The following is a 61,309-nucleotide window of genomic DNA, read 5'->3' as shown; positions in this document are numbered from 1 at the left end:
GTTCATCTAGTGTGGAGAGGACTGGAGTGTGACTCAGCTTCAGTTCATCCAGTGTGGAGAGGACTGGGGTGTGACTCAGCTTCAGTTCATCCAGTGTGAAGAGGCCTGGGATGTGACTCAGCTTCAGTTCATCTAGTGTGGAGAGGACTGGAGTGTGACTCAGCTTCAGTTCATCCAGTGTGGAGAGGACTGGAGTGTGACTCAGCTTCAGTTCATCCAGTGTGGAGAGGACTGGAGTGTGACTCAGCTTCAGTTCATCCAGTGTGGAGAGGACTGGGGTGTGACTCAGCTTCAGTTCATCCAGTGTGAAGAGGCCTGGGGTGTGGCTCAGCTTCAGTTCATCTAGTGTGGAGAGGACTGGGGTGTCACTGCTCAGCTTCAGTTCATCCAGTGTGGAGAAGACTGGGGGTGTGACTCAGCTTCAGTTCATCCAGTGTGGAGAGGACTGGGGTGTGACTCAGCTTCAGTTCATCTAGTGTGGAGAGGACTGGAGTGTGACTCAGCTTCAATTCATCCAGTGTGGAGAGGACTGGGGTGTGACTCAGCTTCAGTTCATCCAGTGTGAAGAGGACTGGGGTGTGGCTCAGCTTCAGTTCATCCAGTGTGGAGAGGACTGGAGTGTGACTCAGCTTCAGTTCATCCAGTGTGGAGAGGAGTGGGGGTGTGACTCAGCTTCAGTTCATCCAGTGTGGAGAGGACTGGGGTGTGACTCAGCTTCAGTTCATCGAGTGTGGAGAGGACTGGGGTGTGACTCAGCTTCAGTTCATCTAGTGTGGAGAGGACTGGAGTGTGACTCAGCTTCAATTCATCCAGTGTGGAGAGGACTGGGGTGTGACTCAGCTTCAGTTCATCCAGTGTGGAGAGGACTGGGGTGTGACTCAGCTTCAGTTCATCCAGTGTGGAGAGGACTGGGGTGTGACTCAGCTTCAGTTCATCCAGTGTGGAGAGGACTGGGGTGTGACTCAGCTTCAGTTCATCCAGTGTGGAGAGGACTGGGGTGTGGCTCAGCTTCAGTTCATCCAGTGTGGAGAGGACTGGGGTGTAACTCAGCTTTAGTTCATCCAGTGTGGAGAGGACTGGAGTGTGACTCAGCTTCAGTTCATCCAGTGTGGAGAGGAGTGGAGTGTGACTCAGCTTCAGTTCATCGAGTGTGGAGAGGACTGGGGTGTGACTCAGCTTCAGTTCATCTAGTGTGGAGAGGACTGGGGTGTGACTCAGCTTTAGTTCATCCAGTGTGAAGAGGACTGGGGTTGTGACTCCGCTTCAGTTCATCCAGTGTGGAGAGGACTGGGGTGTGACTCAGCTTCAGTTCATCCAGTGTGGAGAGGAGTGGGGGTGTGACTCAGCTTCAGTTCATCCAGTGTGGAGAGGACTGGGGTGTGACTCAGCTTCAGTTCATCCAGTGTGGAGAGGACTGGAGTGTGACTCAGCTTCAGTTCATCCAGTGTGAAGAGGACTGGGGTGTGACTCAGCTTCAGTTCATCCAGTGTGGAGAGGACTGGGGTGTGACTCAGCTTCAGTTCATCCAGTGTGGAGAGGACTGGGGTGTGACTCAGCTTCAGTTCATCCAGTGTGGAGAGGACTGGAGTGTGACTCAGCTTCAGTTCATCCAGTGTGGAGAGGACTGGAGTGTGACTCAGCTTCAGTTCATCCAGTGTGGAGAGGACTGGGGTGTCACTGCTCAGCTTCAGTTCATCCAGTGTGGAGAGGACTGGAGTGTGACTCAGCTTCAGTTCATCCAGTGTGGAGAGGACTGGGGTGTGACTCAGCTTCAGTTCATCCAGTGTGGAGAGGACTGGGGTGTGACTCAGCTTCAGTTCATCCAGTGTGGAGAGGACTGGGGTGTGACTCAGCTTCAGTTCATCCAGTGTGGAGAGGACTGAAGTGTGACTCAGCTTCAGTTCATCCAGTGTGAAGAGGCCTGGGGTGTGACTCAGCTTCAGTTCATCCAGTGTGAAGAGGCCTGGGGTGTGACTCAGCTTCAGTTCATCCAGTGTGGAGAGGACTGGGGTGTGACTCAGCTTCAGTTCATCCAGTGTGAAGAGGACTGGGGGTGTAGCTCAGCTGGGAAGAACTTGCTGAGGATGCTAAGGCTCTGAGTCCAATCCACAGTTCATTTCATTTCATCATCAAATCTTAGCAGTGTTCATTATTTTAGTAGCCACAGTAAGTGATACATCTGAGCTAGCCATGGTAGCATGCATCTGTAATCCCAACATTCAGGAGGCTAAGGCAGGAGGATTGCTTTGAGTTCAAAGCCAGTCAGATACATTATGAAACTCTAGCTCAAAATATAAAAATCGGCTGGGAATGTGGCTCAATGGTAGCCTGCTTGCCTATTATGTTCAAAGGCCTGGGTTTGACCCCTAGTACCACCAAAAAACATCACCAACAGAGAGTGGCAGGCACATTTAGTGTACCATCTTTGGAGAGAGATCTTCAGGCCTGAGTTGTCTCCCTGCAGGCCCCTGTAATGCCATCCTTTTTCTTTAGATTTGATGAGCAGTGTGGTGGCACATGCCTTTAATCCCAGCACTCGGAAGTGAGAGGCAGGGGGATCTCTGTGAGTTCAAGACCAGCCTGGGGTACATAGTGAGTTTCAGGACAGCCAGGACTATGTAAAGAGACCCTGCTTCAAAAAAAAAAAAAAAATGATGTGATGAACAGTCCCCATCTCTGTCACCCCCACACCATCCCCAGAACCATGTCTTTCCTCACAGTCTAGAAGCTTCCCAGAGACAAAGCCAGGCATGTGTCAGTCCTATTGAATTGTCCAATACCACCCAGCTCACTGTAGCTCCTAGAAACAGATAATAATACAGAAATAACATATGCCCAGCTCTAGCTAACATGAATATTAACAGAGATATTAATTCACTGATCTCTGTTGAAAACTGAGGAAAGTGGGTGGAACTCACAAGTTTAATCCCAGCACATGAGAGGCAGAGGCAGGTGGATCTCTGAGTTCGAGGTCAGCCTGGTCTACAGAGTGAAACCCAGACAGCCAGAGCTGCACAGAGAAACCCTGTCTCAAAAAATTGAAAACAAAACAAAACAAAACTGAGGGAGCAGAGGCGTGGAGAACCTGAAGGATTTTTCTAATTGACACACCTGGCCCCATGCAGCCAGGATAACAAAGGCCGTAGCCTCGGTGGTTGGCTTTCTCCTTGACTCTCCTGTCTTCATCTCTCTCCAGCCAGTCCTTACAGGCATCAGGAGTCTACACACCAAGGGTTCCAGTCATGTCCCCATGGTGGCCTGTGTAACCTTAGACAAGTCCCTTGCCTTCTCTTAGCTCAAGAAGTTGAGTAATCCACACATTCTCTGAACCCGGTTCTATGCTGCTGCCTCGTCTTGTTGACCTGTGAGTCCCACCCACCTATCTTCAGGACATTTGTGAGGTTTCCCTTCTCATTCTTCATTCTAGAATCATGGGTAACCTTAAAATCAGGCATGCTCTGTTTGGTTTCTGCAGCTAACTCACTGGGTAACCTGAGTCAAATTGTTTCACCTTTCAGAGATTTTCCCCTGTGCATTGTCACTGAATGGATGAAGTGACCGAACTACCTAGCTGTGTATATTGTAAATGACAGATAGTCTCGTCACTCTTCATGTAGTCAGTCAACAAACCACAGCACCCATGGTTGTCTATCATCGCTCTGGGATCTGGAGACAAAGCTGCGCCTTCTTTAGAGGGTGGGGAGAGGGACAATGAGCAAGTGAACATGCTGATCCTGAAAGGTTTCAGGGTTGGAAGTGAACTCACATAGTGTGTGTGTGATGTGTTGGATCCCAGCGCTTCATGAGCCTGGTGTGGTGAGTGCAAGCCCAGCACTGGGGAGGTGCAGATAGGGTAGAAGTCACCCTCGACTACACCTGCAGATAGGGCAGAGGTCACCCTCGGCTACACCTGCAGATAGGGTAGAGGTCACCCTCGGCTACACCTGCAGATAGGGTGGAGGTCACCCTCGACTACACCTGCAGATAGGGTAGAGGTTACCCTCGGCTACACCTGCAGATAGGGCAGAGGTCACCCTCGACTACACCTGCAGATAGGGTAGAGGTTACCCTCGGCTACACCTGCAGATAGGGTAGAGGTCACCCTCGGCTACACCTGCAGATAGGATAGAGGTCACCCTCGGCTACACCTGCAGATAGGGTAGAGGTCACCCTCCACTACACCTGCAGATAGGGTAGAGGTCACCCTCGGCTACACCTGCAGATAGGGTAGAGGTCACCCTTGGCTACACCTGCAGATAGGGTAGAGGTCACCCTCGGCTACACCTGCAGATAGGGTAGAGGTCACCCTCCACTACACCTGCAGATAGGGCGGAGGTCACCCTCAGCTACACCTGCAGATAGGATAGAGGTCACCCTCGACTACACCTGCAGATAGGGTAGAGGTTACCCTCGACTACTCCTGCAGATAGGGTAGAGGTCACCCTCGGCTACACCTGCAGATAAGGTAGAGGTCACCCTCGGCTACACCTGCAGATAAGGTAGAGGTCACCCTCGGCTACACCTGCAGATAGGGTAGAGGTCACCCTCGGCTACACCTGCAGATAGGATAGAGGTCACCCTCGGCTACACCTGCAGATAGGGTAGAGGTCACCCTCCACTACACCTGCAGATAGGGCGGAGGTCACCCTCAGCTACACCTGCAGATAGGATAGAGGTCACCCTCGGCTACAACTGCAGATAGGGCGGAGGTCACCCTCGGCTACACCTGCAGATAGGGTAGAGGTCACCCTCCGCTACACCTGCAGTTTGAGGCCAGAGACTCTAAAAACAGGAAGCAGCCGGGTGATGGTGGCGAACGCCTTTAGTCCCAGCACTTAGGAGGCGATATGCAGCCAGATATCTAAGTTCCAAGAAAGCCAGGGCTGCACAGAGAAACAATGTCTCAAAAAACCAAAAAGTACACTTGCTTCTCTTGCAAAAGACCCAGGTTCAGTTCTCAGCACCCACATAGCACTGACAACCATCTGTAGCACCAGAGGTTTTGGAGATCCAGTACCCTCTTCTGGCCTCTGAAAGTACCAAGTATGCACATGGCACACAGACATACACACAGATACAACATGCACACAAATAAAAATAAACAAATAGAGCCAAGCATGGTGGTGCATGCATTTAATCCCAGCACTTGGGAGGCAGAGGCACATAGATCTCTGTGAGTTCAAGGACAGCCAGGGCTACATAGTGAGACCCTGTCTCCAAATAAATTTTTACAATTTATTTACTTATTTTGGGGGTTTTTTTTTGGGGGGGGGTTTGAGACAAGGTTTCTTTTTGTAGCCTTGGCTGTCCTGGAACTAGCTCTGTATACCAGGCTGGCCTCGAACTCACAGAGATCCACCTGCCTCTGCCTCCAAAGTGCTGGGATTAAAGACTTGCACCACCCTCCTAAAAATAATTATTTAATTAAAAATATTTTATGTGTATTAGTGTTTTCTTTGCAAGTATGTCTGCACCACATGCTTGCAGTGCCCAGAGGCCAGAAAAGGACATCAGATCCCCTGGGAATGAAGATAAAGACAGTTGTGAGCTGCCGTGTGGGTGCTGGGAATTGAACCTGGTTCCCTGGAAGAACAGCTATTGATCTTAACCACTGAACCATCTCTCCAGCCCCTTGAAAAAGTTTTTAAATATTTGTTCTATTTTATGTGTAGGAATGTTTTGCCTGCACACATGTTTGTGCACCACATTCCTGCCTAGTACCTGAGATCATCAAAAGAGGATGTCTGATACCCTGGAACTGGAGTTACTGATAGTTGTGAGCTGCCATGTGGGTGCTGGGAATCAAAGCCAGGTCCTCAAAAGAGTAACAAATACTCTTAACTTCTGAGCCATGTCTCCAGCCCTTGAAAGATGTTTGTTTGGGTTTATTTGGTTGGTTGGTTTTGGTTTTTCCAGACAGGGTTTCTCTGTGAAGCCTTAGCTGTCCTGGAACTCGCTCCATGGATCAGGATGGCCTCGAACTCACAGAGATCCGCCTGCCTCTGCTTCCTGAGTGCTGGGATTAAAGGTGTGCACCACTACCACCTGGCAAAAGTATTTCTTAAAAAAAAAAAAAAATAGGTGGACAGCCATCCTGAGGATGACAGCTGAAGTTATTGCTGGGCTCCACTGGCAAGTGAACACACATATACCCATTCACCCCCACAAGTCCCCTGCATATACACAGAAGTACACAGAAAATAAAATAAAAGGTGGCTCTGATACTAAGTGGAGAACAAATCAGGGGAGGGACAGTAGTTTTGGGAAGATCTGCTAGCAGCCATAATGGTCTGGAATGAACTTGATCTCTGACTTACAGGAGAATTTGTGTTCTAGGAAGATGGGCGGCTATGGAGGGTGAGGAGGCTAGAAAAGACAGGTAGAGCAGGATGCCATGTTGAACCGTCTCAGTTTATCCTGCAGGTCCACTCCATCTCCCTACAGCATGATAGGTGGTCACAACTGGGTATTGCACCCCCAGGATCAGCTAGAACTGGACAGGAGGAGACGAGATATGATTCATTTCTCAAGTTCCTTTCTGACTAACTGCAGCGGCTCAGGAGCCTTAGGTGTCTGTTGAAGACCCACAGTGTCTGAGTGTTGCCCTCCAGGGTTCTCTTCGGTTAGCCTGGGGATGTAAAGGCTCTTCTCATAGTCTCCTCGGTGGCGGCGGCGGCGAGAAGCTCTTCCCTCTGTTATTAGTCAGCAGGGGGAAGGGTTCTTTCCTGGATGGTTCCTCCACCCTGCTCCACTCACCTGCTTGAAGGGTGCCAGTCACTTCTTGCTAAGGGCCTGGGAGCCTAAGGAGGCTGGCAGTGATCACGTGTGGACTGTCTCGGCCCGCTGGTCTAAGCTGCTGCTCTCATTGTTCCTTGTCCCTGAGTCCCTGCAGCAGCCCAGGACAAGGGTTGTCTCCACTCTCAGCAACGCCAGGCACTACTGGTCATGCACCCCTTGTAAAACATTCCTCTTGGCTTTTCCACACCAAACTCCTTTCCAGTCACTCTGATGCCTTCTGGGTCTTTTAGTGGCTCGCTCTCCTCCCTGGTGCACAGGAATGGTGACTTACCTGGTTTCTCTGGGCTCTTTCCTCACACCAACCGAGTCACCCTTTCCCATAGTGTAACTGTTCCCTGTGTGCTGAAGACTGAGCCTCTGTCCTGTCTGCCTTGGGCTCTGGTGGCTCTGCTTAGAAGACTTGAAGTGGCCTGACGGTGGTGGCGCATGCCTTTAATCCCAGCACCAGGGAGGCAGAGACAGGCTGATCTCTGAGAGTTCGAGGCCAGCCTGGTCTACAGAGCCAGATCCAGGACAGGCACCAAAACTACACAGAGAAACTGTCTCAAAAAACTAAAAAAAAAAAAAAAAAGGAAAGACTCGAAGCGGACCTCCCAGTGTTTCCCTCTCCTCTCTTTTCTCCCACCCAGCTAGGGGATCAGGCCAAACCCTGAGACTCATTCATATCACCTGCCTCTCACAAAATCTCGAACATTCCATGCCCAAACCCAAGCAGTCACATTCCTCCCAGAGGTGAAGTCAGCAGCCCCCTGATTGCCCTGATTCAGTGCCCGCTGATGAAAATTAAACCCAAATTCCTCACCATGACCTACTCGGACCCAGACTGCCCTGCCCTCTCCCCTTCCGGCCCTGTGGCTCTCGCGGCCTTTGCTCAGACTTGGGAAGGATAAAGAACAGATTTTCTTTCCCACTCTTCCCTCGGTGGCGCGGCTGGCCCTTTGCAGCCTCCTTTTTACCTTCCCCAGTTTCCCGGGGTTTTCCTTCGGCGGCTGGTGGAAAAGCCTGTTGGAAAGAAGGCTTCTCGCAGCCCACCACTGCTTTTCTCCGCTTCTTGGCTGGGTAACTAGATCTCATTTCTTGAGTAAGAAATCCAAGGCTTGGAGAGATTGAGACTCCACGCCTGGACTGCTGGACTGTGCTGTGTTCCAAGGTGAGCTGCCGCCTACTCTAGGCAGGGGAGGGTCGGGTTTCTATGAGTGTGAAGGAAAAAATGAATGTAAGAATGTTCAGCCCCACTCCTGCAGGTGGTAAGCATTCAGTGTTACTGCCTGCTGCAGAGTGTGACTAGAGCAGGAGCTCGGGGGTCCCCCCTCACAAGTCCTCCTGGATTCCAGCAGAAGGGAACCCTCTGGGGACATGGAGGCCACGCGCTCCCAGCATTGCCGCAGTGGCCCAAGCTACTGAGTGATTCAAGCCTGTCTCATCAGATGGTCTTCCCTGGTCCCTCTGAATCTGCCCAAACAAACTCAGCCTTAAAGCGAAAACCACTAGCTCTCTGCCGACCTGTGCCTAAAGCTGAGCCCAAACCCCCTTCCCGTCAGATCACTACCCCATGGTTCCCCCGTGAGAGGGTTTGGCATGGACCTGACTTGGCATAGTCCGACCCTGGTCACCCCCTATCCCTGCTAAGTTCTTTGAGTCAGACACTGGATGCCTCCTGGCATGCTCTCACCCAGCTCCAGGACACCACAGCCTCTCTTTCAAACCAGTAAGCCAGCTCCTCTCCAGCCTTGAGCAAATTCAAGACCCTTCCCCAGCCCCTGCCAACCCCTGCCCCAGGGCCGTGCTCCTCCCCAACCCCCTGAGCACTCAAGTAGCACTCCCCTTCTCTGCTGTTAGCCTGGGAAGGGGGCCAGGCCCTGAGCTCAGACCTTGGCGATTCCAGAGTGTCTGAGGCCCAGAGCCAGCGCCGCCAGCCAGGCCAGACGAAGGGAAAGGGGGGAGGTGGCAGGGTGGGCACCAGGAAGCCCTCTAAAAGGGGGGTTGTCAGGGAAGCTGGGTTTCTAGCTTTGTTCTTTCTGCTCTTCTTCCTGACCCTACAGACTTCTTTCTTGGGCCTCAGTGAACACTGGCTAGAAGGTGCTCCTACTTAAATCCTTTCCTTCGAGAGAAGATAAGGATTAAGGAGCTATGACTTCAGGGCTTCGAGGACCCCTACATGTACAAAGGTCAATGGGCAAAAGTTAACAGGCCTCTGGTCCTCCAAGCAAGGCCCATCTGCCTCGGTTTCCCCGTTTTGACCGGGAGAGAAAGGAGCTAGGTGGGGAGGTGTGCTCAGGCCTCCACACCCCGCCCGGAGGAATCTGGCGGGACAGGCCCGCGAGTCCCAGGTGAGGACTCTGGAAAGGACCCAGCTCGGTTCCCGCGCCGGGCGGGCACCTGGGGGACAACCCCCCACTCCAGCCGGCGCCCTCCTTGCTGCACACCGTCGCTTCTCCCAGCAGCAGTGACGACGCTTGAACCAGGGGGAAAAGAGAGAGAAAGGAAAAAAAACTGTCTCCCTGGCCCGGGGCCAGCGTCCCAGCCCCCCTCGCCGCCGGCGCGCTCCAGCCAGGGAAAACAACTGCTCACTTCTCCCTGCGTCCTCCCGGCGCGCTCCCTGCTTCCCGGCGGCCGCGGGAGAGGAGCCCGGCCAGGGGGAGGCGCGGAGCGGGCCGGCCGCCCGGCCTTCCTCTCCCCTCGCTCCTCCTCTCCGCCTCCACTTGCTCCGGCCTCCTCGCTCCTGCCTCAGTTCGGGGCCTGGCTGGGTTTCTCCCGGCCAGGGAAGTTTTCTTCGCTCTACTCGCCGGGCGGCTTCCGTCGCTCTCCTTCGCAGCGGGGATCCCGGCCGCTCCTGCTGTCCCCTCCCTGCCCTCGGCCTCGGCTTCTCCTCCCACCCCCACCCCCGCTTTGCCCTCTGCAACCCTCTCCCGGGCTCCCAGCTCTTGATCCCCAGCCCGGGCTCCCCCTCCCCGCCCCCCGTCACCTCCCGGGGTCGTGCGGCCCCGGATGCCCCGGCCCCGAGGGGCTGCCCGCGGCCTGGCCCCTGCGATGCGCCGGGCCGGGACATCGGGGCTGCTGGCGCTGCTGCTGCTGGCGCTGCTGGGCCCGGGCGGCGGGGCCAAGGGGGGGCCGGCCGGTGAGCGGGGCACGGGCGGGGGCGGGGCGCTGGCCCGCGAGCGCTTCAAGGTGGTCTTTGCGCCGGTGATCTGCAAGCGGACCTGTCTGAAGGGCCAGTGTCGGGACAGCTGTCAGCAGGGCTCCAATATGACGCTCATCGGAGAGAACGGCCACAGTACCGACACGCTCACCGGCTCTGGCTTCCGCGTGGGTGAGGGCCGGGGGCGCTGGCTGGGGGCATAGGGAAGAGTAGCACCAGGCAGGAAGCAGAGTGGAACATTTGGGCATAAGAGATGGGTACAGCGATCGGAGATCTGGGGGCCAAGGGTCTTGAGAGGCTGCAGTCCTTAGGAGCGAGCCAGAGTTGAGGAGCTGCATGGAAGCCTGGATTTAAATATTGGATTAGGGTTGAGGCTTGGACTGGGGTCCCGGATGACGCAGGCTTCTTAGGAGGTGCTCAGTTCTAAGAAGGAGCATACCGGGGTTGGAGGGATGAGAGCAGGGGTAGGAAGTCCAGAGAAGCAGGTAAACATTTCCCTAAGAAACAGACATCTTTTAAAACTGTGTAGTTTGTCATGGTGGAAGGAGACACCTGTGTTCTATGGGAGGAGGAGCTAAGGTCAGGACTGGGGTGAGGGAGTTAGTTGTTGGCAAAATCTAGAAGGGAAAGGCTTTGAGGCCTAATAGTGGGGTGTTAAGAAGTGGTACAGGCCTGGAGGGGGATCGTTTTGGGTCTTCAATCAGCTAATCCATTTCATATATCACTCATAAGCTCCAAACATCTCAAAGGCCCCAGGGCTGCCTCCACCCCAGGACTGAGGGACCTCCTGGTCAGCTTAGAGCCCTCCCCTTCCTCATGAGCATCTCTTTAAAGAGAAGGCCTGGGGCTCAAGACTCCTCCCCTGGGGCCCTGCGGGCCGGGCCAGGGGGGAGGTGTCCCAGCAGTAATTACCCTCCTGGACAGGGTAATTAGGCCATGCCCAGGATGGTACCAGGAAAACAGCCTCTCTCACACATTCCTTGGTTCACTCACAGCTCCAGACCAAAGGAGTCCCCGTCATGTGTTTCACAGTTCTCATGAGGGGTATGTGTGTGTGTGTGTGTGTGTGTGTGTGTGTGTGTGTGTGTGTGTGTACAGGGACATGCACAGACTTTGGCATGGCCCACTGAGATTAGTTCGTGTTCTGTGTGTCTCCAGTCACTGTCTGGGAGTGTTTACACAGTAAGCCCGTGTTTGTGTCAGAATGAGTCTGCGTGTGTGTGACGGGATGACTGTGCATGTGAGTGTATGTGTGACCAGCCTCTCAGGCCCCCTGCCTGGTCATCCTGTGCAGGCTGCTGTCTTTATCCATGCTGCCCACATCCCCCAGGCTCAGTGCCCGGGCCACAGTGGGAGGGTGTCACTGAGAGGTCACTCTCACCGCTATGGGTGACTCACTGGAAGGCAGGAAGGAGAGGATCCTGCCTCCTCTGGCCCGGGACACACCTCTGTTGCCCTTGAGGCCTGGTCTCTGGAGACTATGCAGGATGGGATGGGCTAGTCTGGGATGCTCTGAGTACACTCTGATGATCAGGAATGAGTTAAGGTTGCCCTCTGTGAGCACACAGCCACCTTCCCACCCCCAGAAAGTGGAGCAGCCTTGGAACAGGCAGGAGAGGGCTGGAAATGGAGCTCAGGGACACGAGACATGTCTTTTCCTCACCCCTGTACCTCCTCTGGAACACAGAACTGAGGACCACCAGGCCTTGTCCTCCAAAACACCTTTCATAGTGGGAGAGGCAGGTATGACCACAACTCAGGAAAGTGCCCCCCAGGCTGGGCAGGGAGTGGAGAGTGAGGAAGGATCCTTTCTGGGAGAGAAGCTGGGCCCAGAAGGGTCCAGTCTAGACATGCAGCAACAGTGAAGGACTCTGGAATAGGAAAAGGAAAGAGATAAAACTGTGAGAATACTGGTAAGGGGTAGGTAGGTTCTGGGCCAGAGGTGTGCAGGGGAAGAATAGAGGGAGTTGGACTGAGAGAAGGTTCTGGAACATGGCCTCAAATGTTCAGACAGGGAGTAGAACAATAAGATGAGTGAAGGGGTGGGGTTCTTTTTTGCTAGAACTTTGCCTGAGGCAGGTCTCTGCAGTCACACTGGAGGTGTGGACAAGTGGGAGAGAGGCAAAGGCCCCAGAAGGGTCAGAGATGACCTCGGGGGACACTACAGAGGCTGTAACTGGGAGGGCTGGAGTCTGAGCTTAACAGACAAGAACTCCCAGCTGGATAGAGAGAGGTCCTGAGTTCTGTCAGTATCCTGGGCCAGATCCTGGTAAGGTTAGACATGGCGAGTCGTTGGCAGCTGCATGAGCTGGGGTAGGTAGCGAGATGGAGGGAGGAGGTGAGGATGAGCTAGGGGACAGACTTGAGACCTGAACTAAGGGGAGAGCTTTAGCTCTCACTTCTTCTCCCGCCTGTACCACACTGGGCCAAGCATCTGTTCAAGGGAACATTACCACTGTGGATGAGGGCCCAGAAGCATGGGCAGGGGAAGCTGCTCAGAGACATAAGGGCGAATGACCAGGATTTAAGCCTGGAACTTAAGATTTCAGAATCCATCACGGATAGAAAGGTGTTGGTGACCCACAGAAGGCCATTTCCACGTGTGTGACCTGTTAGAAAAGTCAGCTTCCCAATTAGGGCAGAGCCGATACGTGGCAAGGAAGTTGAGCCAGGATGTGGGTGATGATGGCCTGGGGACTGAAGAGCAACCAGGCCCTGACCCCTGTCTCCTCCCCAGTGGTGTGCCCTCTACCCTGTATGAACGGTGGCCAGTGCTCCTCCCGAAACCAGTGCCTGTGCCCCCCGGACTTCACGGGGCGCTTCTGCCAGGTGCCTGCTGCAGGAACTGGAGCTGGCACCGGCAGCTCAGGCCCCGGACTGTCCCGGACTGGGGCCATGGCAACAGGCCCGCTGCCGCCCCTTGCTCCAGAAGGCGAGTCTGTGGCTAGCAAACACGCCATCTACGCGGTGCAGGTGATCGCGGATCCTCCTGGGCCGGGGGAGGGACCCCCTGCCCAACATGCAGCTTTCTTGGTGCCCCTGGGGCCAGGACAAATCTCAGCAGAAGGTACTAGGAGATGGGCAACCCGGGGGTGCTGAGATGGGCAGGCAATAAGGGTGGCTAGATCTGGGCGTGGGTCAGACCCTGGAGGAGCTCAGCGCTGCGACCCTCCAGACGGCGCGGGACAACCCTGAGGCCACTGCGCCCCGCCCCCCAGTGCAGGCTCCGCCCCCCGTGGTGAACGTGCGTGTCCATCACCCTCCTGAAGCTTCCGTTCAGGTGCACCGCATAGAGGGGCCAAATGCAGAGGGCCCAGCCTCCTCCCAGCTCCTGCTGCCGCATCCCAAGCCCCCTCACCCGAGGCCACCCACCCAAAAGCCACTGGGCCGCTGTTTCCAGGATACACTGCCCAAGCAGCCCGTGAGTAAATCCACGATTCCAAAAGAACAAATCTTCTCTCTCAGGGTCACCCTTCCTATCAGGACAGCATGCAATTGAGTGTCACAGGTTAGGGCTGGAAAAAAGCAAAGGGGCTTCGGGAGGGAGGCAAGTGGGGGCGGGGCACTCTGTGATTCCTCTCCACATCTCTCTCTCTAGTGTGGCAGCAACCCTTTGCCTGGCCTCACCAAGCAGGAAGATTGCTGTGGGAGCATTGGTACTGCCTGGGGACAAAGCAAGTGCCACAAGTGCCCACAACTCCAGTGTGAGTGCCTGGCTCTGCGGTATCTCCCATAGGCTGACCCAGCTATCTCCCTCCCCATCCCTGCATAGGAGTCTCCAGCCCTAGGCCCCCCGAATGATCCCTTTCCTCCCGAGAGCCCTCTTTTCTCCCCTGCAGAGACCCAGTATTTCCTCTTCTTGTTGCTATTGTGTCTGTCCTTTCTCTGCAGATACAGGGGTGCAGAAGCCGGGACCTGTACGTGGGGAGGTGGGTGCTGACTGCCCCCAGGGCTACAAGAGGCTCAACAGCACCCATTGCCAGGGTATGGTCAGCTGGAGAGTCTGGACTGTGGGGTGGGCAGGTGGGCATGGTGGGAGGGGTGTCCCAAGGTGAGAGAGAAGGAAGTCTAACTAAAGCAGAACCCTGAAGAGTATGGAGCAGCTTGCAGCCACCTCATGGCCCCAGCTGCAACGATCAAACTGCTATCACAGACATCAATGAATGTGCAATGCCCGGCATGTGTCGCCATGGAGACTGCCTCAACAACCCTGGCTCTTATCGCTGTGTCTGCCCACCCGGTCATAGCTTGGGCCCTTCACGGACACAGTGCATTGGTAAGACTTGGGAACTCCTGGTCCTGGGAATCCACAAGGCATGATGGGAGGGGCACAGCTCCGACCAGACGGAGTCAGAGGTCACAAGAAGTCAGAGTGGGTTAAGGGCTGATAGCAGAAGCAACAAGACCCAGAGCGGATAGAATCAGTGAGTCACGGGAAAGCTTGAGGTTAGAGCTCACATGAGGTCAGATGAAATCAGGGTCCTGTAAATCACTGGTTTGATGAGGAGAACAAATGAAATTCAGAACTCGAATCAGGAGTCAGTGGTCACAAAGGTGTCCGGAAGTCACATGAATTCAGGGCCACATATGGCTCAAGAGTTGACTGAACCAGAGAGGCAGAGTCTGGAGCAACTGGGCTGAGAGAGGACAATGTTCAGGTCCTGCCCTTCACTACCACCCCTGCAGCCGACAAACCAGAGGAGAAAAGCCTGTGTTTCCGCCTGGTGAGCACCGAACACCAATGCCAGCATCCTCTGACCACACGCCTCACCCGCCAACTCTGCTGCTGCAGTGTGGGTAAAGCCTGGGGTGCACGCTGCCAGCGCTGTCCAGCAGATGGTACAGGTCAGTCAGGCGCATGGAGTAGGTAATGTGGGGGAGATGAGCTGTGTGCCTGTCCAGGAATTCACTTGCTGTGTCCACATCTTGACCACAGCAGCCTTCAAGGAAATCTGCCCAGCTGGGAAGGGGTACCATATCCTCACCTCCCACCAGACGCTCACCATCCAGGGTGAAAGCGACTTTTCCCTTTTCCTGCACCCCGACGGACCACCCAAACCCCAGCAGCTCCCTGAAAGCCCCAGCAGAGCACCGCCACCTGAAGACACAGAGGAAGAGAGAGGTCTGGCCTGATCCAGTGACTCAAGATCCACAGATAAGACTCACAGCCTAACCGTCTAAGGCGGTAGTTCTCAACCTGTGGGTCCTGACCATTTTGGGGGTCACATATCAGATATTTACATTATAATTCATAACAGTAGCAAAATTACAGTTATGAAGTAGTAAGGAAATAATTTTGTCACGGGGGGGGGGGGGGGGGGTCACCACAGCATGAGGAACTGTTTTAAAGGGTCACAGTAATGCCAGGCGGTGGTGGCTCATGCCTTTAATCCCTGCACTCGGGAGGCAGAGCCAGGCAGATCTCTGTGAGTTTGAGGCCAGCCTGGGCTACAGAGCCAGTTCCAGGACAGGCTCCAAAGCTACAGAGAAAACCTTGTCTCACAAAAAAAAAAAAAAAAAAAAAAAAAAAAAAAAAAAAAGGTCATAGTATTAGGAGGGTTGAGAACCACTGTTGTAAGGTTTAAATCCCTAGCCCAAACCACTGACCCCAGGACTTACCCTCTTACCCTCAGCCTCGATTTGACCATGAGCTATCACTTCTTAGACTAGCTCAATGCCCGGAGGTGGTAGTGCATGACTGTAATCCCAACACTTGGGAGGCAGAGGCAGGTGGATCTCTGTGAGTTCAAGGCCAGCCTGGTCTACAGAGTGAGTCCCAGGACAGCCAGGACTCTTACACAGAGAAACCTTGTCTGGAAAACAAACAAACAAACCTAGCTCAACCATTGCTCTCTAGACATGACCACTAAGCAAACATACCATAATCCCAGACTCTAAGCTTTGACCCTTGACCCAAAGGCATGACTTTTGAACTCTCAGAGATCTACCCTAGTCATACCCTAGCTGCTGATCCTTGATCTTGACCTCCCATCCTGACATTTAATATCTCATCTTCTCTTTTAGGAGTGACCATGGACCCAGTGAGTATAGGAGGCCAGGTGGAGGGGGTGGGGAGACAGAGGAAGCAGGGAGGGCTTATATTGCTGTCAACCACAGCCAGTGAGTGAGGAGCGGTCAGGACAGCAGAGCCACCCCACTGCCACCACCTCACCTGCCCGGCCTTACCCAGGTGAGCTCCACACTGCAAGTGAAGGCAGTTCTCAGGAGGGGTGGGGGTGCCTATGGTGAGTACTGAGTAGTGAAGCTTGGGTGTGGCCTGCAGGGGGTAGAAGGCTCAGTCACCAGCCTTGCTCTCTGAAAAGCCCCTCCTTCTGCTTGCAGAGCTGATCTCTCGCCCCTCCCCACCCACCTTGCATCGGTTCCTGCCAGACTTGCCCCCGTCCAGAAGTGCAGTGGAGATCGCCCCGACTCAGGTCACAGGTAAGGCCTGCCAGCTGGGCCACATTCTGGATAGGCTACACACCCAGCTTAGACTTCCTCCATCCGTCACTTCCAGGGCTAACGGGTTAGCACTTGCCCTGACTTGGGAGCTGGGAAGTTCCAGTGGGCCTGCTAGTATGATGCTCAGCTCAACCCGAGAGTATTCATCATTCAACTCCTATTTATTGAGCACCTACTATGTGCCTCCCAAATAAACCACAAGCAAAGCAAATGGATCAAGCCAGGTGTAGTGGCTCACACTGGCAATCCTAATACTCGGGAGGTGAAGGCAGAATTGCCTAAAGTTCAAGGTCAGTCTGGATTGGACGATAGTGTGAGACCTCTAAAGCAGATCAATAACTAAAGTCTAGCATCTCTCATAAATGCTATGAAAAGATAAGTGAGAGAAGACTGGAAGTCTGAAGGTTGTGACTTTAGGTAGCAATAAGAGGTTGAGGTGTGTGTGTGTGTGTGTGTGAATGTGTAACATTTTAAAGATTGCTAGACATTCAAGAGAAGTGGGGAAGGACAAGCAGATTCAGAAAAAGAACAATCCAGCCAGGCGGTGGTGGCACACACCTTTAATCCCAGCGCTCAGGAGGCAGAGACAGGCAGATCTCTGTGAGTTTGAGGCCAGCCTGGTCTACAGAGTGAGTTCCAGGACAGCCAGGGTTGTTACACTGAAAAACCCTGTCTCAATAAACCAAAAGAGAAAGAGAGACAGAGAGACAGAGAGAGAGAGACAGAGAGACAAAGAGACAGAGAGAGACAGAGAGAGAGAGGAAGAGAGAGAGACAGAGACAGAGACAGAGAGACAGAGAGAGAGAGAGAAACATTCCAGAGAAGTTAAGTCTGGGCAAAGGTGTAGAAAAGTATGAATCATTGGTGGAGGAGGGAGAAACCACAGAGAACCAGGGGAAGGCCAGTTCATGGAGCCACCATAACAAACAGGCTTAGGATTGATGCCAGAGGCTGTGAGAAGTTTCTGCAAGGACTTGAGCATTATAATAATTGCCAGCGCAGACTGAGCAGTCTCTGCCAGGCTCTGCGTGAAGAGCTTCACAAACTGAACACCATTTCACTTTCTCACATTCTGAAGGGAACAAATGCTTGCCTCATTTCCAGATGAAGAAGAGCTGCGGCTCAGAGAGGTTTAACAATCTCTCCCAGGTCACAGTGGAGCCATACCAAGCCTGTGACATATGGACTCCAAAGCTACAGTCATTAAACTTGACTGAAACCCTGAGTCTAGATGAGCTCCTGAGATGAGGGCTCGGGTGTTAGGTGACCTCGCCCTGGGGATTGTGGGAATGGGAGGAGAGCAAGGAAGCCTATGGAGAGGTACTCCAGGCAGCGAGCAGCCTGCAAATGGCCGCTGGTCAGGTCTGGGTTAGGCAAAGCAGCTTCCAGCATCACCCTGGGCTTCCTGGGAAAGGCCGGGTCAAAAGCGGGGAGGAGGAGATGGAGCTTAGTGAACAAGAGCGTGGAAGGGTCCTCCGTCTGATCATCTGGACACAGCTCTGGCACAAGCTGGGCTCCTCTACCACTGGAAAATGGAGGACCCAGGTCCTTGGAACACGGGGAGTTGAAGTCACTGCCTAGAAGACATTAATAAGCCCGAGATTACAAGGTTTAAACTACTGGGGTGACTGGGAGGATGTTGTCTCAGAGACCGTTGGGAAAAGTGTATTAAGAACGTGGGGCACTTAGCCAGTGTGGTTTGATTTGAGGTGACGTAGGTCAGGCTCTTGGAATGTTAGGGACAGAAGTAACAGAGGTGGCAGGGATGACAAGGACACGGAGGTCCTATCTGGAGGCTTTCTGCAACAAGGAAGGGCACTAGGATTATTTGAGATGAAGTTTAGGAACTCCTAGGATTCAGATACCCATGTGCAGAAGCTAGAGTCCCTCTGTGACCAAGCTTTCCTGAGCAGTGGGGCTGGTGTGTCAAGCATCTGCCCCTGCGGTGTGGCAAAAAGCAGGTATTCCCCAATCAGCCCCTTGACCCGATCCACCCATGCCACAGAGACGGATGAATGCCGATTGAACCAGAATATCTGTGGCCACGGACAGTGTGTGCCTGGCCCTTCCGATTACTCCTGCCACTGCAACCCGGGCTACCGATCACATCCGCAGCACCGCTACTGCGTTGGTGAGCCGGACTGTGGGAGGCGGAGTGGGGCGGGTGGCCCAGGGGATAGCCGGGGCATTCAACCTGCCTTTGATGTCTCCGGACCTGCCGGTCCTTTCAGACGTGAATGAGTGCGAGGCGGAGCCGTGTGGCCCCGGGAAAGGCATCTGCATGAACACTGGGGGCTCCTATAATTGTCACTGCAACCGAGGCTACCGCCTCCACGTGGGCGCAGGGGGACGCTCGTGCGTGGGTGAGCACCGACGACCCCGGGCTACCCTGGGGATCCTGGGTGGGACCGGCTCCTACCACCCGCCCCTTGCCCATTGCACACCCTGTCTTCGCTCAGACCTGAACGAGTGCACCAAGCCTCACCTGTGCGGCGACGGCGGCTTCTGCATCAATTTCCCGGGTCACTATAAATGCAACTGCTATCCCGGCTACCGGCTCAAAGCCTCCCGACCGCCCGTGTGTGAAGGTGGGGTACCCGTCCAGATGAAAGCGGGCTTTATAACTGCCCCTCGACCTAGGATGGGGGCGAGAGGCCTGCACCCATCTATGGTCCTCTCAGGCGGGAGTCAGGAAATCCCAAACCGGTCCATTTTGCCTTGATTTGTGACAGAGGGAGGCCCTGTCATGTTGAGCACCGGACCAGCCATGTTGTCCCCAGACCTGTCCTCTTCCTTTTCCCTTCCGTGCAGACATCGACGAGTGTCGCGACCCTAGCACCTGCCCCGATGGCAAATGTGAAAACAAACCTGGCAGCTTTAAGTGCATCGCCTGCCAGCCCGGCTATCGCAGCCAGGGGGGCGGGGCCTGTCGTGGTGAGGGCGGTTCAGACTCCACGCGGGGGGCGGGCCTCCTGGGAGTAAAGCCCCTCCCCTAGCCCTGGAGAGGGGAGCCTCACCCTTAGCAGCTTGCAAATTGGTGTAGGGCACTGGGTGATGCTAGTGCTCCTCCCTGCAGATATCAACGAGTGCTCCGAGGGCAGCCCCTGCTCTCCCGGATGGTGCGAGAACCTTCCTGGTTCCTTCCGTTGCACGTGCGCCCAGGGATACGAGCCCGCACCAGACGGCCGGAGTTGTGTGGGTGAGCCCCAGCATGGTCGGCAGACAATGGCTTATGTCCTCAGCGAAGCAGCTGAGACTTGGAGAGTGGATTTTTTTTTTTTTTAATGTAGATGAATGCTTTACCTGTTGCATGTATGTGCACCACGTACATACCTGGTGCCCTCGGAAGCCAAAAAGGGGGACCAGACCTTCTGGTACTCAAATTACGGGCCTCCGTGAACTGCCAAGTGGGTGCTGGAAATCCAACCCCAGCCCTGTGTAAGAGCAACAAATGCCCTTAACTATAAGAGATAAGCTGTCTCTTATCTCTTAAGAGATGAGGATTGAAACTTTTGCTTGCAAATCTTGTTAATGTGAAGGGGGAAAGAAAGGTGTCAGACTGAGGGATCATTAGTCCTCTTCCCTGTGGTGATGTTTATTATGTACCAGAAGAGCAGGCTGGAGGCTAGAATTCAGAGACACTGGGAAACTTGACAGACTTGTCTACTAGCAGGGCCAGGAGCTGAAGAAAGGCGGCCTGAGTTTCTCTAAAGGACCATAGGAATTAGCTAAGCAAAGGACAAGACAACAGCATGCTTGGTGGTCAGATGGAATGAGATTAGTGGCCTGGAGTGGCCATGAGATGCTGTGATATTAGAACAAATTGGCTAGGGTAGTCAAGGTCAAGGAGAGAGGGGAGTGATGGACCCTCCCAGAGTCTGGTTTGGTGACTCCATGGGTGATGCTGTTCACTGGGATGGGGCCCCTTTGAGAGGGAAGATGCTGACCCCATCCATGTTGGATAAGCTCGGTCGGGAAGTCTATTTGGGTCTCTCAGCCAGAGATGCCAGTGGAAGCTGAGCAGTGTGGGTTGGGGGTCTTGCCCATATGGAACTATTAGTTGTGGACTACGGAGCTATGGGAAGTTGAGGGGAGCCTGCTTACCCAACAAGGTAGCATTAGGCAAGAGAGCATCTAGCAGAGCCTCATGGACACTGAGACTAGGGGAGGCAGGGGCAGATGAAAGGGCATCGGGAGATGGGAGCAAAGAAATTGTAGGACCAGAGAAAGGGGGCGGGGCTTTCAGAGCACCATCTGAGAAGCTGGGGGCCCTAAGCAGTACGAGATGAGAGGACACCTCGTCTGGTGAGTGTGGATGAAGAGTGGGAAGACATGAGCTCCTTAGCATCAAATATGGCTGAAGAATCCTGGGAGCACTTGGCTTGGACACCATGCATGGTTTGTGTGTGGGAGCGGGGTGAGGGCCCCCCCGAGGCTCAGCTCCAGTGCTCCAGACAAATGGGCAGCAGAGGGAAAACAGTAACAGAAGCCGGAAACCACCTCCAGCCTGGGCCCCTGACACCACTCTGTGCCCTGCAGACAAAGAGGAGTGTGAGACTGGGAATGTGTGTGACAATGGCGTCTGCACGAACACACCAGGCTCCTTCCAGTGCCAGTGCCTCTCTGGCTATCATCTGTCAAGGGACCGGAGCCGTTGTGAGGGTGAGGGGTCCTAGAGCTGGGCGCTGGCCTGTTCCTACCTACCCCAGGATCTCCACTGCCCAGGTCCAGTCCCCATCCAGATCCCAGTTGTGGTTTGGGGGTGTGGGAGTGACCCAGGGCTCTCAGAGTAGGGAACTCTGATAGCTCCAGGCTGTGTCTATGGGGTCAACCCCCCTGAGAGTCTCCAAACCCTGGTCTCCACAGACATTGATGAATGTGACTTCCCTGCGGCCTGCATTGGGGGTGACTGCATCAATACCAATGGTTCCTACAGATGTCTTTGTCCCCAGGGGCATCGTCTGGTGGGCGGCAGGAAGTGCCAAGGTATGAGGAGTTGGCTGAGAGCTCATGGAGGGGTGGCAGGGTAGTGATCTGACACGGTGTAGCCTCTCTGTAGTCTTTCCATTCGTCCACCCATCCATCCATCAATCCATCTAGCTCTTGTTTGTTCGGTAACAAGGATCATAGCTCTGAGTGTTGCCTACTACATTCCAGTTTCTGTCAGCTATTTATTTATTTATTTATTTATTTATTTATTTATTTATTTATTTATTTTTGAGATTTCATTTATTCTTGTTTTATGTATATGTGTGTTTGCCTGAACTATGTCTGGGCACCACATGCATACAGTGTCCACGGAGGCCAGAAGAGGGCATTGGAGCTACAGGCGGTTGTGAGTGGACATGTGGGTGCTGGGTCATCTGGAAGAGCGGCCAGTGCTCTTAGGGCTGAGCTATCTCTCCATCCCCTCCGCTCAGCTCTTTACACATAGAGTAGTCCGACCCATCAACTCTTTTGTGTGTAGGTCACCACCAAGTGATACCTGCAGACCCCTGTTTGCCAAGTGCTGTACTAGATATCTCAGCAATAACCTGGGGCTCCTCAGTTGAGGGGAGCGTGGAAATGAGTCTCAGGTTCAGGGTAAAGGTGTTGGGAAGTTACTTAAAGGGAGATGACTATGGAGCTGGGACTTGAAGCTAGGGGTCTCTCAGCAGGGGCTGTGGGTGGGAAGGGGTCTCTCAGCAGGGGCTGTAGGTGGGAAGGGGTCTCTCAGCAGGGGCTGTGGGTGGGAAGGGGTCTCTCAGCAGGGGATGTGGGTGGGAAGGGGGGTCTCTCAGCAGGGGCTGTGGGTGGGAAGGGGTCTCTCAGCAGGGGGCTGTGGGTGGGAAGGAGATCTCTCAGCAGGGGGCCATGGGTGGGATTTTACCCCAAGAACCGCAGTTGCAAAGTTCTCATTGTGTGTCTTAGAGGAGAGGGAAAGACTAGGTCTTGAGCAAAATTTTGGGAGGAGCAGCAGAGTGATGAGCCAAGTTTGATGGCTTTATCTGTCATTCCACCTACATGAGAGGCTGAGGCAGGAGGATCTCAAGTTCAAGACTAGCTTAGAACACAGGCCTTGCTTCAAAGACTAGCAAATCTGTGATGGGACAGGAAGGTAGTGAGGGGGTGTGAAGGTCTCCAAATGCCAACTGAGTCAGGAGTTCATGGCCAGGAGGACCTAAGGGTTTATAAAGACTGACACCAGGGAGTGTCTCAAACCTACCCACATAGACAGACCCAAGGGGACGCGTGTTGTGTGCGCTTTGAAACCAAAGGAGAAATTCGGGTTCTGAGCCTGTGTAAGGCATTTGGGCACACCCCATGGAAAGAGGGACTGGGTCTCTCCAAAGCTGAGCATGCTCCTGTTTCCTGCTCTCCTTGTACCTACTAGATATAGACGAGTGCAGCCAGGACCCAGGGCTGTGCCTGCCCCACGGGGCCTGTGAGAACCTCCAGGGCTCCTACGTCTGTGTGTGCGATGAGGGTTACACACTCACCCAGGACCAGCATGGGTGTGAGGGTGAGTACCCTCCCCTTCCCTCAGACTGGATAGTCCTTGGAGCTACAGCTGGGCTGAGGTGGGTCCTGGTTCCACCTTTCTCAATTCCCAGAACAGGAAGAAATCCTCTTTGCCTGAGAGAAGTAGGGTGAGCTAGACCTCTCACTAGGTGACCAGGGCATGTGGAGCCGAGAGTGGGTACAGTTTTGGGGTACAGTAGACAGACCAAAGCTACTGTCTCCATAAACTTGAACTGTCACCCCCTCCCCAGAGGTGGAGCAGCCCCACCACAAGAAGGAGTGCTACCTTAACTTCGATGACACAGTGTTCTGCGACAGTGTATTGGCCACCAATGTCACACAGCAAGAGTGCTGCTGCTCTCTGGGAGCTGGCTGGGGAGACCACTGCGAGATCTATCCCTGTCCAGTCTACAGCTCAGGTCAGAGGAATACACCCCTGTTCATCGGGAAACCAAAGGGCTTTCCCTCTGGGTAGCTGGGAAAGGAGGAGAGAGCAGGCCTGCGCTCAGACCCGCTGCTTTCCCTGGCCCTGCAGCTGAGTTTCATAGCCTCTGCCCTGACGGGAAGGGTTACACACAAGACAACAACATTGTGAACTATGGCATTCCAGCCCACCGCGGTAAGCTTGGTTTCCAGGTGCCGGTTGGGTCTGCCACTTGCTGGGTAAACCCCATTTCTTGTGCCAGCTTGATCCCAATATTCCCCACCAATAATCTGCCTTGGGTTCAGCTCTCCCTAACCCCTGCCCAGGTGTCTCAGCCTAGGGGCCTGCCACTGGGCACTCACGCTTTCCTTGGTCACACAGACATCGACGAGTGCATACTGTTCGGGGCGGAGATCTGCAAGGAGGGCAAGTGCGTAAACACGCAGCCCGGGTACGAGTGCTACTGCAAGCAGGGCTTCTACTACGACGGCAACCTGCTGGAGTGTGTGGGTGAGCACAGTGGCAGGTGGTGGCCCTGGGGAAGTGGCCACGCTGATCCGGGCCTGCTCCTGTCACCAGCCTTCTTTCTCTCGGCAGACGTGGATGAGTGCTTAGATGAGTCCAACTGCAGGAACGGAGTGTGTGAGAACACCCGCGGCGGCTACCGATGCGCCTGCACCCCGCCCGCAGAGTATAGCCCCACGCAACGCCAGTGTCTGAGCCCAGAGGAGATGGGTGAGGCCCAGGGGATCAGCGTGGGGAGCAGGAGGGACCGCAGCCCAGACTGAACTGTGATTACCTCCCCCCATGCCCCGTAGACGTGGATGAGTGCCAGGATCCGGCTGCTTGCCGCCCTGGCCGCTGCGTCAACCTCCCGGGCTCCTACCGCTGCGAATGTCACCCACCCTGGGTGCCCGGGCTCTCCGGCCGCGACTGCCAGCTCCCTGAGAGCCAGGCGGGTGAGGGCGACATTCGTCCTGGGCCGATTTTGAGTCCTGTCAGGGTGATGCCCCCGGGCCACAGTCAGCAGGTGGGATGGGACCGAGGTGGGCAGTCCCGCCCTCCCTCCTTGCTGATGAGGGTCTTGTTCACAGAGCACGCCCCAGAGCGACGCGAAGTGTGCTGGGGCCAGCGAGGGGAGGATGGCATGTGTATGGGGCCCCTGACCGGACCTGCCCTCACTTTTGATGACTGCTGCTGCCGCCAGGGCCGTGGCTGGGGCACCCAGTGCAGACCATGCCCGCCACGTGGCACCGGTGAGCTACCCCTGAGGGACTAGGGGTAGGGACTGGAATAGTGTTGCTGACTCTACCTATTTCTAGGGTCCCAGTGCCCGACTTCACAGAGTGAGAGCAATTCTTTCTGGGACACGAGCCCCCTGTTACTGGGGAAGTCTCCGCGAGGTTAGTGAGGCCAAGGGAGCAGAGGTGTGGATTGGAGGCCATCCATGGGAGCCGGTGTTGATATCTATATTCTTCTGGCCCGCATAGATGAGGACAGCTCGGAAGAAGATTCAGATGAGTGCCGCTGTGTGAGCGGCCGCTGTGTGCCGCGGCCAGGCGGGGCGGTGTGCGAGTGTCCTGGCGGCTTTCAGCTGGACGCCTCCCGCGCCCGCTGTGTGGGTGAGCGGGACGTTGGGGGCAGAAGGGCAGAGCCAGCAGGTGTTGGGTGGCACCACACTGTGACTTAACCTAAGACCGCATCATCACCCCACCTTGCAGACATCGATGAGTGCCGGGAGCTGAACCAGCGGGGACTGCTGTGCAAGAGCGAGCGCTGTGTGAACACCAGTGGCTCCTTCCGCTGCGTCTGCAAAGCTGGGTTCACGCGCAGCCGCCCTCATGGGGCCTGTGTGCCTCAGCGCCGCCGCTGACAGCACCTACCTTGCTGATCATTGAGGGAGTTTCTACTGACCGTGGAGACAAGTATATCCCTGTCCAAATCAGAGATGGACCCAAGGATCCTCTGGGGCCCACAGATCTCCTTCCTGCACCCCAACACCCAGGGGTGCTCCTGTCTGCAGAGTGCTGTCTGCTTTCCTCCCTGAGGATGATCCCTAGAAACTGCGAATCAGATGTGCCCCTTTAATTTACTCTTGGCTTTCAAAGCAAATTTATATTCACATCCAAAAGTGGTTGGAATGGCAGCACCAGGAGCCACTGCTTGGGAGGGGCTAGGCTGAGCTGGAAGCCAGGATGTGAAATAGAATTTATTGTGGCTCTGATTATGTACACTAGATGTGCCTGGCCTGGTGACCAGGCTCACATGGTTTGTACAATAAATACATCCGCCAGGCCTGCTCTCCAGTGATTGAAGTGCCCGGGGTGGAGGGTGGGGGGATGGGGGAGTTGGGGGGTTGGGGGTTAGGGTTTTCAGTCCAGTTTCCGGGCTCCCAGCTTCATGGGCCCCTTGGTGGCCTTTTTCTCTGCCCGCTTGGCTTCCATTTCCCTCCGCCGTTCCTCACGCTTTTTCCGTGCCAGCTCCGCCTTCACCTGTCCTGGGATGGAAGGGAAGGATGACTGGGTTGAGCAGTCCCAGCACTCTGCTTCCAGCCCTGCCCTCCTCCCCCAGCCCTTCATGGGAACCACTCACTGCTCTCGGCCTCCAAGCCTTCCCAGTTGTCTTCACCCCAGGAATCTGGGTCTGGCCTGGGCTGAAAGGAAAATGGAGGCCAGAGTGGAGCTCGCTCCCAGCAGCAGTCCACCCCAAGCTGTGCGCTCCACAGGCCAGTACCTGGGCGTTGGGACGACCAGACAGGGCAGCAAAGGGGTCACTGGGCTCTGCACCGCCCCAGTTATACTCGCTGGCTAGCCGGGTGCCTTCTGGGGGTGGCTCCACACGGCTGGCCTCCTGCCAGCCCTGCTCCCAGGAGCCCTCAGCTTCCCAGCTGTTCCAGTCTGACTCCAGAGGTTTGTGCTCTGGGTGGCTGACCTGTGAGTAAACAATGGGAAGAGAGGTAGGCTAGTAGAGAGAAGAGCCCAACAGTGCTCCACATATATCCCCTGGCTGACCCAGCCCACCTGTCCAGCTCGGCTTCCCGGGCCCTTGACACTCCAGTCATCCTGCTGTGCCAACACCGATTCAGCTTCCTGCTGCAGAGAGGAGGAGAAAGGCATGACCAGCAATACTCTCAGCCCTCAAGAGGGCAAGTAGTGAGCCCCCCTTAGCCACGGCTCAGCTGCCCTTTTTTTTTTTTTTTTGGGGGGGGGGGGTTGGTTTTTTCGAGACAGGGTTTCTCCATGTAGTTTTGGTACTTGTCCTGGATCTCACTCTGTAGACCAGGCTGAACTCACAGAGATCCGCCTGGCTCTGCCTCCTGAGTGCTGGGGTTAAAGGCGTGCGCCTCCACCGCGACCCGGCTACCCTTTGGTTTTTTATTGTTTCTGAGACCTACCAACCCTCTCCTTTCTGACCCAGCTCTTGGGGACCCTAAAGTTGAATCGGGGCTCAGCGGCTGGTGCTGATCCATCATGACCATTCTGTGAAGTTCACCTACCAGGATGCCATGCAGATGAGGGCAGGCCCAACTCTAATCTGTGTACTCCCCTGAAGGGTGGCCTGTGGTCGAGCTGGGGTTCCCTGGTGAGATCTCCGCAGCCCCGCTCACCTCTAAGCTGCCCCAGTCCTCATCGTCCCATCTGTCCCCGGTGGCACTGTCTTCTGCTGTGTCCTCCTTGTCTTCTTCCTGTGTCTCCCAGTGGCCTGAGGTCATCGGGGTGTCGGGGGCAGGGGCTGGAGTAGGGTTTCCTGGGGAACAAAGAGTCTGAGCTCTCAGGGGATCTTGGGTAGAGGTTGCTAAGTGGCAATGAGTGAAGGAGAGGGGGTACCAGGGAGAGTGGCCAGACATCACCCCATCCTGTACGTTCCTGTCACTACATTAGGAGAGCGTGACAATAAGAGCTCTCGGCCCTCAGCCGCTGACGCAGTGGGCCTGGGGTACTCACCCTCTGGCCCTGGTCTCTGGGGCCCAGTGGTCTCAGACGGTAGAGGCGTGGGGTGAGCACGGATGAGCTTAGAGGTGAGTGAGGACACCCCAGTCACAGCCCAGCCTGCCCAGCTGGCTGCCGCTCCTCCTGTTCCAGGGCTGGATGCTGCGTGGACATCCTTCTCTGGATGACGAGAGACAAGCAGCATAGGCTTCACGGAGAGAGGATAGAAGGGCCAGATCTGCGACACGGTGGTCCACGGCAAACCCTCCCTTCTAGGCTCAGTCCTCTCAACTATGGAACAGGAAGCTGCTTGCTGGGGTTTTTTCAGCTTTCAGATGCTCCCATGGGATGGGACACCTCAGGGGACAGTAAAGGACATATAGCAAAGGGAAAGAGAACACAGTGTGGACCACTCACCTACTTCTGCCAGTTGGGTAGGATCCTCTGACACAGACTCCAATTTGGACAGGAAACTTCGGATGGTCTTAAAGGCCTGTGGAGTAGCAAGAAGCCAAGTTGGGTGCTCCAGGACTCCCAAGGGATTGCCAGGCCTCTGGGACACAGGCTATCCCTGAGCCCAACCCTGGGGTCTGCCTTGGCTGTGCCTTACCTGGTCCCGCACAGATTTCTCAGGGTCCACAGTAAGGCCGCAGAGCACAGGCAGGATCTTGTGGGCACAGTCATCCATCGAGTAGAGATTGTGTGTGGCAGCAAAGCCCAGGACGCCCGCAACCCGGGACGGTGCAAACGGGTCCTTAGTGGCCCGGCTGAAGGCAGAGGTGAGGACCCTGTGTCTAGTCTGAGAGCCCAGATTGAAAAGAGAAAGGATGCTTCAATGTACAGAATCAACAAGGGGCCCCAACTATAAGACCTTACTTCCCAGGACAGGGGCCATCCACTGGACTCAAGGTCTAAAAATGTGAATGTATCATTCATAATTTAAAAGAAGAGGGCTCTGGCCCTACACCTTGAGGCAGTGTGGAACCTTAATGATCCAAGAGAAGCCTAGGTACATATTTGTATTCTCTTCCTTTATTATTATTATTATTTTGGTTTTCCGAGACAGGGTTTCTCTGTGTGTAGCCTTAACTGTCCTGGAACTCACTCTGTAGACCAGGCTGGCCTGAAACTCACAGAGACCACCTGACTCTGCCTCCCTAGTGCTGGGACTAAAGGCGTGCGCCACCATGCCCAATTTTCATTCATTCTTGTTAAATATCCAGGCCTGGCAGAAGTTGAAGTTTATAGACCTCGGCTGAGGTGATGCGTGAAGACTTGGAATCAAGCAGACCTGGGTTCAGAACCCAGATCCACCACCTGACTATGTGCTCTACAGCTAACTCCACTTTGAGAAGCTGAGTCTCTGGAACAATGAGGACCCACACACATAGGCCTTGTAGCCTAAAAGGAGGCAGCTATCCTTCCACAGCTCTACAAGACACTCACACTAGCACTGAGGTAGGAGCCGATTTTGCCCAAGCAGACCGTGGTGTTGCAGCGGATGGGGCCCTGGTCGTCCTTGGCTTGCAGCCTTGCAAAGTGCTTCATCAGCTCCACATTGAGGTTGGTCTCGTTCAGCTTTGGGGCCAAGAGCAGCATGGACTGTGGAGCGGAGGGCACAGAAGGTATTGTGAGTGAGGGCAAGAATGGACTCGTGGGAGAGGGCACAGGCACCAGTGGGCTGTGGCTTTCAGCAGGGCAGTCTTTTTGGGAGGAGAAGGAAGGTCTTTTTGAGACAAGGTCTTGATATATCTCTGGCTGGCCTGAAACACCCTATGGAGACGAGGCTGGCCTACAACTCACAGCCATGCGTCTGCCTAAGCCCCTGAGTGTTGGTATTACAGGCATTACAGGTAATACATTACAGGTGTTACCATGTTGGCTGCTAGGTATTCGTATATTTAAAGTTACAAACCCTCCTGCCTATACTCCCCTTTCACTTTCTGATGAAATACACATCATCTGTGTATCATCTGCCAGGCCCATTGTCTGTCCCATTCAAGGACAGAAGGACTTGCTGTCTGTGTGTGCTGTGTCCCAGTAATGGGGCTAGGCAGGCACTGGGAGCTGCTCAGTGTCAGCTGAAAGTACATCAGGCTGAGTCCCCCAGATCCTTCCCTCTTTCAAAGCTGTACCCAGGGACTGGATTGGCAGCATGCATGCGTCTGGACCCTCCCACCACACCCACTGTCTCAAACCAAGGCCTATGTTCCAGAGAAACACTTCTCTATCTTGGGAGCCAAGAGATGGCCACTGCAGGCCTGACTCCACCCACCTTGACTGTCTGCTCCCGGATGGCAGGGTTGGTGTCCAGGAAGCCATGCACGACATGGGGGAAGATCTGGGTGTTGACTGTAGGCTCATCGAGGTATTGGATGAACTGCTCCATCTGTGGCCCAGGGTGGAGCATGAGAAGATGGCTGCATCCCCACCAAAGTCACAGGGCCACTCTGGCTTTGGGTGGTCCAGTGCAGACACTGGCCACCAGGTAGCCTCCTGAGCCCAGCTCATGTGCATGTCCTCAGGAGGAAAGTGCTTTTGACGGTTGGGCAGGGACTGGCTCCTGGTACATGGGAGTCACCAGTTCTTTCTGGCTCCTAAGAACCTTCTAACATAGAGGCTAACAATTTGTTGCTCCAGCTGTCCTGGGGCTGACAGGAGAAACTGTGTCCTGCTCTAGAGGAAGAGGACCTAAGTGACTGAGTCTGGAGAGTCCCAAGGCTACAAGAAGCCCTGGGACCAGCTCCACCTCCCGAGAGCTTTCCAGGCCCTTCACCTGTGTAACATTCATGGTAAGGGTTTCTGGGGTCCACCTGTCTAAGACTGGGGTGACTGGAACCAGGATAGGGTCTGGGAGGAGGACCTGGGCAGAAACTGGCTGAGACCTCTACCTGCTGGAGGAGGCGGATGCGCATGGCACGGTCAGTGGATGAGAACATCTTCACCACCACGGGGATGATCTTCTGCTGGTACTCTTCAGCACTGAGGAATTTTCCCACCTGAGGAAGGAGCAGGAAGAGGGTCTTGGCCACATCCACAGGGCTAGGGTAACTTCACAGGATTCCCTCAGCTTGTTTGAGCTCACTGCTGGCTTCCCAGGACAGGAATGAGGTAATGGTGAGGGGCTTGGAGAAGAGGAGGAAAGCCTCTGAAGCAAGGGCTCTATCAGCAAACCTCTGGCAGCACAGGGAATGTCCTTCCCAAGGGCTGGAAGTCCCCAGCCCCCCTCCCACTGGTCAGGTGGCCCTGGCCTGCTAAGTCATGAGGACACTGGGCTTGCGTTTACTCTGAATATGCTTCTCATCCAGAGCTGTATCCATCCAGGTCTCTGGATCCCACAGTTCCTGGCCCCATTTACCTTGAAGAGGGGTGTGAGGACCACAGCCCCAGCATTGCCAAACTCGAAGGCGGTCAGTAGCTGGGGCAACACCTTGTGCCGACAGAAATCTTCAGGAAACGAGTCTAGACTCTTGCTCAGCTCTTGGAAGAACTTCTGCTTCTCAGCTGGCTCTTTGATCTGGGGGAGCAAAGACAGGGTCGGGGGACAAACAGCCTCACCATGCACACTCCAGACTCAGGTGAGGGTGAGGGCTACCCCAGCCTGGAGGAACAGGGGCAATGTTATGGAGCCCAGCTCTCCACTTAAGGGGCGCTCATGGGCAGACTCTCCACCTGTAAAATGGCCTAACAACTCTACCACCGATTCGATCAGGAAATGTTCATAAACACTGCCAGCAGCCAGGTCTGACCATCCACACTGTGATGCCAGCACTAAAGAGGCTAAGGCAGGAAGACCTAGAGCTGGAGGCCAGCTTAGACCACAGAGTGAGTTCAAGGCCAGCCTAGGCTATACATTTAGACCCAGTGCCTGGCACACAGCCAGTGTCTTCTAGTGACCATCCTTGCTACCCCTGTCACTTAACCTGCAAGGTAGGCAACCACTGGAGAGATGAAACCCCTCATCAGCACGTCCTCTGCAGCTCACAACAACCCACACGAGGAAACTGAGGCTCAAAGCAGGAAGGATTGCACTTGGCTCCTTGCCTTGGCCTGGCTGGGCACACTGGGTGGAGTTCCCGGAGAACCATAGAAAAAGTCTGGGAACAGGCAGTCTGCCACCAGACCTGGGCCCAGACAGGCTCAACAGTCCATCCGTCTTCCCAGTACCCCCACCTGAGGCTGTAATACCCACAACACAAATTTCCTGAGCACATATTGAAAACTAAAACCTCTACACATAGCATCTCAAATAACCCTCACACAACTTTATGAGGCAGGATAGCATGTGTGTGCCCTCAGCAAGCAACAGACAAAGGAGAGCTTGTTTAAAGACACACAGCTAAGAAGTGGCTAGCACACCTCTGCAACCTTGCACACTTCAAAAACATGCTGTCACTCTCCCATTTACAAAAGAAGATGAGGGTAAAGGGTACCATGGCCATAAGCTGGGCATGGCAGCACATGCCTTCCCCACACTGAGGAGACCAAGGCAGGACTGAGGATTCAAGGCCAACTTGGGCTGCATAGTGAAGCCTTGTCTCAGGAAGAAGAAAAACCCACAAACCCACAGAGGTAGCTTGGCCCAGAACCAGTGACCATGGCCGAAGATGAGGAATACCGAGGTGGCTTAGTCCAGCACGGGAAGCAAGCTTTGACCCCAACACTGGGAAGGTAATGGGTATAGTTCAAAGAGCCCAAATTACAGCCAAGGTCACCCTTCCAGGGAGTCACAGTGGGTTCTCTTCACAGTCCACCCAACATGAAGAGGAGCCCCTGGTAACAAACTCCCACATTCTCCTAAGGGGTGAGGCAGAAACAGCTCATTTTCAGGGAACAGGTGGCCTGGCAGCTCAGCCATGTGAGGAGAACTCCATGTAACAACATCCTGCTGCCCCCACACTGGCCAGGAGACATCAGGGCTCAACAACTCCAGGTGCTTCCTCAAGATAAAAAACTTTGGTTCCAGGAAGGGTGGAGCATGTCTTTAGTCCCAATACTCAGGAAGGCAGAGGCAGGATGATCTCTGCAAGTTCAAGGCCAGCCTGGTCTACATAGTGAATTCCAGGATAGCCAAGGCTACACAGTGATACCCTGCCTCAAAAAAAGATACAGTCCTTTCTGCCCTACCCCAACTCTGTACTCTGCTCCTTCAAGGTCGGTAGCCTTCTGCCCAGCTCCTGATTCTCTGTGTCCCTGCCATGTAGCTGGGTCAGAGCAGAGCCTCGGTCCTTTGTCACTATGGTGCCCCTAAGAGCTGGTGGACGCTGTGACTCTCTCCCCTGCACAGATATATATGGGTGCTGAGATTCAGAGGTGAGGCAGAGGTGCCCCCTCCCCATGTGCTCTTCTCTCTCCTGGGACCATCTTCCCCAAGTCACCATCCAGATGGCTCCTACCTTTGAGTCTTTCAGGTCCCATCCCAATTCTCTTCTCTAAGGGGGAGCCTCAGAATACCCGGTCTTTTTCCTTCCAGCACTTACTCAGGGAGCATAGGTTTTCTCATTAACGTTTCCTGTCTCTCCTGTAATGAGAGCTCCCAAAGGTGGGGACCTGTTCTGTTTACTCCTTGCTGAGTCCTCGAGGGCAGGTTGACTCTCCTCCCTCCCCAGCACTTTGTGTGGCACCCATGAGCGACAGAGTAACAAGGCAGGTAAGGAGTTGCTGGAGTGACAGGGGCAGTCATTAAGCATCTGCTGTGAGTTCAACTCTACGCAGCAGCCCTCCCTATCTGCCTCCATGAGTGGATTCAACAACCAGAGATCAAAATGTCAGGAAAGAAGGCACTGTCTGTACCACACGCACACAGCCTACTTTTTCTTGCCATAATTTGCCCAAATATCACAGTTTAGTAACTATTTACACATCACATATATCATATAAGGTGCTAATAAGTTAGATACAGATAATTTAAACAATAGAGGAGGATAGGGTGGGATAATGGCTCAGTGGATGAAGTATTTCTGTGCAAACATGAGGACCTGGGTTCAAATACCTAACACCCATGTAAGAAGCTGGGCATAGCCCTACACACCTGCAACCCCAGTGCTATGGAGGTGGAGACAGAAGAATCACTGGAAATGACTGGCTCCAGGCTGAGTAAGACTGTGAGTACTGGGAATGAGTCATCTGGGGATAGAGCAGGACACCTGATACCCTCCTCTGGCCTCTGCATTAGCACATAGCCATGTCCACGTCCTTACACATGCATGTTAACATACACACAGGATCATGGGAGGATATAAATGATATGCCAATAATACAATGACATTCTTTATCAGGGACTAGAGCATCTGCCAGTTCTCAAGGGTCCCAGAGCCAATTCCCACTGTGCCGGTTAGTTTTCTGTCATCTGGGAAGAGGGGACCTCAACTGAGAAAATGCCTCCATCAGACTGCCTGTAGGGGCACTTTCCTGATTAGTGATTGATGCACGAGGGCCCACCGTGGGCAGTGACTCTTGTGCAGGTGCTCCCAGGCTATAATAAAAAAGCTAACTACAGCAAGCCAGTGAGCAGCCTTCTTCCATGGCCTCTGCTTGAGTTCCTGCCCTGACTTCCCTTCAGTACGGACTGTGATTTGTAAGCCAAAGAAACACTTTCCTCAACAACTTGCTTTTGGTCGTGGGGTCTCAGCACAATAGAAAGTAAACCAGGGCACTCACAGACACCAAGAAGGACTGTGCTATGCAAACTCTGCCCCAGGCTCCTGGAAAGGAGGCGTTTTGATCTGCTGAACTTCAGGCATGGAGCGTCACATGGGGAGAAGAGGCAAAGCCAGGGTTTGCACCCAAAGGACCTAACTCCTCTGCCCGTGCTTGTTTCCACACAATCCAAATGTGAGAGACGCCAAAACATAGGTAAGCGGCCATGGCAAAGAATATCAGGGAAGAGTGGAGCGCACCTGAATCTCTTCTAGGAAGAGGTTGGTCTCCACAAAGCGGTTGCTCATGAAGCCACCAGGTGCCCGGCAGTTCTGCAGGAAGCGAGCCGGGTTGGGACGGACTTTGGGGTTGGCTCCCACCAGCTCGCAGTAATGGGTCACCAGGGATTTGGGGATCTGCAGGAGAATGCTCCATGTCAGGGAAAGGGTGGTAGATGGTTGGCAATGAACAAGAGCCTGGAACAGACGAGGTAGGCAGGAGCTGGACACTTACCTTCCCGGGATTTCGCAGGGCAGCTGCCCGAGGTAGGGACCCATTGAAAACTTCCCAGATGAGGCAGCCCAGGCGCCACATATCTGCTGACCTGTGGCGGTAACCCAGAGCTGTTCAGGGCTCCCCTTTAGGTACCAGGCACCCAATGCATCACAGGCTCTGGCTGTGTCCCTGCACTGATCCCTCAGCCCCAAGCAGTTTGTTTCCTTCGCCCCATTTAACAAAGAAGCCAAAACTCAGAGAGCCTCCAACACACAGCTTTCAAATTCAGAGGCACCAAACACCTAAGGCTATGTCCACCTTGACCAACCACCCTCTTCCTGAGATGCTGGTTCCCTTGGCAGGCAGGTAGCAAAGGCCAGGGGCTTCCCAGCTAGTCTAGGGGCCTCCAGCGCAGGACAGATGAAGGCATAATGATCTCAGTCACCCACCACTTCTCTTTGACTGCTCTGCTACTGTTATCAGCCAACTCCGGGGGGTCATACTGCTCAAGCTCGGGGATCCCCTTGCTGGGTGGTCCCCCGCCGTTGCCCTGGGCTGAGTACATGTAGTCCAGACCCCCAAGTTTCCACTCGCCAGCCCTGTCCACAAAGACAGCGGCCATGCAGACATTATTGTGGATGAGGTTGCAGTCGTTGACCAGGAAGCTGAGGGCTTTCACGATCTGGTGCAGCCCCCATGACAGCTCCTGCTCCTTCAGGCCACCGGCTTCTGCCCGTGCCTTGAGGTATGCTCCCAGTGGGGTCACAGCCTCTGTCACGATGTGGAGGCACTTTTCTGTCTGGATAAGGAAAAGGGTATTAGGACACGGTTCCCGACGAGGAAGGGAAGACGAGGGACATGACCCGGAAAGAGGTAGTGGAGAAGATACCACATCTGAGGGTGTTGAAGCACTTGGGTACAAAGTGAGGGCCAGAGAACAGTGAGGTGGGCAGATCGGGCGACAGGTACCTCCAACCCATCGATATAGGCCAGGATGTTGGGGTGCCGGAGAGTTTTGAGGCGTTTGAAGGCAGCTTTGGCCACCTGGGTCTGCTCTTCAGCTCCCGGTTTCACATCATACACGAAGATGGACACCGCGCTGCCTGTGGCCTGGTGGAGGACACAGCAACCTGAGAGGCGCGGGCTAGGTGACCACTGCAACCTGCCTGGGCTTCACCTGCTCCGAGTCCGTCTCCAGAGCAGCGAAGGGACGCCAGTGGGTCTCGCCCCAGGACAGCTCTTAAGGAGCTGGCCAGGCCCACGTGACCCCCGTCCTGTCCGATTGTCCGTCCCTCGGTCCTTCCGCCCGCCACGTCGTCACTGCCCGCCCCGCTCCCAAGCCCGTTGCCGGGAGCCTCGGTCGCCACGTCAGGCCCGGCGCGACGCAGCGGTGCCGGCGTACAGACTAGGAAAGGCCGAGGTCGGCCGCGGCCTGCGGAGCAGCGCGGTACCTCACCTTTTTACGGCCGCGGTGCAGGGCCCAAGGCCCGGGCGGGCCGCTCTCGGGGGGCTCCGGACTCAGCTCGAACGGGAAGTCCCGGACCGGGTCCCGGGCAAAGAACCACATCGTCGCCGCCGCCGCGGGCTCGGGAGCCTCCACTCCGGGTCCTCCGGCCGCCCGAGCCGGGGCGGGGCGGACCGAGGGCGGGACCACTTTGGCCTGTGGGCGTGTTCTTGTGTGGGGGCGAGTCTTGGGCGGGGCCTCTGTGGGGCGGAGGCGGGGCTAAAGGCAGGCCTGTCGGACAAGGCGGAGCGAGCCCAAAAGTGTTGGGCTTCGGAGCCCCAACCAGCCCTCCACCGGCTCATCTCTGTGGCTGGTCACCTGCACGCTCTAAACTTGTGGCCTCGTATAGATTGAAAAATGGAGTGTGATGGAGAGTAGTGGGTGCAACAGTTGAAGGGTGAAGAGGGGACGGGGTCACAAAGGGAGCGTGGCAATAGATCCTTTCTAAGCAAGAGGGCGAGGTATGCGGAGATAGAAAAGAAAGGCTACCACGGATGGTCAGATGGGAAAGTAGGAGCAGTAAGGAGAATGGTTATCCCTAAGTCAGAAGCTCCTTCTCCAGCTAGGGACACATTCGGGGCTCAGTGAGGAAGCTGTTAGAGTTACTAGAGTAAAGGTACAAAGAGACCTTGAGAGGAGGGTTGAAGTAGGTGATGCAAATGTCCTGGGAGCCCAGGAACCCTGAGGAACTGTTTGCTAGGGAAGTATCTCTAGATGCGCTCCATATCCCCAAGGTGGGCATGGGTGCTGGCTACAGTGTCCTGCAGGAGCTTGGAATGGAAAATGATGCCCTGGTCACTGAACTGAGTTGGCAGCAAGAACATGGCAAAGCCAGGAACTAAACATTTCCTTCCAGAAATGTCTCTCATCGCCCTCTGCTGGCTCACACCGTCCTATAACTCCCATACCAGGGGATCCAACACCGCCTTCTGGCCTCTGTGGGAACCTGCACACATGTAGCATACAAGCCGGAGTTCTTTTACACTGCCAAATATTTGCAGTTATACTGTGCCAAATAGTCTTCTGCAAAGCAAATGAAATAGAGCATGGGAGTGGAGGATCATTATTAAGTTGTTTTGTTGTTAAAACTTGAAGCCACATAGACTGGATTTGATTCCCAGGTTTACTAAGTATGAGCAGTATGGCCTTGAGTTAAGTTTGTTTGTTTGTTTGTTTGTTTGTTTGTTTGTTTTAGGCTTTTCGAGACAGGATTTCTCTGTATAACAGTCTTGGATGTCCTGGGACTCACTTTGTAGACCAGGCTGGGCTTGAACTCACAGAGATCCGCCTTCCTCTGTCTCCAGAGTGCTGGAATCACAGGCATGTGCCACCACCGCCCAGCTAAGTTATTTATTCTTTTGTTTTGTTTTGTTTTTCCGTTTTTCGAGTCAGGGTTTCTCTGTGTAGCAGTTACTTATTCTTATGTGTGTTTTCTCAGCTGTAAAGGAGTATGATAGTAATACCTACCCCATAAGGATAATAGCCTTAAAAAATGCTCCCCAAAATGTTCCAGTCCTGATTCCTGGAACCTATGAATATGGTACCTATGTCAATGGGATTACAGATTTTAAGATACATAGATGTTCTGGAGTACCTGTAGGCCTGCTTTAATCACGTGGTAGTGATGATGATCATGATGATGATGATGATGATGATGATAATGACAGTGGTGATGGTAGTGATGTCAGTGATGGTGGTAATGATACTCTAATTCCCTGTATGTCAGACACTGATCTGAACACGCTCACCAAGACCAGACTGTGTTCTATTATGAGACCTGTCTCAAATAAATACATAGATAGATAGATAGATAGATAGATAGATAGATAGATAGATAGATGATAGATAGATAGACAGATGATAGACAGATGATATAGATAGATAGATAGATAGATAGATAGATAGATAGATAGATAGATAGATAGATGATAGATAGATAGAATACAGAGAGAGCAGAAGGAGTAGGCTCTAAGTTGAACAGACACAGTGTCTCAGGAAGACCCTTGTCCAACCTCTAAGTTTGAAATCCAGACCCTGTTGGAGAGGGAATGGCTGGCTGACTGTGTTTTACTTTGGGTAGCAAAGAAGTTCCTCAAGTGCTATGCTGGTCCTGTGGAATGTGCTGGAAAATGATCTATGTTTCTTGGGAAACTGTTGCTAGGGAAGTGTTCTGACTAGTTTTATGAAATCAACTTGACACAAGTTAGAGTCATCTGAGAGGAGGGAACCTCAGCTGAGAAAATGGCTCCATGAGAAAAGGCTGTAAATAGGCTTGTAGAGCATTTTCTTAATTAGTCATTGGTGGTGATGGGCATAATTCATTTTCTTATTTAATGATTGATGGGGAAGGGACAGCCCATTGTGGGTGGTGCCATTCTTGGACTCGTGGTCCTGGGTTCTCTAAGAAAGCAGGCTGAGCAAGTCATGGGGAGCAAGCCAGTAACCAGCACCCCTCCATGGCCTCTGTGTCAGCTCCTGCCCCAGGCTCCCACCTGGTTTGAGTTCCCACCTTGGCTTCCCTCAGTGGTCAGTGACTTGGGTCATCTAAAACAAATTAACCTTTTCCTTCCTGGCTGCTTTTGGTCATGGTGTTTCCTCACAGCAGTTTCATCACATCCTTCCTAAGACAGGAGGAAGCCTCTCTAGAAGCACTCCATATCCCCAGGGTGGGCATGGGTGCTGGCCACAGGGTCCTGCAAGAGCTTTGAGCTGGAAGATGCTCTGGTCACTAACCTGAGCTATCAGGAGGAACATGGCAAAGCTAGGGACTAAACATTTCCTTCTAGAAATGTCTCTCAGGGCTCTCTGCTATGTGAGAAAACAAAAACTTGGATCTTCTTTGGGTTTCGGGGGTGGGTGGGTTTTGTTTGTTTGTTTTTGAGACAAAGGGTTTATCTGTATAGCCATGGCTGTCCTAGAACTCTCTTTGTAGACCAGACTGACCTCAAACTCAGAGATCCACCTGCCTCTGCCTCCCGAGTGCTGGGATTAAAGACATGTGCCACCACTACTGACAAAAGAACTTGGGATTTTTTTGTTTGTTTTTGTTTTTTTGAGACAGGGTTTCTCTGCGTAATTTTGGTGCCTATCCTGGATCTCGCTCTGTAGACCAGGTTGGGCTCGAACTTGCAGAGATCTGCCCGGCTCTGCCTCCCGAGTGCTGGGATTAAAGGCGTGCACCACTACCACCCAGCAAGAACTTGGTTTTTGAAACAGTCTAAAGTACCTCAAACTGACCTCAAACATAACATATACCTGAAGCTGACCTTGAACTTTTTATTTTTATTTTTCGTTTTTTTGAGATTGGAGTTTCTCTCTGTAGTCCTGGTTGTCATGGAACTCACTCTGTAGACCAGGCTGGCCTCAAACTCAGAGATCCTCCTGCTTCTGCCTCCCAAGGGCTGTTATTAAAGGCATGTGCCACCACCACTGCCCAGCTAAAATTTTTATTACATTCATTTATTACATGCATATTCTGTGCGTGCATGTTTTGTATGGGGCGCCTATGTCTCACAGCATGTCTGTAGAGGTCAGAAGACAACTTACAGGAGTGGGTTCTCTTCTTCCACATGTGGGTCCCGGGATCAAGGTCAGGTGATCAGAGGTGGCAGCAAGTGTCTTTATTTGCTGAGCCATATTGCCTGCCCAATCTTCTAATCCTATTACCTGAGCAGCCACGTGTTGGAAGTACAGGCAGCACCACCATGCCTGGTTCATTTGATGCTGGGGATGAGACCCAGGTCTTCTGGCAAGTCCTCTACCATCTGAGCCACAACCCTAGTCCATGGAGGTCTTTAAAACAAAAAAAAAAAACAACACAAGAAAATACCCTTTTCCAATGCATATGGAACAATCCCAAGAATAGTCTGTAAACTAGAGCACATAACTAAGCCTGGGTAGTAAGCTGGGTATGGTAGGATGTGGAGGCAGAAGGATCAGGAATTCAAGGTCGTCCTCAGGTACATAGTGAGTTCATTTGGGCTGAGTTATGGGAAACCTTGTCTCAAAACACCAAATAAGTAAATAAATGAATAAATAAAGCAATAATTATTTTAGAACTAATCCTCGGCACCTTCTCCAAAAGCAGTAGAGTTGAATTAGAAATTACTAATAGGAGGCTAGGAGCTCATATGTAATCTCAGCTCAGGAAAGGTAGAGACAAGAGGTTCCCTGGGGATACCTGGTGAGCCAGTTCCAGCCAAACTGGAGCACTCCAGGTTTGGTGAGAGACTCCATCTCAAAAAAAGATGAGTGTTGATTGAAGGTCTCCTCCACATGCATGTGCACACATGTGTATGCCCCTGCCACACCACAAACACACAAACCAACAATAGAAAGAAATCTGGGGGGGAGGGTCTTCCTCTCTTACCATTGGGGCAAACTTCCCACACTCTTTCTCCCTGCTGGTACTCAGCTCCTGGATGGAGCCAAGGCCAAATTCTCTGATGGAGATATACTGACATCCGCTGAGAGACTCAGCACACTTGTTATATTTAGCACCAATGAGAGGGAGGCAGGTTAGCCAATCTCTACAAGAAGTCTCTGTAGGGTCTCAGGGTACAGCCATCCAGGAGAAGAAAGCTATGGTGGACAGCTTCTGCATGCTCAGTCGGTGGAGCATGAGACTCTTAATCTCAGAGTTGTGGGTTCAAGCCCCATGTTGGGCACCAGAATATTGTGAGAAATCCACAGAATCTATTTAATGGGCCAAGGAATTTATTAGGGGATAAAACTCACTACATACCTTCTCCTGTGTGCTCTGAGTGGGAGCATGAAGGTAGAAAGTTTAAGTCTGGGTCAGCCCAAGCTCCCCCTAGCTCCAGCCAACACTACATAGCAGGCCTGAGGTAGTATTTTTTCTTACTTTCAAAGCCATTCACAGACCAGCTTGGGGGTCCACCTCATTCTCCCCAGAAAGTAGGACACCCTGTCATATGCTCTCGGTGGCCTAATGTAGGGTCTAGGAAAGCCAAGCTATGTCCCACGCTGATCTTCTGCCTGGTCCAAGATCTGCCTGGTCTGTCCCAGCATACAAACCATGAAGGAGCAAAGAGACATGCATTCCAGGTCATAAAGGTCCTGAATGGCCACGCCCCAGGGGCATGTACTTCAAGGTCATAGACAAGTGTAGCAGTTACTTGCTGCTTTTCTAGGGGTGGTGCTTCAAGGTCATAGCTAGAACAGCTACCCACTACAATACAGTGTCAATATCTGGATTGAGGAAGCAGCCCTCGATACTTTCTTCATGAACTTGGTTTAGCCAAAGGTGAACCATTCACCAATATTTATACTCAGACCAGGGAAAGGCCTTGCTATTCCTCCAAGCCTAACCCAGGGAAGGCCTTGCAATTCCCATGGGTCTGAGGCATTGGAGTCCTTGGCATGGCTGTGCTCATGTCAATAATACATATTCACATTGTGAGTGGCCATGTGGATGCTGGGAACTGAACCCTGGTCCTCAGCAAGAGCTAAGCCATGCTTCCATATTGGTGAAATTATTAAGGCCACTCCACGTAGTTAAAAGGAGATTTATTTAATGGTGTAACTTACAAATGAACGGATAAGTAGGTTGAGGGTTCTGGGAAAGACGCAGCAGTAGTCCAGTGATGTTCTCTGGAGAACTCTCCTCCATCTACCTCTAGCGTCCGAGCTCCCAGCAGCAAGAGAGTGCAGCAGGTCCCAATCTCTGGATCTCGGGTCTTCAGGCCCTCCCTTGGCCCCGCCTTGTGGGCGTGATAGTTACCAACCCCAATGGGGGTTGGAACTTCCAGATCAAAGCTGCAATGGCTACCCACTACATCTCCCCCTTTTTGTCTAAATAAGAAGATTATAACTTAATACAAGACTATATACAAAGGAATGGTTATCAAATATTGTCCAGGAGTAATGAGGGATAATGACCTAGATAAGATGGAACTGCAATCAATGTGAACAATATCAAGCAAGAAACACATACTAAAATCCAAAGAAGTCTAGAGCGTAGGTAAATGGTATGTTACAAAGATCATTCCAAAGGGTGTCCTACCCTAAAGAACTTGAATCTAATATTTAATATGTTTTATCTAAGATATTATATGTATATACTAAGTTGTAAAATAATAATAATAATAATAATACACATTCACTCAGGACTTCATCCACTCTTGTCTTAGTGAGGGTTTCTATTGCTGTGAAGAGACACCATGATAACAGCAACTCTTATAAAGGAAAACATTCAATGAGGTGGTGGCTTACAATTCAGAGGTTCAATCCCTTATCATAATGGTGGGGAGCAGGCAGACATGGTGCTGGCTATATCTTGATCAGAAGGCAACAGGAAGTGGACTGAGTGTCACACTGAGGGAAGCTTGAACAAAAGAGACCTCAAAGCCTGCCACCATAGTGACACACTTCCTCTACAAGCCCACACCTCCTAATAGTGCCACTCCCTTTGGGGGGCATTTTCTTTCAAACCACCACATTCCACTCCCTGATCCCCAAAGGCTTGTAGCCATAACATAATGCAAATATACATTCATTCAGTCCAACTTCAAAAGTCTATAACAGTCTCAATAATGTTTAAAATCCAAAGTTCAAAGTCTCTTCTGAGATTTATACAATCTCTTAACTATAATTCCCTATAAAATAAAAATCAAAAAGCATATGTAGAACTGAATTGTATTGCAAAATAAAAATTAAAAAAAATCAAAAAGCAGATCATATACTTCCAACACATATAATAGCATAGGATATACATTACCATTCCAAAACATAGAGAAGGGAGCACAATGAGGAAATGATGGACCAAAGTAAGACCAAAAACCAGCTGGACAACTCCAAACTCTACATCTTCATGTCTGATGTTGATACTCTTCAGATCTCCCACTCTATTCAGCTTTGTTGACTGCAACACATTTATTTCTCTTGAGCTGGTTCCACTCCCTGTTAGCAGCTCTCCTTGGCAGGTATCCCACAACTCTGGCATCTCTAACATCTTGTGGTCTCCAAGGCAATCCAGGCTTCAACTTCACAGCTTCACGAAATGTCCTCTCTGGGCCTCCATTCAGGGAAACTCCTGACACACACCTAGTCTCAATAGCTTTCCTTAGTCTCGGGGGCAAATTCCACAGCCCATTTCTTCTCTCCTTTACTTTAAAGCCAGAGCCACGTGGCAGAGGCTGCCTGACAAGTTTTCAGTGTCCCGATATTGTCTCTCCACCAATACAATCAGTCGAATCTAGCCGAATTAATGAAACCAGGTTTAATCTGAGCAAAGCAACTCCCAGGTGACTCTCAGGAAAGGAAGCAGGAGAGAAATCATGCCTTGGGTCTGGGGACTGGGTCTTAAATATCCTGTAGATGGGTCTTGAGTAGCTCTGGGGGAGGAGCCGATCCTTCGTGGCCTTTTCAAGGGTAGAGTTTGGAATAGGACTGGAGCTGGAGATTCCCAACACTGCCAAGTTCTGCTGCTTGCTGGGGCTGGAACATGGCCTCCCTGTTCAATTTCGTCTTCACTAGCTTTCTGTTTTTCACTGCCTAAGCTTGGCTGTCCTGAAACTTGCTCTGTAGACCAGGCTGGCCTCAAACTCAGAGATTTACCAACTTCTGCCTTCTGAGTGCTGGGATTAAAGGTATGCACCACCACACCCAGCTCTAAGCTTTTCTTTAGTTCCTTTTTACAAGTTGGAAACTTAGCTGGGTAGCATCTTGCCCTGATGTCACCACTCCCTATATTCCATTTCTTAATCTGTTTATCTCCTTGAACACAGGATTTAGCTCCATTCCACTTTGTGGTGCTCTTTTTTCTCCTCGAAATTTACATTTTGTAGTTTACCCTGCTCAGCTTGCTCCTTTTCATTATAAATCTTCATTAGAGTGACCACTAATAACCATATGACAGAGTCTATACTGGGCTGTTTTGAAATTTCCTCTGCTAATGGAAGGAATTAATCCAAAACTCTTCACTTTAGCTTCAGGCAGACTCTTCAGACAAGGGCAAAAGGCAGCCAAATTCTTCACCAAAGTATCACTAGAACACTCTTTAGTCAATATAATAGAATTCTTCTCCTCTGAAACCTCTTGAGTGAGTCCCTGGCAGTTCAAATCACTCTTTTTTTTTAAAAAAAAAGATTTATTTATTTATTATGTGTACAGTGAGTGTTCTGTCTGCAGGCCAGAAGAGGGCACTAGATCTCATTGTAGATGGTTATGAGCCACCATGTGGTTGCTGGGAATTGAACTCAGGACCTCTGGAAGAACAGCCAGTGCTCTTAACCGCTGAGCCATCTCTCCAGCCCTCAAATCATTCTTAGTACCTCTGCCTTTCATGCTCCAATATGGCCCATTAAGCAGTGCCTAAAGCATTCCACTGCTTTCCTAACCCAAAGTACCAAAGTCCAAATTCCTCCAAACAAACACATGGTCAAGCCTATCACAGCAATACCCTAGTCCCTGGTACCAACTTCTGTCTTAATTAGGGTTTTCATTACTGTGAAGAGACACCATGACCATGGCAACTCTTATGCAGAAAACATTTAACTGGGGTGGCTCACTTACAGTTTCAGAGGTTCAATCCCTTATCATCATGGTGGGGAGCATGGCAGCTTGCAGGGAGACACTGTGCTGGCTACATATTAATCAGAAGGCAACAGGAAGTAGACTCAGTGTCACACTGAGGGAAGCTTGAGCAAAAGAGACCTCAAAGCCCACCCCCACAGTGACACACTTCCTCCAGCAAGGCCACACCTCCTAACAGTGTTACTCCCTTTGGGGGCCATTTTCTTTCAGACCACCACAACTCCCCATACAGGGGATTGGACAACTCTGGCCTCTGTCAGCAGCTGCATTCACATGCACATAGCCCCACAGACCAGTCAGGGCCTGGTCTACACATCAAGTTCTAGGCCAGCCAGGACTTCTGTAGCAAGCTTTCTCATCATACTTTCTTGGACCGCCAGCCTGCAAATAATAACACAGTGAGTTATTATTAATTATGAAGGAGTTATTATTAATTATGAAAGAGTTATTATTAATTATGAAAGCTTGGCCTCAGCTTTGGGTTTTTTTTCCTAACTAGTTCTTATAACTTAATTAACCTGTTTCTATTAATCTACATTCTATCGTGTGGCTTGGCACATCCAACTTGCTCCAAGTCTGCGGGCAAACATGCCTAGATTCCTCCTCCCAGTTTCTCTTTCTCTGCCTGGAAGTCCTGCCTATCTCTCCAGCCTAGCTATCGGCCGTTCAGCTTTTTATTACCCCAATCACAGCAATACATCTTCACAGTGCACAAATTGTAAGGATCCTGCTCTCATTCTTCCAGGTTTAATGCCTTACCTCATCAGCAGGCGACTGCGTCCCACCTTAAAAAGCCACACATGGACCCCCATGCGCTCTCTCTGTGCCTCTCTTTCTGTTTCCTCTCTGCCAGGCCTGGCTTCTCCGTCCTATCCCCTCTCCTTTCTAATAAAGCCCATTCTAACTCTGGTAGCCGTGGCTCGTGACTCTTCCGCCAGCAAACCAGCTCCGTTTATCCTTTCGCAACTATCCCACAACAGACTTCTTAAGCTAAAACAAGACAGCACGCACACTGCCTTTGATGCCCAGAGTGAAAGCCAAAAAACAATCTTTGCAAAGCACCCATTTTTAAGTGCGTTCCACACATCCCCAAAGAGTCTTACACTTACAGCAGCTGGTGATGCAGGACAACAGGGTGACAATATCTCTTTTTGGGGACTATCCAATGACACTTGTTTGCACATAAAAGTCTTTCCCAAAGGTGGTTCCTGTGAGGAGACATGGGAGGAAGCTTCTGTTTGAGGTGGGGAAGATGGGCAGAGGCAGGTCACCTATCTAGAAGAAAATAAAGAGCCATCGAATTGTGTGCTATGACAAGGTTTTCAAGTTCTAAATACCCATCAAGTGCAGCCCGGAAGGACCAGAAGTGGGAAAACAAGTCCAGAGAGCAGCTGGGGGTGGCCACAGATGGCCTGCCTACAGCTTGGCCTGGACCGAGGTGATGGGATTCGAGACAAGGGCAACGCATGTGTGAAGGGGGACTGGAGGGATCACTCCTTGGTTAAGTGCATTTTTTGCTCTTCCAGAGGAACAGAGTTTGGTTCCCAACACCCACATCAGGTGGTTCACAAATCCTGATACGGCTCCTGGAGATCCAAAGCCCTCTTCTGGCCTCTGTGGGTACTGTATCTATATGGTGTAAACTCACCTAGGCACATGAACATAAATAATAAATCTTCAATTTTAAAAAAGAAAGAGCCAGGTATGTGGCACCTTTAATCCCTCCTTTAATCAAGAGGTAAAGGCAGGTGGATCTCTGTACTCACAGAGTTCAGAGTTCAGAGTTTGAGGCCAACCTGATCTACATAGGAGTTCCCAGGCATGCCTGGTTTATAGTGTCCGGCCCTGTCTCAAAATAAACACATGAAAAAATAAAATAAAATAAATATCCAGGTGGTGGTACACACCTTTAATCCCAGCACTTGGGAGGTAAAGGCAGGCGGATCTCTGAGTTTGAGGCCACCCAGGTCTACAGAACGAGCTCCAGGACAGCCAGGGATACATAGAGAGACCCTGTCTTGAAAACAAAAAACAAACAAACAAAAAAAACAAAACCAAAATTAATTTAAATAAAAAGAAAGAAAGCTAGTTACAAAAGGGGTATTTGAATGACATCACAACAAAGAAATGACTATTTGAAGTGCTGAACCTGTTAATTACCTTAATTTGATCATTGCTAAATAACACACCGCTATATGAACTAGTTCACTATACCACACAAATACGTGCAATGATTATATGTCAATTAAACATGAAGTAAATAAAACCAAGCAAGCAATGGTGAGTCAGGTGTGCGTAAATACCCATAACCCAGGCAGACATGATGGTGCACATCTTTGATCCCAACACTCAGGAGGCTGAGGTAGACGGATAGGTATCTGTGAATTCAAGGCCAGCCTGGTATACACAGCAAGTTCTGGCTACCCAAGACTACACAGTGAGACCCTGTCTCAAAAAAATAAAAAAGTAAAAGGGAGCGGGGGACTTGTGAAGTGAGGCTGGGCGGAAAGCTGGTAACATGAAGAAGTTGGGACGTGGCCCTAAGGACAGGCAGCTCTCTGTGCCTCTTGCTGTGGTGATTTCATCCCTGTCTTCTCATATGTGTGTCTGTCTGAGGTGCCTCCTCCTCCAGGAAGTCTTAGGAGCCCAGTTAGGACCCTGAGCTGACATCCAGGTACCAACAGTCGTGAGCTATCTATCACGATGCTCAGCTACGGGAGGCTGTAGAAGTGTGGACAGCGTGAGGGGCAGGTGCTGGGGCATCTGGGCTCATGTCTTACTCAGTGATACCTGGTGTTACTTGTCATAGTGTTAGGGGAGAGGAAGTGGGCAAGCCATGGGCAGGATGGGACCTGGCCTTCATGTTCTAGAGGGCACCGACGTCTCGTCTGACCTGCATCCACATGAGCAGGAACAGGTCCAACACTAACTACTGTTTGCTTCTCATTTACCCTGGCCCAGGGACACCGGGATTCAGGTGGCTCCTCTTAGCTTCAAGACGGACTAGCCTGGGAACCTGATACACCCAAGCTTCCCAACATCTTTCCCAACATACCAGGATGGGTGTAAGAGGTACCCTTGTCCCATGCTCTGTGTCTCCACATCCTTTAAATTTATTTACTATATATTTACTATATATATATATATATATATATATATATTTTACATACATACGTACATACATTAATTTGTGTGTATATGTGTGTGTGAGTAGACACATGTGCCACTGTGTGTGTGTGTGTGTGTGTGTGTGTGTGAGAGAGAGAGAGAGAGAGAGAGAGAGAGAGAGAGAGAGAGAGAGAGAAACCTTCAGGAGTTGTTTACCCCATTCACCCGGGCCTTAAACGCAGGTCATCAGGATTAGCAGTAAACATCTTTTACACACTGAGCCATCTTGCTGGCCCCACATCTTTCTTCTCAGGCAACATGAAATTCTTGTCGTCCGGCCATGGCATGGCTGTTACCATCTTGAAATCAAAGAACCGTGGTCAAGCCAGCGGGATGGCTCAGTAAAGACCCTTGCCATCAAACCCGAGTTTAATCCCCCAGACTCACACAGTGGAACGAGAAAACCGATTCCCTCAAGTTGTCTTCTGGCTGCCACAGCTGCGCCATCACTGTGTGTTCCCCTGTACCCCCAAAATAAATAAATAACCCATGGTCGTCTGGAAAAGATCTCATTAGCTTAGGTCCACAAACAGTCGCTAGCAGAAGGGATGAAGGAGAGCTCACAGGCTGCAGTAGGAGGCTGCACCCCTCTCTGGGGATGGGTGACCAGTCAGCAGTTGCTCAGGGGAGGTGATGCAACTGCCCCAAGATGCCTGCACTTCTGAAGGTAACCCCAATTCGGTTCCAACTTGGTAAATACTTAGGAATATACATACACACATATAGGTAGTATGCATGTACATATATGTAACAACAGTTGAAGAAATAGGGGCTATGAATATGAAAGCAAGAAGGGGATTGTGAGCTGGAGAGATGGCTCAGAGGTTAAGAGCACTGACTGCTCTTCCAGAGGTCCTGAGTTCAATTCCCAGCAACCACATGGTGGCTCATAACCATCTATAATGAGATCTGGTGCCCTCTTCTGGTGTGCAGGGATACATGCAGGCAGAGCATTGTATACATAATGAAGAAATAAATCTTTAAAAAAAAAAAAAAAGAAGAAGGGGATTGTAGTGGGTAGCCATTCCAACCTTGATCTGGAAGTTCCAACCCCCATTGAGGGGTAACTGTCACGCCTACAAGGCGGGGCCAAGAGAGGATCTTGAAGACCTGAGATCCGAATGCCCCATCTCTCTTGATTCCTGGACCCTGGACGCTGGAGGCAGACCGAGCAGAGTTCTCCAGAGAACACCGGACTGCGCTGTGTCTTTCCCAGACCCTGCAACCTACCTATCCCTTCATTTGTAAGTTACACCACTAAATAAATCTCCCTTTTAACTATGGGAGTGGCCTTAATAATTTCACCAATAGGGGATGCATGGGAAATGTACAAAGGGGGAATGGGAACAGGAAAATGATGTAATGATATTCAAATTTGTTTAAGTGTTTTTATTTGTTTGTTTTGAGACAGGGTTTCTCTATGGAGCCCTGGCTGTCCTGGAACTCGCTCTGTAGACCAGGCTGGCCTCAAACTCAGAGATCTGCCTGCCTCTCTGCCTGCTGAGTACTGGAATTAAAGGCCTGTGTCACCACTGTCTGGCTTAATTTCTCATATATTATATTTTAATCATATTCCTTCTCCTGCTTCAAGTCCTCACAGATCCACCCCACCTCCCTACCCATCCAATTTCATGTTATTTCTCTCAGGAAAAATAAAAAAGAACAAAACAAAAACCCAAAAGACAAAAAACACTAAACCATAACCCCCCCCCCAAGAAAAGCACACGCATAGAAAAACATGAATTCTGTTTTGTGTTGGTCAATTACTTCTGAATAAAAAAGGACATGTGCATTAAAAAAAGTTGGTTGGGTGGTGGTGGCAGCGGTGGCGGCGGCGGCGGCGGCAGCGGCGCACGCCTTTAATCCCAGCACTTGAGAGGCAGAGGCAGGTGGATCGCTGAGAGTTTGAGGCCAGCCTGATCTACAGAGTGAGTTCCAGGACAGCCAGAGCTACACACAGAAACCCTGGCCCAACACACACACACACACACACACACAGAGACAGAGAGACACAGAGAGAAGAAAAACAAAAGAAAACGAAGGGATCTTCACTTGGGCGAATCATTTATCATTGTCCTCTCTGTCTGGAGTGGACAGACCCCCCAGAAAGTCATGGGACCCCAGGCTTTCCCATACCCACTACCCTGCCGCCTCAGGAGGGGCAGGGGGTCCCTGTGGGGTTCTGGTGTGTCCACTCCTTTCCTTTCTGACCCCACCTTCTGAGGCCATGTCAGCTGCTAGTGTGGATTTTCTTTCCTGGTAAGAAAATTGAGAAATCTGAGGAGCAAAAAGTGGGGTGCAGAGACCAGAATTGGGATAACCAGGGCCAGGGTGTGCTCAGTGTGCAGTCAGGGCTGTGCCTCAGTGGCAGGCTCTTGCCCTCCTGAGGCCTGTGGTACTGTAAGAAGCACAGGCATTGACAGTGGGCTGTGGGAAGAGGGAGGCTCTCAGGACAGGACCTTAGAGCTGACATTCGACCAAGACACGATACCTCCAGGCCATCTCAGACTCTGTATTCCCCTCTGCATCCAACCCCCACCCAGCTCTACCCACTGCCTATATCTAGACCCTTCCCAAACCGACATAGCTTTGCCCATCTGTCCATAAACAGCGACTCAATCTGTCCGTGCCAGATGCCCAGCTCACCAACACTTTCTCCTACACTCCAACAGGCCATCAACATGTGTTCTGGGGCCCAGTCACCAGATCCCTCACTTCATCCCACCCTCCAAGCCCTTGATCTCTTTTGTGGGATATCTGTACACTGTGTGAAGATGTATTGCTGTGATTGGTGTAATAAAAAACTGAACGGCCAATAGCTAGGCAGGAGAGATAAGCAGGACTTCCAGCAAGAGAGAAAACCTGGGAAGAAGGCAGAGCCCCCAGCCAGACCTTGAAGAAGCAGGATGGGCAGTTCAGAGTAAAGGTAACTGGGCCACATAAAAGAATGTAGATTAAAAGATGTGGGTTAACTTAAGTTATAAGAACTAGTTAGGGCTGGGCAGTGGTGGCACACACCTTTAATCCTAGCACTTGGGAGGCAGAGGGGAATATCTGTGAGTTCAAGGCCAGCCTGGTCTACAGTGTGAGTTCCAGGCAGGTTCCAAAGCTACACAGAGAAACCCTGTCTCAAAAAATAAAAAAATAAAAAATTTAAAAAAATAACCAGTTAGGAACAAGCCTAAGCCAAGGCTTAGGCTTATGAGCTTTCATAATTAATAATAAATCTCCCTGTCATCTATTGTGAGGTGGTAGCCCAAAGAAAAAAATCTGTCTACATATGGCACCCAACGTGGGGCTCAAGTATCCAAACATAGAGCTTGAGAAAGCTAAGAAAAGTTCTGGACAAAGGAGCCAGATGTAGCTTCCTAGTCCTGCAGTCTTTAAGGTGGGCTGGTGCTCAGCAGCACACAGAGGTGCAGCTACTGGCTGCTGCCTGCAGTCTGGAATCAGCTGCCAGAGCTATGGGCCAGTGCCATGCGCTAAGCTGAGCCACGTGGTGGCTGATGTGGCAGCTTAAGATTTGTCTCACATGGTCAGAGAATGCTGCAGGTGCACAGCAAAGCCAGGTCCAGACACAGAAAACCTCTGAAAAGGGACAGTGTGTACCTTTAAAAATGTGCTTACGGGGCTGGAGAGATGGCTCAGAGGTTAAGGGCACTGACTGCTCTTCCAGAGGTCCTGAGTTCAATTCCCAGCAACCACATGGTGGCTCACAACCACCTATAGTTCGATCTGGTGCCCTCTTCTGGTCATACATGCTGTATACAAAATAAATAAATAAATCTTAAAAAAAAAATGTGCTTAGGTGCTAAAGAAAGAAAAGAAACTGGGTATAGATGATCATAAAAAATAGTTTAAAAATAATAGTGAGGGTCGGGGATTTAGCTCAGTGGTAGAACACTTGTCTAGCAAGTGCAAGGCCCTGGGTTCAATCCTCAGCTCGAATAATAATAATAATAATAATAATAATAATAATAGTGAAGTTTTTAAAGAGAGAATAAAATAATAAAACAAAAAGCCATGTAAAGATGGGAAATACATAGGGAATTTGGATCCTGTATGGTGCTTTGTTAACTTTGAATTTTTAAGTGCTAATATACAAAAACAATAGCTGCTGAAAAACATTGAGTTATGGAAACTGCTAAATTAAACCAACCCATATATTTTTAAAATGTCTTAACTTCAAAATGGAAATAAAAAATATGTTGTATTGGGGGAGATGTTATGCCTTTGTTTCCAGAGGAAACAAAAAGTTATGGTTCTCGCCGGGCGGTGGTGGCGCACGCCTTTAATCCCAGCACTCGGGAGGCAGAGGCAGGCGGATCTCTGTGAGTTCGAGGCCAGCCTGGGCTACCAAGTGAGTCCCAGGAAAGGCGCAAAGCTACACAGAGAAACCCTGTCTCGAAAAACAAAAACAAAAAACAAAAAAAAAAAAAAAAAAAAAGTTATGGTTCTCTTCAAAATTAATGAAGATCAGACTTGATTCAGGGAAGACTCCCTGAGGATCTTGGCTACAGACATGAAGAAAAAAACCAAGAAAGACTACAGGACAGGTGATGTATATGCTGATCCCTCTACTATGGGAACAGCTCTGAGACTGGATGAGACATGATAAATTGTGTTGGCTACAGAGTCCTCATGACTTGTTATTACATGCCATCCTTTCATATGGCATGGATAGAGGTTTGGTTATACACTCCAAACAAACATAAAGTTAACAGATGCCTTTTACCTGCTCAAACATAGAACAAAAAATGATCTTTAGGGCTGGAGAGATGGCTCAGAGGTTAAGAGCACCAACTGCTCTTCCAGAGGTCCTGAGTTCAATTCCCAGCAACCACATGGTGGCTTACAACCATCTGTAATGAGATCTGGCGCCCTCTTCTGTATACATAATAAATAAATAAATCTTTTTAAAAAATGATCTTTAACTGTCTTGTGCACACCACACATTCCATACTTGTGTTAATGCAGATATATACACTACCTTTAAAAGTTTATGTGTGTTCAGAACAAAAGAACCAGACACCAATAAAGACAAGTAGCCCAGGTTGATCTTGCCTCTCAGAGTGCCTCTGTTGCAGTTTCCTCAAAATTCTGCATTCAGAACAACTTCAAAGTTGCTAGCTGAGATGATCCAACCTCACAGACTATCCAGCCAGGACTTCAGATAAGCTCTACAATTTCCCATCACACAGAGACTAAACACAAAATATATACAGCTAGCTCTCCCAGGACTTGACCATTATTCCAATTTTCTTAGGGTCCCTCAAAGATGCCATCACTCCCAGACAACAGGAAGCAGTTTAAAGTACATGACACCCACATTCCCAAGATATGGGATGGGTGGTGTTTGGTCATTCAATAGATTATAGATTTTTATCATCATTTAGGGGGTTGGTTACAAGTTGTTATTGACCATGGTCAGGAAAAAGGCTGAACAGAGGAGATTACATTCAGGAATCTCTTTCTGAAAGGAAAAAGGGGAATATAGTATAAAAATTATGGGATAAAGGGGTGGATTGTTGAGTCTACTTTTGAACTAAAAAATAACTACTAGTCTCAAATAATTTACATTAGTACGGATTTTTATATATTGATACAAATTTAAGGTTATTTTTGTTGTACTGTATATATGTTTCTATTCTTGTTCAAGGTGTTGTACTTATGCAGCTCATTTAACAATATAATGTAAATTTCTAGTTTTTGAAAGCTATTTAGGATAATAAAGAAATGCAGGTTAGTAATTAATCATCTGTAACAATCAAACTTATAGCCACGTTAGGTATGTTTTCAAGGTCATACAGAGATATATTTTAGATAAATCCTCTTCAAACACTTCAGAGACCTACAGAAATGCATTTAAGATGTTTTAATAACATAAGGCTTTTCATGACAGTGCTCTTGGCAGCATCAATCTACTTCAAAAGAGGGTGATGGGCATCGAAGAACCTCCATATAGAGTTTTCTTTTATTGTGGCAAAGTTAGCCATTTGGGCAAAGATCTGCCCTTGCCTCAACTGCTGATAGAATGCTGTCCAAACTGGACAAACAGGACACAAAGGAAGTCAACTGACAAACTTTGCCAAGACAAGATAGAACAGTCCTTCAAAATTCCTGCTTCACAGAAAAGTCTGTCAGATATTTTAGACCTGTAGGCTGAAGATGGATGCCCCAACATTGCAAAGGAACTTTAGAATGACTGTCCAGGCAGCCAGCTGTTTCTGTCATTACTATAGTTTTGGAAGTTGCTTGCTCTGTACTTCCTATTTAATCAGGTAATATTATATCCTTCTTGGATCTCTGATGGGGTTGAAGTTTAGATAGTAATAGTTACAGTTTTCTGTAGTTTTGATAGAAAGTAAATCAGGGGGCTGGAGAAATGGCTCAGTGGTTAAGAGCACTGGCTGTTCTTACAGAGGTCCTGAGTTCAATGCCCAGCAACCACATGGTGGCTAACAATCATCTATAATGAGGTCTGGTGTCCTCTTCTAGTGTGCAGACATATATGCAGATGGAACACTGTATACATAATAAATAAATAAATCTTTTTTAAAAATCTAAAAAAAAAAGAAAGAAAGTAAATCAGATACAAAACTTTGGACTCACTAAGATAGAATAGGTAATGGAGTATTTTCTCTGAATTTGCCAAATACTAATGGACTAGACATTGTGAATGTATTTCTTACTTGATAATTTGTTCTTATTGTATGTAGTTTTACTGTGTTAGAGTTAAAACCTTCTGTTTTTATTTAGACAAAAATGGGGAAATGTTATGGTATATTTGTACACTGTGAAGATGTATTGCTGTGATTGGTGTAATAAAAAGCTGAATGGCCAATAGCTAAGCAGGAGAGATAGGTGGGACTTCCGGGCAGAGAGAGAACCTGGGGAGAAGAAGACAGAGTCCCCAGCCGGATGTTGAGGAAGCAGGATGGGCTGTACAGGTAAAAGTAACCAAACCACATATAAGAACATAGATGAAAAGATACGGTTAATTTAAGTTATAAGAACTAGTTATATAGAGCCTAAGCTAAGGCCGAACTTTCATAATAGTAAGTCTCCCTGTCATTTTTTGTGAGCTGGTTGCTCAAAGGAAAATCTGTCTACGGATTTCAGTTACCTTTTCACTGCAGTTACAGTTGTCTTCAGTGAAAGCCTCATGCAGGGAAAGTCCCTGCCTCCATCTTTTCTCCCCAGGAGCCACCCTCAGCAACAGCACCAGAAATGAGCAGAGGCACCATTTTCTTCTTCCAAAGTGGCCCCTCCAACAGTTTCATGCGCAGTGATGTCCAGTTCCTCCTTGCCCACCGCTCCCTCCTCCACTCCACCTCTCTCCTGGCAGGACTGCCCTGCAGAGACAAGCTCTGGGCTCAGCCCAGTGTGCCCTCAATTCCATTCCCTTCAGATTGTGTTGGATTTGATAAGCAATGTACTTTTGCCTGAAAACAATGTCAAAACATCATATATTAGCAGCAAATTCATCCTGTGTGTTTCTTGGTTGAGAAAAGACACATAATGTGTCAAACAATTTTTTCAACCTGTTTCCTAAGTCCAAAACCATTCTTTTCTTTCTTTTTAAATGTTTCTATTTGGCAGTCTTGGTGATAAAGGCCTTTAATCGCAGCACTCTGGAGGCAGAGGCAGGTGGATCTCTATGAACCTGAGGTCAGCCTGAGGTCAGCCTGGGCTACATAGTGAAACTCGGTTTCAAAAAAAGAAAAATAGCCGGGAGGTGGTGGCCCACGCCTTTAATCCCAGCACTCGGGAGGCAGAGGCAGGCGGATCTTTGTGAGTTCGAGGCCAGCCTGGGCTACCAAGTGAGTTCCAGCAAAGGCGCAAAGCTACACAGAGAAACCCTATCTCGAAAAACCAAAAAAAAAAAAAAAAAAGAAAAAGAAAAATTATGCTTGGTTTTCTCCTTCTCCCCCTCCTCTCCCCTCCCCCTCCTTCTCCCCCCCACCCCTCCACCCATCACCCCATTCCCACCTTTGGCTTGTCCTGTGTGGAAGAGGCCAGTGCTGGCAGCTGCTTGGACACCATACGCCCTCTGGTGGACTTCAGTGGTAATGACCACAATTGGCTACACAGGATTTCTGTTCCTGGCTCCCCAAGGCTGAGGTGTTCCTCCAGTCTGTACTCCTAACCCGACTTCAGGGAACCCGGCTGTTGGGAGGAGGCTCTGAACTCCTGACTCTCATATTCACCTGGGTTGAACGCTCACGTGTTCTGCTGAGCCTTCATGTACTTCAGACGGTCCTTGTCCACTTCCTGCTTGGTAAGGACAAAGAAGGATACCACAGGGGAAGCAGATGGCCCAGGCTAGTCCCACAGCCTTCACGGGGTTCGTGACCCTCTTTCTGGGATGTACTCCATCTCAATGGAGAGGGGGCTCAGGCTCCTGCTTGCACTGGGGTGAGCGGCTCTTCTGTGCTCTGGTTCTGTTCTGGGAAGCTTTGTCAGCCACGGCTCCTAAGAAGATCCCCTGAGGGAGGATGCGGGCAATTTTCGATCCCTTGGCCCATCAGTGCCGTAGCAGCTACCACCACTGCGGAGTTTGATTTGCTCATTTGTATGTTGCCTGTATGGATGTGTTGCCTACATGTATGTCTGTGCACCATGTGCACACAGTGCTAGGGAAGGCCCAAAGAGGGTATCATATCCCCAGTTATGAATTCTTATGAGCTGACTTGTGGATCTGAACCTGGGTCCTCTGCAAGAGTAACAAGTGCTGTTAACCACTGAGCTATTTCTCCCCCTCCCCTCAAAAATACATTCTACCATCAGGCCTGCGGGGCCCTGATTCCTAGCTGGCCTTGGTGTTCTGGTTTGCTTTCTACTACTTCAATAAACACCAGGACCAAAAGCAAACTGGGGAAGGAAAGTTATTTGCACTTCCAGGTCACAGTCCATCGTGGAGGAACTCAGGCAGGAACCTGGAGGCAGGAGCTGGAGCAGAGGAGATGGAGGGTGCTGACCAGCTTGTTCTCCATGGCTTGCTCACTTGGGTTTTAATGCAATGCATATTTTTTATATAATGCACAACTGTCCCACCTGCAGGGCTACAACGGGTTCTCGACCACCCTAAGGACGGAATGATAGGGACAGGAGATACAAGGAAATACACCAAGTCTAGATTCTGATCAAGGTGCAACTTTATTTTTCTCCAAGAGGGTTTATATAGTTCCTGCAGGGTAGGGGGAGCAAGAAGCTGTCATCTGCATAAGGTGGGGCAAGCTAAGGATGTTTGCATAGGATGTTTACAGGGTGAAAGGGTCAAGGGCTCTGCCTCAATGTCCTGTTGCTAGGCAACCTGACTGTAAGATGATAGTTCCCTGTCTTATCAGGGTCTGTATTTTTCCACTAACTAGAGATTCTGTCCTTGTCCCTGACACACAACCTTCCACACCAATCATTAATCAACAAAATGTCCTTGCAGAGCTGCTTAGAAGCCAATCTGATGGAGGCATTGTCTTGTTTGAAGTTCACTCTTCACCGATGACCCTAGCATGTGTCAAATTGGCAAAAACAAACAACTAACCAGCACAGTAGGCTAGATCGTGAGCTCTACCAGCCTCCCCCTCAAAACAAACAAACAAATAAATCCATTCTAAGCCGGGCATAGGCACCTGCTGCAATCCCAGCTACTGAGGAAGCTGAGCTGAGGTCCAAGGCCCCCTTGAGCCCAAGAATTTCAGACCAGTCTGAGCAACAGAGTGATACCAAGTATCAAATAAATAGGACAGGGCTTAGGGGAGGGGGCTCAGCTGATACAGGGCTTGTCTTGCAAACTCAAGGACCTGAGTTAGATACCCAGAGTCTACACATGTGCAATCTCAATGGTGGGGAGGCAGAGAGGAGATCTTTGTGCCTCCCTAGCCAGCCAGCCAAGCATACTTGGTGAACTCCAGACCAGTCCAGGCCTATCTCAGAAATTAAGGTAGCGGTGTTCCCGAGGAAGAACAAAGTTGTCCTCTGGTTCCACACACACATTCACGCCTTCACAAACATACATACACATGTGCACACGCACACATGTATACACACACACACACACACACACACAGATGTTGTGGAATATTATTTTAATTAGGCAAAGATGTGTTACATTTGTTTATGCTGCAGAATATTACTTTAACTGTAAAGCTGTGTTACATTTGTTTCTGCTGCATTTGTTTAATTATGTAAAGATGTGTTGCTGTTTCACTCTGCCTGCCTAAGGCACCTGATTGGTCTAATAAAAAGCTGAGGCCGGGCAGTGGTGGCGCACGCCTTTAATCCCAGCACTCAGGAGGCAGAGGCAGGCGGATCTCTGTGAGTTCAAGGCCAGCCTGGTCTACAAAGTGAGTTCCAGGAAAGGCGCAAAGCTACACAGAGAAACCCTGTCTCGGAAAACCAAAAAAAGAAAAAAGCTGAACAGCCAGTAGCTAGGCAGAGGAGGGACAGGCAGGGCTGGTGGGCAAAGAGAATAAGTAGAGAGAGAAGAAAAGAAGAGAAAGAAGGAGAGGGGAATGAGAGAGAAAGAGAGGGACACACCCAGGGCCAGAAACCAGGCAGCCACGAGAAGCATTGGAAGGAAGAAAGGGAGGAAGGAAGGAAAAAGAGAGAAAGAGAAAGAGAGAGAGAGAGAAGGAGAAAGAGAAAGAGAGAGAGAGAGAGAGAGAGAGAGAGAGAAGGAGAAAGAGAAAGAGAGAGAGAGAAAGAGAGAGAGAGAAAGAAAGAAAGAAAGAAAGAAAAAAGAAAGAAAGAAAAAGAAAGAAAGAAAGAAAGAAGAAAGAAAGAAAGGTAGATTTAAAAGCCCCGAGGCAAAAAAGGTAGCTAAAGAGAAATAGGTTAATTTAAAAGAGCTATCCAAGAGCACTGGCTGCTCTTCCAAAGGTCCTGAGTTCAATTCCCAGCAACTACATGGTGGCTCACAACCATCTGTAATGAGATCTGGTGCCCTCTTCTGGCCTGCAGACATACATGCAGGCAAACACTGTATACATAATAAATAAATAAATAAATCTTTTTTTTTTTTTTTTTTTTTGGTTTTTCGAGACAGGGTTTCTCTGTGTAGCTTTGCACCTTTGCTGGAACTCACTTGGTAGCCCAAGCTGGCCTCGAACTCACAGAGATCCGCCTGGCTCTGCCTCCCGAAAATAAATAAATCTTTAAAAAAAAAAAAAAAAAAAAAGAGCTATCCAGAGGCTGGGCGGTGGTGGTGCATGCCTTCCATCCTAGCACTCAGGAGGCAGAGGCAGGCGGATCTCTGTGAGTTCAAGGCTAACGTGGTCTACAGAGCAAGTTCTAGGACAGCCAAGGCTACACAAGAAACCCTGTCTTGAAAACTTATAATAATAATAATAATAATAATAATAATAATAATAATAATAATGGTTATTCTAAAGCTGGAAAGATGGCTCAGTGGATAAAGCATTTGTCGTGCATGTGTGGACTGGAGTTTGGATTGACATAAAAGCTGGTGTGTTAGTCAGGGTTCTCTGATGGAAACAAAAGCTTTAGGATGACTATGTATATTAGAAGGGGGTTTATTAGCGTGGCTTACAGGCTGTGGTCCTCGGAGTCAACAGTGGCTGACTCCTAATGGAAAAACCAAGAACGTGGTACTTTTTCAGTCCATGAGACAGGATGTCTCAGCAGTCCCAGTCCGGTGCTGGAGTTCTGGGATTAAATGGATGTGCTGCCACTGCCCAGCAAGATTTTTTTTAATGATTTATTTGCTTTTATGTGCATTGGTGTTTTGCCTGCATGTATGTCTGTGTGAGGTGTCAGATCTTGGAGTTACAGATAGTTGTGAGCTGCCATGTGGGTGTTGGGTATTGAACCCGATCCTTTGGAAGAGCAGACAGTGCTCTTAACCTCTGAGCTATCTCTCTAGCCCCAAGACTATTTTTAAAACAGGTTTTTCTGTGTAGCCCTGGCTCACCTGGAACTAACTACGTAGAACAGATTGATCTCAAATTCACAGAGATCTGTGTGCGTCTGCTCCTAAATGCTGGGATTAAAGGAGTACACCATTAATCATGGGCCATATATGGGATCTTGGTGGAGTTCAAAGTTACTCTCTTATCACTGAGTGATTCCCAAGGGACAGTGACAGCACTACAACCCCAAATGTGAAAGTCTAGCCCGTAGACACAGGAAGACAGGCCCTTTACGGTAAACAGTCTTGAGAGTCTCAGGCATGGCTGTGGGAAGCAATGAGGCCCTATCCAGGTCACAACTGCAGTGGTTTGGTGAGAAGGCCCCCACAGGCTCATATGATTGAATGCTTGATCTCTAGTCGGTGAACTGTTTGGGAAAGATTAGAAGGATGTGTCCTTATTGGAGAAGGTGTGTCATTGGGGCTGGGCCTTGAGGTGTCAAAATCTCATGCCAGGTACCATGTGTTTCTCTCTGCCTGCTGCCTTTGGAACAAGCTGTAGCTCTCAACTTCTTTGCCAACACCACGCCTGCCTCCTGCCACACTCCCCACTACTATGATAGTGGGTTAACCCTTTGTAAGTGAGCTCCCAATCAAATCTTTTCTTCTATAAGTTGCCTTGGTCACGGTGTCCCTTCACAGCAATAGCGCAGTGACCAAGACAAATACATTCAGGCTTGAGTTATTGATATTTTAACAAAGTTTTTTGGGTTTTGTTTTGTTTGCTTTTTTGGTTTTTTGAGACAGGGTTTCCCTGTGTATCCTTGGCTGTCTTGGAACTCTCTCTATAGTATAGGCTGGCTTCAAATTCAGAGATTCACCTGCCTCTGCCTCCTTGTGCTGGAATTAAAGGGAAGCATCACCATAAAGTATCTTGTATGAAAAGGATATTAACTCTGCCAGCAGCCTTACAGCAAATAAATTTTTTTCTTGTTGAGACAGGGTCTCACTATGTAGCTCAGGTTGGCCTTGAACTCAGAGATCTGCCTGTGTCACCTTCCAAATGCTGGGATTAAAGGCATGAGCCACCAAATGTTTTATTTGTAGTCAAATTGACAGTAACAGCTGAATGAATTAAAAAAAAATATGGACTAGGGGTTGTAGAAATGACTCAGCAGTTAAGAACTTTTCCTGAGGACCTGGGTGATTTCCAGCACCCACAAGAGAGGTTACAACAAGCTATAACTCATTGGTTCCAGGGAGCCAATGTCCTCTTCTAGCCTCCTTTGGAGCCAGGCACGAATGTGATACACAAACATTCATACACATAAAAGTAATTTTTAAAATGTGGGATATCTATTACTAGAACACTATTTGTCTTAGTCACTGTTCTACCGCTTTGAAGAACACCATGATGGAGGCAGCTTATAAAAGAAAGCATTTAATTGGGGGTTTGCTTACAGTGTCAGAGGGCGAGTCCATGATCATCATGGTGGGAAGCATGGCGGCACACAGGCAGGCATAGTGCTGGAGCAGTGGCTGAGAGCTCACATCTTGTCTATAAGCTAGAGGCAAAGAAAGAACAAGATCACTTGGCATGAGCTTTGGAAACCTCCAAGCCCACCCCCAGTGATATTCCTCCTCCAACAAGGCCACACCTCTTAATCCTTCTCAAATAGTTCCATTAACTTAGGGCCCAACATTCAAATATAATAGCCTATGGGAGCCATTCTCATTCAGACCACATTACTAAGGAAGAAAAAGATAAGCTGCAGCTAGGCATGGCACACACCTTTAATTCCAGCACAGAAGAGGCTGAGGCAGG

At 50.6% G+C, this 61,309-nt stretch overlaps 2 protein-coding genes and 1 pseudogene across 6 annotated transcripts; 1 reads left to right on the top strand and 2 right to left on the bottom strand.

Moving 5' to 3' along the window:
* The first annotated feature begins 7,695 nt into the window (after nucleotides 1–7,695).
* Nucleotides 7,696–25,619, top strand: Ltbp3 (latent transforming growth factor beta binding protein 3). 4 transcript variants are annotated; one of them, XM_059262580.1, is made up of 30 exons: nucleotides 7,696–7,948; nucleotides 8,841–9,128; nucleotides 9,243–10,108; nucleotides 12,675–13,004; nucleotides 13,156–13,358; nucleotides 13,536–13,641; nucleotides 13,829–13,921; nucleotides 14,091–14,213; nucleotides 14,624–14,782; nucleotides 14,874–15,059; nucleotides 15,962–15,978; nucleotides 16,055–16,127; nucleotides 16,280–16,378; nucleotides 18,405–18,530; nucleotides 18,631–18,762; nucleotides 18,859–18,987; nucleotides 19,211–19,333; nucleotides 19,476–19,598; nucleotides 20,939–21,061; nucleotides 21,266–21,385; nucleotides 22,773–22,901; nucleotides 23,152–23,319; nucleotides 23,436–23,519; nucleotides 23,706–23,834; nucleotides 23,922–24,059; nucleotides 24,143–24,283; nucleotides 24,419–24,580; nucleotides 24,647–24,727; nucleotides 24,815–24,946; nucleotides 25,046–25,619. In XM_059262580.1, the coding sequence occupies exons 3-30, from the start codon at nucleotides 9,787–9,789 to the stop codon at nucleotides 25,195–25,197; spliced, it is 3,903 nt and encodes a 1,300-aa protein (XP_059118563.1). In that variant the 5' UTR covers nucleotides 7,696–7,948; nucleotides 8,841–9,128; nucleotides 9,243–9,786; the 3' UTR covers nucleotides 25,198–25,619. The 4 variants fall into 4 exon arrangements, with proteins under 4 accessions (XP_059118563.1, XP_059118570.1, XP_059118580.1 ...); XM_059262587.1 differs by lacking the exon at nucleotides 24,143–24,283 and having other exon boundaries at nucleotides 7,700–7,948; XM_059262597.1 differs by lacking the exons at nucleotides 7,696–7,948; nucleotides 8,841–9,128 and having other exon boundaries at nucleotides 9,940–10,108; nucleotides 14,877–15,059.
* A 52-nt stretch (nucleotides 25,620–25,671) lies between these two features.
* Nucleotides 25,672–36,243, bottom strand: Scyl1 (SCY1 like pseudokinase 1). Of its 2 annotated transcripts, none has more exons than XM_059262614.1 (17): nucleotides 35,844–36,243; nucleotides 35,357–35,497; nucleotides 34,837–35,186; nucleotides 34,406–34,496; nucleotides 34,153–34,308; nucleotides 30,612–30,770; nucleotides 30,145–30,252; nucleotides 29,529–29,642; nucleotides 28,700–28,855; nucleotides 27,864–28,052; nucleotides 27,671–27,746; nucleotides 27,269–27,433; nucleotides 26,932–27,071; nucleotides 26,345–26,416; nucleotides 26,058–26,255; nucleotides 25,917–25,977; nucleotides 25,672–25,821 (listed from the first exon to the last, which is right to left on the bottom strand). In XM_059262614.1, exons 1-17 carry the CDS (start codon nucleotides 35,952–35,954, stop codon nucleotides 25,697–25,699), a joined length of 2,412 nt encoding a protein of 803 aa, XP_059118597.1. In that variant the 5' UTR covers nucleotides 35,955–36,243; the 3' UTR covers nucleotides 25,672–25,696. The 2 variants fall into 2 exon arrangements, with proteins under 2 accessions (XP_059118597.1, XP_059118603.1); XM_059262620.1 differs by having other exon boundaries at nucleotides 26,345–26,413.
* A 19,458-nt stretch (nucleotides 36,244–55,701) lies between these two features.
* LOC131902882 (probable hydrolase PNKD) lies at nucleotides 55,702–56,188 on the bottom strand (annotated as a pseudogene).
* Between the last annotated feature and the right edge of the window lie 5,121 nt (nucleotides 56,189–61,309).

Source organism: Peromyscus eremicus, chromosome 1 (assembly GCF_949786415.1).
Source record: "Peromyscus eremicus chromosome 1, PerEre_H2_v1, whole genome shotgun sequence".
Taxonomy (NCBI): domain Eukaryota; kingdom Metazoa; phylum Chordata; class Mammalia; order Rodentia; family Cricetidae; genus Peromyscus; species Peromyscus eremicus.
Note: the sequence above shows the minus strand (reverse complement) of the source record. Positions and strands in the feature narration are given on the sequence as shown.

Bases quoted from the DNA above. Each gene is read 5' to 3' on its own strand.
- Ltbp3 (XM_059262580.1), top strand. From the start codon at position 9,787: ATGCCCCGGCCCCGAGGGGCTGCCCGCGGCCTGGCCCCTGCGATGCGC. The intron at 13,005-13,155 runs GTACTAGGAGAT...CCCGCCCCCCAG, and splicing joins AGGACAAATCTCAGCAGAAG to TGCAGGCTCCGCCCCCCGTG. The intron at 18,988-19,210 runs GTGGGGTACCCG...CCTTCCGTGCAG, and splicing joins CCGACCGCCCGTGTGTGAAG to ACATCGACGAGTGTCGCGAC.
- Scyl1 (XM_059262614.1), bottom strand. From the start codon at position 35,954: ATGTGGTTCTTTGCCCGGGACCCGGTCCGGGACTTCCCGTTCGAGCTG. The intron at 28,053-28,699 runs GTGAGTGTCTTG...CTGGGCTCTCAG, and splicing joins GCTCCTACCTCAGTGCTAGT to ACTAGACACAGGGTCCTCAC. The intron at 26,417-26,931 runs GTGAGCGGGGCT...TCCTCTCTGCAG, and splicing joins AGGACTGGGGCAGCTTAGAG to CAGGAAGCTGAATCGGTGTT.